Here is a 50984-nt window from a genome sequence, read left to right on the forward strand (position 1 = left end):
CCTCCCCATTGACAAATATGGGCACATTGTGACCGTGCTACATCAAGGTGATCTTTCCGCCGCTACATCGACACAAATCTTGGGAAAGATCAATGCTCATGAGATGTACATGCACATCACGCCACAAGATGGCTCATCCTCTACAAAGAAGAAAGAGAAGGACTTAGCATTCAAAGCTAGCCAAGATAAGGGCAAAGCAAGACTTGAGTATGAGAGCTCAAGTGATGAAGATGATGAAAAAGTCTTGCTCTCATGGTGAAGAAGACCGCCAAGATGCTAAAGAAGCTAAACAAGAGTGGCATCAAGTTTGACGGCAAGAAGAAGTTCTTCACTAGATCAAGAAGAAAGCCAATCTCTGAGATAGATTGCTACAATTGTGGCGAACTTGGCCATCTAGCTCATCAATGCACAAAGCCCAAGAAAGACAAATTCAAGAACAAGAACAAGGGCAAGAAAGATGACTCAAGTAATGAAGATGAAGATGAGAAGAAGAAGAACAAGCCATACAAGAAGAGGGATGGCAAAAAGAGAGACTTCTACAAGAAGAAGAAGAGTGGAAAGGCTTACATTGTCGATGATTGGCTCACGGACATTGATTCATCAAGTGGATCATCCGATGATGATAGTGACAATGAGAAGGTGGCCGCCATTGCTATTGATCTTGCATCTTTACCACCACCATCGCCATCATCCTCTACACACCTATGCCTTATGGCCAAGGGTGAACGCAAGGTAACTAAGAATGATGATAGTAGTGATGGTGAGCATGCTAGTGATGATGATAGCGATAGCGATGATGATGATTCACCTACATATGATGATCTTGTCAAAATACTAAGAAAATACACTAAGATCATTAGAAAGAGTAGAGCTACAAATGAAAAGCTTGATGCTAGAAATGATTCACTCTTAGCTAAGTGTGATACATTGGAAAAGGCCAATGATGAGCTTAGAGAAACTAATGATGCTATATCGTCCAAACTCAAGGAGCTCAAATCTTCTAAGAAAGAGCTTAAAGATAAACATGATAAACTTGAGTGGGTGCACAATGAGCTCATCACTAGTCACAACAAGCTAAAAGATGAATATACAACTCTAAAGATCAACTATGATACTCTTGTTATTGCTCAAGAATTCTTACCAAATGAGCCACATGATGCTACTAACCATGTTGTTAAGATTGATATAGCTACCTCATGTGATGATTTAATTGATGAGAGCATTGAGCATGGATCTAGTAGCAAAGGCAAGCAAGTGGTTGAGTGCAATGACTATGATGAGTATGTCAAGCTCAAGAGTGATAATGAGAAGCTCATGAAAGATCTTGAAGAGATGAAAAGCCACAACACCATTGTGCTAGAAACTCTTGATCATGACAAAGAGTTGATCCTTGAGAATGAGAAGCTCAAAGAAGAAAACAAGAAGCTCAAGGAAGAGAAGAACAATGATGTTCTCAAGGAAGAGAACAAGAAGCTCAAGATGGAGAAAGAGCATCTCAAGGTGGGATTGAGCAAGTTTGCTAGAGGCAAGCATCTCCAAAGTGAGCTACTCATAAACACCGTCATGAAGATGGATAGAAGTGGCATTGGATATGTGGCAAGTGTAACAACCCAAAAATCCATACACCCAAATAATACCAACTACAAAATTTTTCTCAAAAACTCCCATGTGATGATGAGTGACATGTATAGAAACCCAACCTAAGAGATGCATTAGGTCTAACCCCAACCTAAGTCAACACACCAGCATGGCATGCCACTGTTAACCATGTTTATTTAAATACTAACAAATGAAACATAGCATATATTGTTAACTCACATGGTGAGTTGGATTTTCATTTGCTTTATGTAATGCCTAAAACTCCTTTAAAGAAACACACTATAAAGTAATTAGTATTCAAAAACAAAGGATAATTGTGTAAAAAGAGAAAACTAATCTTATTTTTATATATATCAAACTACACCTATGATTGATATACAAACTAGCTAAATAAATTCCTAATATATAAAAATATATATAAAAGAATGTGGTGGGCCTCATATCTAAACTTCAATGAATAAGGTACATCAATTTTGAATTCAAATTCCAAATCAATTTGAATTTAAACAATAGAGAAGAAAGAAAAATAGAAAAGAAAAAGGAAATGAGGAGAAGGCCTTGCGGCCCAGGCCTGCTCAGCTTCACGGCCCAACCGGCCTAGGCCACCGACCAGCCAGCCCATCACCTCACTTCCCCCTGCTGGCCCACATGCGCGCAGTAGCAGGCCGGCCAACTCGCTCGGCCCGCCAGCGCGTAGCAGCCCAGCGCGTCGCCCACGCCCGCGCACCCGTCTACCTCGCTCGCAGCCACTGCCCGCTAGACCCTGCATGTCAGCCACCCCCACCTACAGTGTCGTCTTCCTCACCCACGCCTCAACCGCCTACGCGACCGGTGCCCGACAGCGGTGGCAGGGCAGGCCAGGGGTCACGCCCAGGGCATGGCCCTGTCTTTTCCTTGTGCCGCGCCCATGCAACCTCACGCGAGCCATTGGATGCCACTGAACACGCCTCCACCGCTCGATCGCCATCCACCATAGGAGCATGGAGCTCGGCTATAAAGCTTGGCCCTCGGTTGCCCTAGCGCCCCTCCATCGCCCCGCCGCCACTTGTGGCCATCCACCAGACCACCCAGCACGAGGGCCGAGGGGAGGAGAAGGACAAAGAGGGCGGAGCCACTGCCGGGAGAAAGACCAAGAGATCACCAGAGCTGGAGTGGGCGACACTGCACGGCACGGCTTCCGGAGCTACACGGCCTCGACTCTTCACTGCACCGCTATCCTCTCGCCCTCAACACCGACGGTGAGCCGTATGCCGCTGAGACCCCTCCTAAGTCCCATGGACACGAGCACGCACAGGCACACACCGTAGACACGCGCACGGCCATGGCGAAGCCACCGCGGCCGCATCACCATAGTAGAAGTGATGCCACCACCTTGGCTGGCTCCTTCTCACCGCGGAAGACGCCCCGCTCACGATCAGTGAAGACGTAGGTCACTGGAGGACCCCAGAGGCCACACCATGCCACGATCGGAGCACCGCCGCCACCGCATCGACTCCACCGTAGCCAAGCCCGCTGGGGGTGCCTAGTGTCTCGTTGACTCGCCCGTCCTGTCCGCTGAAGCCATGAGCAACTCACGCACACGCCGTGACCACCCCGTTGGAGCCCCGTAGTGACCCGTGCGCCTCGCCGTCGTCACCATGTTGCCGTGGCCGCCGGGAAGTCCCTACCGGCCACCTGGAAATCGGAAGTCCCGCCTTGAGCTTTGGACGCCCTCGCCGCATCCACACGGATCCGTAGGAGCCTACACACCCCACTGTGATGCCCCTCCGAGGCCATAGCCCCCACACCGACGCCGCTGACGTGATCGGAAGGCCGCCAACGTGGCCAAAGCCACCAGAGGCCCTGGAGGACCCCTCAACCTGCCCAACATGCCCGCTGGAGCATTGTGACGCCCACGCGCACCACAGAACTAGCCAATGCCGCTGCACCCGCGCCATTCCTGCATGCCGATTTTACTCGAGCCGCCGTTCGCTGTGACCAGTGACTTAGGAAGCACCATCCGTCGCCCTGACCCCACCATTGCAGCCGCCATGGCGCGTGGAGGCTTTTCCCCACCTCAATTGGATGCCTGAGCCATTGCGAGAGCTCACCGGTGAGCACATCGCCGGTGGGAGCGCGCCGTGGAAGAAACAGAGGAGAAGGGGCGAGTTGAGCAGCGCAGCCCTACACCCGGTGCACATGAGCTAAGCCGAGGGGAAATGATGATGGACTCGGTCCACCATGGACCCTGCCTTAGGTCCATGGACCATGAACTTGGGTCCACCGTGAGCCGTGCTCACGCCCACAGCTAGGAAACGAAGCCTAGTAAGAGCCCAATTGCGCCACGTGGCAGCGCCACAGCACGCCACATGTCTAGGTCAGCCCGGCCCAGACCGGCCCAAATCCAGCCCTGTCCAGGCCTAGTTTGAACCCAGCCTGTATTGACTGTTGATCGGTCACCGTTGACCGTTGACCTGGCCCCACATGTTAGTGGCACAGACACTCTGGACCCACACGTCAGATGCTGACGTCATGATGACGTCACGCGGGACCCACACGACAGAAGCCAACGCAGCCGGGGTGACGTCATGCTAACGTCAGCAGCCAGGCCCCACATGTCAGTGACCCTGACTGATGACCATTGACCATTGACCGTTGACCCGCCGTTGACTGATGTTGACTTTGACCGGACCCACCTGTCAGTGACCCAATAGCCTCTAGCCCCACCTGTTGGAACTAACGACGTTGATGACGTCATGCTGACGTCAGTTGGACCCCACCTGTCAGCTCAAAACCGAGATGATGATGTCATGCTGATGTCAGCATGCCACATGGACCAGCCACTACGTGACACATGTCAGCCCAAGATTAATTCAGCCTTTTTCCATTTTCAGAAATGATTTAAACTTTGGAAATTCATAACTAATTCACACGACCTCGGAAAAATACGAAACTAGGACCAAAATTCATCTAAAATCAAGCTCTATGCAATGAACCCATGTTTGAGTGCTTTTGGCTCTTTTAAATTTTCATTGCTTCTTTGTGCTATTCTATAGATGTCGCTAACGTGACTATAATGCGATCGTTTACAGACTCGGAGGAGAACCAGACAGATGAGGATCGTGAGTACCGTGAGGAGTATGGAGACGACTACAATGAAGGTGCCACATCCCACCCAATCTCGTAGCACCTATTATGCATGGCTAATATAGATCTGCTATTGCTTTACCCTATTTTTATGATCACACTATGATCGGACTTGCATAGTAGTATGCTTTCTTGGTGGCCTTTACCTTGATGCAACCTTGCCCCTGCTCACCCAGCTGTTAGGCTAGTCACACGCTTGCTACTATACTTCATTGTTTATTACTTCTACTACGCTTGCACTACATTGATGCGTGGTAGAAACTGGTGTTATCTGGACTATGGGGAGAGTGCTGCGTGTGTGACTTGGGTGCATGGAGGGTGAGGGTTGTGTCGACCAAGTTGGAGTATAAGACGAGCCTAGGGCAAGTCTTGCCGCGGGGTGCTACCTGGGCACCCCTGGAATAGATACCTGTGGTGGGTAAATGGTATATGAGGTGGCCCTAGGTGTGATCCTGTGAAGGGAGGAGCCTAGGGTGGAGGTGCTGTGGTGGCACGGTAAATGGAAACCCTGATGAAGACATTCTAGCTTGGTCATCCCTAAGGACTTACTAGTACTCAGATTCATCGGGAAGCCTTACGTACCACTCACCCTATATGGTGCGGGACGGCCGGACTACTGGGTAGGATATTGCCACTACTGCTAGGTTGATAGCGGACAGTGTAAGGAGGTACGGGGCATGGAGGATTCCCCCACACCCTTCCGAGACTTCATGGAGACCTTGTGGACCTGGCTCATGACTCACAGTTTCAGCCACCCCAGACTGGACTTGGGGTGTACCAGGGCTGAATGGTAGAGTGGCATTATCCTAGGCTAGCAAGCGGCCAAAATTAGCCCAGTTGATGATGGTCAGCGAGGAAGGCGGATCTTGTGGTTATGTAAAACCTCTATAGAGTGTATGGTTGATCGATCGATACATGTGCCGACTTGTCGGCTATGGACCTTTCCTGGGTTTCGCTTAAACTAGATAGGAGATGAGTCCTTCTTTTCTCCCCCTGTAAGAGAGTGTCAGTTGTAGCCAGGGGCTACGAGCCTTGAGACAGTGCTAAGAGGGAGTTGGCCTATCGACTGAGCGATGGTATGGTTATGGTATGGAGATGGTGGTATATCAATCCTAGGATCGAAACTTGGCTCTGGAATGGGAATGGGATGGGATGTGTGAGGGAATGGTGTTAAAACTTGACCAACTATTATTATATACCTGATATGTTACTGCATAGGAAACCCCAGCCTTATAGGTTCCTTGATTATATCCAACTTGCATCCAATTTCCACAAAGCAATGCTCATAGGGTTGGGAGTGGCCAGTACAAATTATACTGATAAATTTTGGCACATAGGTTCTGCTGAGGAGTATAGCTCTGAGGAGTTTGACGGTTGAGGGGTTTGTGCCTACGCTCGAGTTTAGCGATCTTATCTTCAAGTTGTTCTGAATGAATGCTACTTTTGATTTCGCCAATGCGGCGATGTAATAATTTATGTAATTCCACACTATTTGTACTCTGATATTATCATTGTATGGATGTGATATTCGACTAGAATTTGGGTAATATGATCTACAACGGTCTTATTACACTTCGACGCTGTGGATTTCCCTTCGCAGAAATCGGGGTCATTTCAGCAAGTGTAGAGAAGAAGAAGGCTCAAGCTCAACAACAACAATCAAAGCCAAAGCCAAAGCCAAAGAGATGTTTTGAGTGTGGACAAGAAGGCCATTTTGCTCATGAGTGTCAAACTCCACCGCCACAACCCTTGCCCAAGCATGCTAGACCCTTTCCTTTCAATGCTCACTACATGCTTAGAAAAGATTCTAGTGGAAAGATGAAAGTCATGTTCTTAGGACCCCCCAACAAGAGTAGGCCTAAGAAGATTTGGGTGGCTGAGTCACTTGTTGAGAAGGTGAAGGGCTCTCAACAAGTTTGGATTCCTAAAGCTTGAATCTCTTATGTGTAGGTGAACTACAAGATCGGTGGAAGTCATTGAGTTATTGATAGTGGTTGCACTCAACATATGACCGGTGATCCTCGTATGTTCACCTCACTAGACAAAGAGGTAGATGGACAAGAGAAAATAACTTTTGGAGATAATTCAAAGGGCAAGGTTAAAGGATTGGGCAAAGTGGCAATATCAAATGATCATTCCATCTCCAATGTGCTCTATGTTGCTTCATTGAGCTTCAACTTGCTATCCGTTGGACAATTGTGTGATCTTGGCTTTCAATGCTTGTTCACCGAGAAGGAGGTTGTTGTATCCAAAGTAGATGACAATCAAGTGATATTCAATGGATTTAGATACAACAACTTATATCTAGTGGACTTCACCTCCGAAGATGCAAATTTGAAGACTTGTCTATTCACCAAAACAACACTTGGGTGGCTATGGCATAGAAGACTTGCTCATGTTGGGATGAGCTCACTCAAGAAGCTTATGAAGAATGATTTGGTAAGAGGGTTAAAGGATGTGAAGTTTGAGAAGGACAAGCTTTGTAGTGCATGTCAAGCCGGCAAGCAAGTTGCAAATACTCATCCAACCAAAGCTTTCATGTCAACCACAAGAGTGCTAGAACTCCTATACATGGATTTATTTGGACCAACAACATACAAGAGTTTGGAAGGGAATCTCTATTGTCTTGTGATTGTGGATGACTATTCAAGGTATACATGGGTATTCTTCCTTCAAGACAAATCTAAAGTTGCATCTTGTTTTAAGAAGTTTGCCAAGAGAGCTCAAAATGAATTTGAAGTGGAGCTCAAAAAGATTAGAAGTGACAATGGGAAAGAATTTGACAACACAAACATTGAAGCCTATTGTGATGAAGTTGGGATCAAGCATGAAGTCTCCGCAACTTATACTCTTCAACAAAATGGTGTAGTTGAGAGGAAGAACCGGACTTTGATCACTCTTGCAAGGACAATGCTAGATGAGTACAACACCCCCGAAGCTCTATGGGCGGAAGCAATCAACACCGCATGCTATGCATCAAACCGCCTATTCCTTCAAAAGTTCCTTGGCAAGACACCTTATGAGTTGCTCAATGGGAAGAAGCCGGACGTCTCCTTCTTTAGGGTGTTTGGTTACAAATGCTACATCTACAAGAAGCGGCAACACCTAGGGAAGTTCCAAAGACGTTGTGATATTGGTTTTCTTGTTGGTTACTCATCGAAGTCCAAAGCATATAGAGTATTTAATCATGCCACCGGCTTGGTTGAAGAAACATATGATGTGGAATTTGATGAATCTAACGGCTATTGAGAAGGGCTTCACCATTGGGAAGGTCGACACCACACTATTCACCAAGAAGCTTGATGGGCATATCTTCATTTGTCAAGTATATGTTGATGATATCATCTTTGAATCATCAAATGAAGATTCATGCAAAGAATTTTGTGAATTGATGTCGAAGGAGTTCGAGATGTCAATGATTGGTGAGCTTACATTCTTTCTTGGTTTTCAAGTCAAGCAAATGAAAGAAGGCATCTTCATCTCTCAAGAGAAATATATAAAAGATCTTCACAAGAGATTCAAGATGGATGAATGTAAGCCAATCAAGACACCAATGCCCACCAATGGACATCTCGACCTAGATGAGGGAGGTAACCCGGTTGATCAAACTCTCTACCGTTCAATGATTGGTAGCTTGTTATATTTAACCGCATCTAGGCCCGACATCATGTTTAGTGTGTGTATGTGTGCTAGATTTCAAGCTAATCCTAAGGAAACACATTTAATTGCCGTAAAAAGAATCCTTAGGTATCTTAAGCACACACCAAGCATTGGTCTTTGGTATCCCAAAGGAGCTATATTTGAATTAGTTGGCTATTCCGATTTGGATTATGCCGGATGCAAAGTGGATAGAAAGAGCACATTCGGAGGGTGTCATTTGCTTGATAGATCACTTGTGTCTTGGTCCTCCAAGAAATAAAATAGTGTGGCTTTGTCCACCACCGAAGCGGAATACATTGCCGTGGGTGCTTGTTGTGCACAAATTTTATACATGAAGCAAACTTTGCTAGACTATGGTGTAGTTCTAGAAAAAGTACCTCTTTTGTGCGACAATAAAAGTGCGGTAAAACTTGCAAATAATCCGGTTCAACACTCTCGCACCAAGCACATAGATATCCGTCATCACTTTCTAAGAGATCATGTTGCTAAAAATGATATATCACTAGAAGGTGTAAGAACCGAAGATCAATTAGCGGATATCTTCACTAAACCGCTAGATGAGGCTACATTTCGTAGATTGCGGAATGAGCTCAATGTGCTTGATTTTAGTAACTTCACTAAAAATTGAGCTTGTGTTGTCCCTTGCATTCATTGTAATATACAACATGTTTAATTTTTGGCAATGCATATAGGGCTTGTCTAACATGGTTAAGATAACCGCCGAAAAGCATGTGAAGAAGCTTAACCTTGGATCAAACTTGACAAGCAACTAGATTTACTTACATAGTATTGCATATACATGGATGTTGTTTTGTCGTTTTGTTCCATTTGCCCTCTTATTGCCTATTTTCTTAAAAAGAATTATAGCCTAAGGCAAAATATTTTGAAAAATATGAGGGTTTGAGAGAGGTCACTCACATCAGTCCCAATTGGTGTTTATTTGTATCTTATTCAAGTTGGGACTTGATTGGGAATAGGCAGCGCGAAGGAACTCTGAAGATTTGCTGGAAAAGGTGCACCGGACACTGCACCAGACGCTGTTGTCCAGCGTCCGGTCAGTTCACGGGAGCTGAACTGCTGCAGAAGGAGTGATCGGATGCTGTGTTTGTGCATCCGATCAGGAAGGGTTCCAGCGTCCGGTCGTTTGAAGATGAAACAGGCTGTACTGACCGGACCCTACCTGTGTCCGGTCATGGACCACCGGACGCGTCCGGTCACGATTCCAGAGGAATTGGACCTCTCTGGAATTGACCGGACGCTGGGTGGTAGCGTCCGGTCGCTACCACCGGAGCATCCGGTCAATGGAGAACGTGCGGTTTCTGAACTCTTTCCCTGTTTCCTTCTCCGTTACGCGTGGGATCTCCTTTTAACCGTCCGTATCTTTGATCTCAGCCAGCAGCATCTAACCCTAATCGCCATAGTCACCTTGCCCTAGCCCGAGCCGCCGCTAGGTCGCCGCCGCAGCTCTCTCGCGCCAATGCCGCCGTCCTGCTCCACGCGCCACCAGTCCACCGTGGCCGTGAGCCTCCCGTCTCCCACGACCGTGCGCCCGGCTCCATCTGCCAGTGAGCCTCCTCGCGTGCTCAAGCCTGATCCGCACACCTCCCGTAGCTACAGCCAAGGCCGCCATCGAGCCTCTCCGCGCATCCAAGCCGTCGCGCACCCTCTGTGCCAGCGCCGCCGTCGGCTCCCCAGGCACCAAGCGCCATTCAAGGCTATTTCCAGTGCCCTAGCTATTGCCTCCTCAATTGCTTGGTAAGGCCTAACTCCTGTGTTGAATTTACCTTGCTTGTGACCTAGTTCCATGGCTATGCACTGATTTCAAATCATTCAGGGCTTTCGATCTACCCTAACCATAATCGGTTCCGAGGTTTCCCCCGCGTGACACGTCTCTCCTTTCTTGGATCGCCAGTTCATCAGGTAGCTTGCCTGTCGTCTCAATTTCGCACCTACATTGCTTTCTTCCTAGGTCTTTCGCATCTATTAGATATATTGTATTTATTCGTATATCCATCTATTCTATCATGCAGCGAGTCGGTGCCGTTGAGGTTCTTGTGGCAGTTGGTAGTCAACTCGGAGCCAAGCTCATGAGTAAGGATCGAGGCCAAGCCTCGGGAGTGTCAGTTTGACAGTTGATCTTCATCAGCGGTAGTTCATCCTCTTGTCAGATCGGATGGCTCGCACCAAGAACATTGGTGGTGGCCCAGGTGATAATGGTCGGAGGCCCCCGCCTCGTAAGCCTATAGGACCGAAAGGCAAAGCAACGAAGCAGGTGACATCCAAGAAGCGCAAGTACCCCAATGCAGAGACAGCAAGAGCAGCTACAGTCACTGAGGCCACAGAGCATGCCGAGAGAGGCGATGCCCATAGTGGTGTTGTCATAGCAGATCAGCTGGCACCAGACGCACAGGACAGACTGAGGGAGATTGAGCGACTTCATGGTAGTCCACCTAGGACTGTCATGATGCCAGGACGTCGTCTGGCTATTAAAGAGCCTCAGCGTCAGGGTGAGTCTCAGCAGGAGTCACAATAGTAGCCCCCACCAGCAGAGCCTCAGCCAGCTCAGGACACTCAGGAGGGCCAGCAGGCCGAGGAGACCGAGCCGGCACCCCAGCTATGCCGCTCTGGTCGTACCAGTGCTATAGTTCCATCGAGGCTAGCTACACAGCACAGGGATTCACGCCCACCGCCCAGACCATAGGGTCCGCCTCCAGTGGTACACCTTGACTTGAGGGCCGCCACAGCCAGACAGGTTCGCTAGCTGAGGTTTGTTGAGTTCGATGTGTGGTTTCCTCTGAGGAGGGATGAGAGAGCAGCTGAGGGTTTCTACACGCCACTGCAGGAGGATTTCTACAACGCTTATCTCAACAGTGGGGCAGTGTTCAGATCTCAGTGGGTATGTAGTTTAGAGTCTATTGTGGCAGCAGCCAGAGAGCATATCTGCCCCTACTTGTCATATTTGCCGGGGCTCGCAGATCTGATTGGCCGGATAGGAGTATATGTACCATCTTGGGTTCGGCAGTTTTATGCTTCACTCTACATTGATCCGCATCACAACTTCATTCACTTTGCATTCAATGGCAGAGATTATAGGGTGATGAGTTTCAGGGCCCGGGAGATACTGAGGCTATAGGATCAGCTTGTCAAATTGCATGAGGTATGTTATGGACAGCAGGAGCCTCCCAGGCATCCTCATGGAGGGTTAGTGCCCCCTACAGATCTGGTGCGACATTGCTTCAAGGAGCCCTTTGGTGAGGGGTCAAGCAGGAACCCCAGTGACCTGACTCCTATCGCTCGAGTACTAGAGGCTATTATTAGGAGGACACTACTTCCCAGGTTAGGTTACAGAGAGGGTCTGACTTGCCTATAGCTCTGGCTCCTTAATGCCCTGATGCAGCAGACCGTGTTTGACATTTGGGACCTCCTTCTATCAGAGATGGAGGATACTATTGCTGAGGGCTTCAAGGGTCATAGACAGCTTCCTTATGCACATTGGGTCACATTCTTGATGCTCAAGTGTGTGTAGGTCAGGACTCCTGAGATGGTTGCAGAGTACAAGGGTGCCACCACAAAGTTTCCCGCATATAACATGGCACAGAGGATCAGGCACAGCACTTCACAGGCACCCGCTTAGCCCAGTCATCGTCCAGATGTTCTAGAGTTAGCAGCTCAGTAGGATAAGATCATTAGAGGCATAGCTGCTATAGAGGAGGAGCAGCTTGAGGCATAGCAGGGGATGACCGAGTCTAGTGATAGTTCGGATGATGACTATCTGCTGATTCCTTAGATGCCTCCATACAGACATGATACAGAGGCCGGTAGTTCTAGCTTAGCTCCACCAGCACCATAGACGGACCCCGCATTGATTGCCATTCTTGAGCGGATGCAGCAGGATCAGGCACGACAGGCACAGGAGACTACTGCCAACTTCGCATAGTTCCAGGCTCGTCAGGATGAGTTCCAGAGGCAACAGCAGCTCCTCCAGCAGCAGCAGCAGCAGATGCATCACCAGCAGTTACTCATGCAGCAACAGCTTATGGGATTTATGCAGCATGTAGTGACAACACTTGGGGCCCCACTACCATAGCCTTCGCCCCAGCTTGCTCAGCCTGCCTCTACCACGACGACTCCAGCTGTACAGCCCAGTGGGCTTCAGAGTCGGGGACTGCCTCTAGCTCCATTTGCTTCACCTATAGTTCAGGTGTCCCAGTGGTTGTCCTCACCAGTGGTTGCCCCGCAGTTCACTCCATATCACACGGGTTTCTCACCGGAGCAGTCACCCTCGCTATTTGTGCCTGACACGTTAGTCTCTAGGAGTCTTGGAGCATCTTTCAGCGAGCTGACCGGCATGCCTACACTGCCTCATATGCATACCATCGGTCCCTCTACAGCAGCCCCAATCGCAGTGACTACTCAGAGGCTCCCCTCGTCTATCGCCTCTTTAGATCCTACGACAGACGTACTAGCAGCTTCACAGGCAGCACCTACCCCAGCTCAGACCCAGACTGCTTCAGCGACACTTCCTGCTACAGAGGGTTAGTTTGTTCAGAGTTTAGGGTCAGATGATGAGGGTGCCCAGTTCCAGCTTGATCCACGTACTTCAGCGCCTGACTCATCCGCTGCAGCCCCACCGACCGACCCTTAGGTTTTGGTGTTTGACGCCAAAGGGGGAGAGGGTTTGAGTATGTAGACTTAGGGGGAGCGACTTTCAGGGGGAGCTAGTTATCTAGTATTAGCTTATTATATACATTTGGAGTTTTATCTATGTGATACACTATTACTATTATGCATTCGTGTGTTACTTTCAAGCATACTATTATATCTATGTGATAGTGCTATCTATGTGATTGTGATATATGACATGTGTGCTCGCTACTTTACATTATTTATATGTCATATCACTTATGTTATGCTTATTTGCCTTTACTTCTGCGTTTATACTCCGATGCAAATGAGCTTTGTTACTCGTACTCATGCTTAATTCATATCCTTTGAGTACATTGTGTTGGCTTAGGTCATATAAGCTTGACTAACACTTTTGTTCTTATCGACAAAAGCTTATATGAACCAAGCCCGTCAAAAACCTCACTCTTTCACATACTCGAGGTGGTATTGTCATCAATCATCAAAAAGGGGGAGATTGAAAGCATCTAGGCCCCTAGTTGGGTTTCGGTGATTAATGACAATACAAGATTACTATGACTAACGTGTGTTTTGCAGATGCAATTAAGTTAGGTCATGGTAATGGAGATCGATTGGGCAATCAAAGTTGTCATGCCCCTATGATGGAAATCATTTTGGTTTTCAAAGGATGGACGACAAGGTTAAGGATGACTAGTTCTAAGTGTCGATTGGAGTTAGAGAGACACTTAGAGTAGTTTAGGACTTTGTTTTTCCTTTGGCCGTACTATTAAGGGGGGTATGGATGATATGTAACAACATGATGCATGCATGTTCCGTATGTTCTCACAAACTCAAGAAAAATAACAATTGCTAGCGGCATAGACGATGGCATACAACGGTCTCTCATAAACGTAGCTAATACGTACTACACGATAGCGTTGTTATGTACCTACAAAAGATACACTTCAGCCCAAACCCTGACAGTATGAAAAATATGCACGAAATTAGTAAAGTAATCTACTCGCTCTACACGCATCCCCAGATACGCGTACAACGGTAGCAACTACCCGAACCATGGACCTATCGACGGCATCGTCACCACAGGACGGAATTCCCCACACATTGGATACCTTCATATAAACACGCGTATGGCATGTAAATAATCCGGCATCATATAAGCACTTCCCTAGATCGGCAGTGTATCCGATCATGCTCTCACAACTCTCACTTACTGAGGCGTAGAGGCAATGGATCCATAAATTATCACTCAAGTGAATGGCACTCATACAATAGCACACCGTATGAGCAACGAAATAGAAATATGATGCAAAGACCCCCAAGTCAGTACTTAAATAAGCCACCTAGAGTCCTTAACTGGGCATACAGGATATGACCACTGGCACACTATTAAGTTTTAAAACTCAGTTTTAAACACAACTTTGGTTTTAAATACTCGTGGGAACAGTAACCTGCTAAACCTTGCTCTGATACCGGCTGTAACAGAACCGACCAATTATACGAGATTAAGTAAGGAAATCTTCCGCTGAAGCAGATAATTTAGCAAACTTAAGCCCATATAACCTGGTAGTCCGTGAAACCACGAAGGATTTCAAACCAATCGACATACAAACCAAGATCGTACAAGTTTAGCAATCACCGTCACATGTTACATAAAGTTCACAATGACAGTTGGATACATCAGAGTTTAGAACATAAAGTTATTACAACCCAAGTTCAAACTAAAATAGCGGAAGCAAATAGTTTTAAAGCCACACACACACTTTTGGTTCAGATACAGTGCCAGTAGGTAGTCATCTCCAACAAAAGCATCAGATGAGAGATACGGAGTGACCATTGCCCTTGGTCCTAGTTGTCGCCCATCGTCGGGTACAAGCAGTTAATGCAATAGTCGTAGTACATTTGACCATTTACAACAACAATGTGAACAACGCCCTGAGTACGAGAAGGTAATCAGCTAGACTTACCCATCTTAAACCAAAATAAAGCGACACCAAGAATTATGCAAGGCTTTCTTTAGTGGGCTAGCTAACTCTTTTGCGAAAAGCATAAGCTATCATGAAGAAACCATTTTAAGTACTTTGCATCATCTTTATTATGACCTATCCATCTAGGTAAGCACCTATACTATAGCAATCACTTGATTAACCAATAACATCCAGTTACCAACTTAGATTTAGCATATCCCATACCATCCAGATAACCATCAGTGTTCCATCATAATTACTACGATGCTGTAGCTCGAGTCAAGTGCTCACTATCTAGGAGCGATGGTGATTCGAATCGATTCCTAACCAGCTGGTGATTTATTCCTCATACAAACCACATTCACCGATCAAGTGAGCTATAGATCACTAATGACACTTTCCAAGTAACCGTGGGATAACAGTCATGGACCGCACTACCCAGGGACTGCCCGATAGCCAGGATGCACCTTGGGCCCACTCTTCGCATCCCCATCATACCCCCTCAGTACCAGTCTGCCAATCCGAGTTTATCCCAGCTCGAATAGTGTCACTAGCTTTGTGGTCGAAAGGTACTTTATTTGACCAGCTAAATGTGAGGCATACGTTCAATATGATAAGAGGGACGAGCAACGATCGGTCCTTAATCGACACAGACGGAAAACTAACAGCACCCCAGAACCTTGTCTGGTTGCCTCCAACTTTTCTGTTCGGTCTCCAATTATCCATCACACATGGTTAATTCTAGGATATCATTCTTTCCATAGCTAAATTCTTCTAGTAACCACCTATAAATGTAGGTGATCGAAAATCACCGATCGCTACCGGTCTAAGCAAGGCTAAGCAGTTATTCGATCCCGACCTAACAGGGTAAAAAGGTAATAAGATAGGCAAGGATAGTAATAAACGCATCAACGATTTCAATCAACTCCTACAACTTAATGCAACAATATATAAACTCATATATAGAAAGAATTTGTTTTTATAAAGTAGGAGACTTAGAATGCTCCGGGGCTTGTATCGTTCGAACGAACTAGGTTGATGATCTACATACTCGGGCAAGTCCTCTCCTTGCTCCTCTTCCTCTGGCACCTCCTGTGCCTGGATTTCTTGTGGATCTGTCCCAGTCTGCTCTTCCTGAACTGCTACTAGCAACTCCTCCTGTGATCCTGTATAATGCAGATGTATAAGTGCTCATGCATAGGTGCATCGGAGAGATGACATGTAATGATCATGATGCATGGAATGTAGATGAACATGTTTAACTTTATTGGACATAGTAGAAGTAAAGCTCTTCTACAAGGTAGGCAACATCATCCAAGAACATGTACTACTATACTACTACTACAACCACTGTACTAACATGCCAAGTCACCACAGCAAGCTAAGATGCTTCAAAGATACACCAAAACAAACATTATTAACTAAACATGCATTAAAAATGTTAATTAAACCCTAATTGAAACTAGGTTTGAACAGCAACACCTATTTTGGTAGCACAGAAAAATCTGAGAAAATTACAATAGCATAGTACTACTCTAAGTAGACTACCATAAAATTTTCGTGACATTTAGATAAGTAAAATAGCCTACACAAAAATGACAAGCTATGGCATAAATATGAGCATGAAAATACTTTGTATTATGAAAAGTATCCAACAACAGATTTAATATTTTTCCTATGTTCTACACAGTAAACAATCACTGCACAAAAATTATCATACACATGCTTTATACAATTTTTGCTCTCTATCAAAATAACAAAAATCATCAATTAAAGGCACTTGAACTACACATCAATATTTTTCTACAGAACATGCATGACATATATTTTTCCTACAAAGTACATCACTAAAGGAGATTAACAAAACTGGAACCATATTTTTCTGATAATTATTCTATTTACTAGATATTTTCTAAGATAACAGCAAATACAAGAATAAAATAAAACCCTATACAAAAGTATCACAAAAACCCTATTTTAGAAGATTATTTTTAAAAGCAAAATTTGAGAAAACTTTGAATATACTCCTTGCTCCAAATTGCATCCTAATTACTTCTAAGTGGTCTAAGTGATCAACCAAGATACACACATGGCAAAACAAACATAGCATCCGATCTATTAAAACAAAACTATGCAACATACATGTTTCATTAGTATGTTTCAATTCTATATTTCATATCATGCTTATGAATGCATAATAATGATTATGCTCATGATTTGCAAAAGGTTAATGTATGCTTAACACCGAGGTGTTACAGAGCCCTCCTTCAGAGCCCGGTGAGGCAGAGCGCAAGCGTCGGGCGAGGCGGAGTGTGCGGCCTTGGGGTCGGGCGAGGCGGAGCCCTCCCTCAGGGGTCGGGTGAGGCGGAGCCCTCACCTAGAGGTCGGACGAGGCGGAGCTTGCACGCTTGGGGTCGGTTGGAGCTGTAGTCGCGCTCTTGACAACTCGAATGAATCAATGTTGATGTTCATTAGCTCATCATCTTTGGGTTCCCTAATATTGGTCCCTGACAGTGAGCTTATACCGCTTTCAATCCAAATTATAGAATAATTTTGGCTTTACCTACATTTTTTTCTCTGTATTTAGACACAATGTAGATAAATGTATAGCAAAAGGTACATACTAAAAAAATCAAAATATTATAGTTTAGAATGAAAGGAGCAACTAATATTAGGCCTTATTTGGCACAATTCTATTTCACTGGTGAAGCCATTTTTAGTTTCAACTCCACCAACATATTTATTGGTGGAGCTAAAGTTATTTTGATGAACTGTTTGACAAAACAAAATAGATGTTACGCGATAGTCCAGGCACGTCAATGTTTGCCGGTATCAAAGCAGGCAGAGGTGCCACAGATGTACTCTCGTTGTCCAAGAAAGAGTATAATTCTAACACAATATCATATTTTATTATCTTAATTTGATTAATTATAGATAAAAATTATGAATATTTATGATGTCAATAAGTATCATTAAATTAATTATAAAATGTATTTTTATAATAAATTAATTTGGAATCATAAATGTGAATATCAGTTATTAGAAATTTGATGAAGCGAGAAACATTTTAACTGACATGCAAATTACAGTTGCGCTCTTTTTTCCGGATGGAGGAAGTAGTAATAAACAACGTGGGTCCATGTGTCTGTTACAACTAATATTTCTACCGGATAACCGTCATGTTCACCTGGTTTATAAGTCGTACTTTTTCAGCTAACGAATAGTATTTTTCTCTCACAATAAATCAGCCAACAATACTTTCAATCATGGCTTATCAGTCAAGCGAACGGGACAAACATTGGAGGTCCGCAACTTTGCATCATGTGATGTCTCTGCTTCTACTAGTAATACTTCCCCTGTCTAGAAATATCATTATGAGATTTGTATCGATCAAACTTTTCTAAATTTGACTAAGATTTACAATAACAACATTAGTATCTCAAATAATTTTATTATAAAAATATATTCAATGATTTATCTAATAATATTAATTATACATCATAAATATTAATATTTTCATTTTTGGTTAAAGTTGAAAATATTTATCTTCTTTTAGAAAGTGATGAAAATGACACTCTGTGAGGACGATAGATTTGTTGACATGATGAGAACTGCTCAAGCCAAGGAAATAGGGACTTTTTCTTTGTCCACGCAATAGTCCAAGAGAATTAATGCAGCACAGTGTGATGAACTAACCTCTTTTATTAAAAAAACGAAACAAGACGCAGTCCCCTGAAAGTCAAAAATCTTGAGAGGAGGAAAGGCAGAAGCCATGGTACAGTACTCGCGTGCGCGCCACCCGATAAAGCAGGCGATGTCGACTGGGCGACAGCGATGAGGACTTTTGGTACTTGCCATGCTCTGCTGTACTCCCGCTCTCTCCCGTATTATTTATCATTTCGTACCGTAAGTTTAACTTAATTAGAAGAAAATACATGTAATATTTATATCTTCAAATAAACTTATTAAAAAATAAGATTTAAAGATCTTTACAATAATATCAATTATATATCATAAATATTAATATTTTTAATATATATTTTGTCAAAATTTTGGAGAAGCGAAAACAATAAATATTTTAGGACCGAGTGAGTACATGTAAATACTTTAGCCATGTCAATCTTTGATATCAATTAAGAGTATTAAATATAGATTAATTATAAAACTAATTATACAGATATTGCTAATTTGCGAGACGAATCTATTAAGTCTAATTAGTTCATAGTTTGACAATATGGTGCTACAGCAAATATTTACTAACAATAGATTGATTAGACTTAATAGATTCGTATCGTAAATTAGTTCAGGGTTACTGTAATTAGTTTTATAATTAACTCATGTCTAGTCGTCTGATTAGCCACCGAACCTTCGAAGTGATTAGCCACCGAACACTGTAGCACAGAGTCGGAGAAGTTAGAAGTTTGAAATCGTGGCTTCTCCGGCTCCTTCTCTCCTTAGTTCATTTTTTTACTCGATTTCCGAAACAGCTTCGTGCTACAGTATCCTGCCGTGTATCTACAGTATGTGAGGAGCAGGAGCCCAAGGAGCTGCGCCAAACGAGCCCACTACGCTGGCACGAGTTCGCCCACACGGCTACAGGGGTTGTGTGTGCGTGGGCGTGTCTGACTCTACACACTTCATGAAATGTGTGAGGCCGTGGCCCATATTGACGCCCAGCTCGTGGGATAAATAGGCCCGTAAATGTAGGGCCCAGTTACAAGGGTAAGAGGCCCACTTGCACGGGTAAGAGCGAAATGGTGTCGCCCGTGTATCATAGACAGCACAAATACACACGTTGATCTGTTTCAGCATTTCAGGTGCGAAGTCGTCAACTGTCGGCTGTCACGAAATTTCTGTAACGGGCACTATATATATGCAGTTATACAAACAAAGAAAATCCAGAAATTTTCTCCAAGCAGCGCATAAAAAACTATCTTAACAATACATGCAGTATTGCAGAGTTACTGACGTTGATTCATGCTTTAAGACGCACTCATATAGTCCTATGTGCAAATGCCACCAATCATCGCCGATCCAACCATTCGGTGAACCCTACTGGTACTAGCTAATAATGATAAAGCAGATCATGTCGATGCGACAGTACATAAACGGAAAAGCTAAAACACACTCGGGTCTAAATAAATTTTCTTTAAAAATGCCAATGCGTCCTTAATCCATGCAGCGTACGTAGTTCGTTGTTCGTCTACGACTCTACGAGGAAGATGCCGCCGTGAAATCGACGTGGTACACCTCGGTCATGTCCGGCTGGAACAGGCCGAAGTGCTGCTCCACGCCCTCGGGCTTCTTGTTCTCGTTGAATATGGCGAAGACGAAGGCCTCCACGGCCTTCCCGGGCCGCCGCGGCGTGCCGCGCCCGCTCCCGACGTGGCGTACCACGTTATTGACGTACGCCGCCGCGTTCCCCACGCTGGCGCCCGCGCGCCCCCCGCCCGACGGCCACCCGGTCTCCGACACCACCACCTCCAGGCCCGCCGGCGCGCCGGCCCTCTCCAGCGCCGCGTACACGGCGTCCACGATGGCGTCGAACATGTTGCCGTACGACGCCCCGCCGTCCGTCACGGTCACGGCCCCGCCCGCGCCGCCCGAGGCGGACGCGGACTGCAGCAGCGCGTAGTCGAGCGGCACCGACGACGGGTCGGCCGAGTAGGCGAAGTACGGGTACACGTTGACGAGCAGCGGCGTGGACCTGGACGCCAGGAACGACGCGATGGGCGCCAACGACGGCAGCGCCGCCTCCGAGAAGGCGCCCTGCGACGGCGGGTACGAGGACCCCAGCACGGACGTCGACACGGCCGTGGTGACCGGCACGCCGCCGTCTCCGCCGAGCCCCGCGGCGCAGAGCGCGGACTCGAGGTTCTGCATGGCCGGGAGGACGTAGGAGGCGAGGTCCCCCGGAATGACCTCGTTGCCCGCGGCCACGTAGCGGAAGCGGACGGCGCCGGCGAAGGGCTGCACGTAGGCCTGCACCCACGACGCGGCGAACGAGGGGTCGGAGGCCAGGCGGGCGAGGTCCTCGTTCAGGGTGCCGAGGACGACGCCGAGGCCTGAGCCTTGGAGCGCCGCGAGGACGGTGGTGTCCGGGTGGAACAGCCGGACGTCGGTGATGCTCCTGGACTTGCACAGCGCGATCACCTTGTCGGGGGACGGCAGGTTGTTGGCGATCATGCCATAGTTCACGCCGATGCCTTCGACTCCTGAACGACACATAACTCTTGAACAGTAAGCAGAGAACGACTGATCAAAGCATGCATGAAACTTCGAGCTGTTAAAACTAACTTAACAAAAAGGCAATGCAATTCATGCTAATTTATCCTGTTGAATCTAACCTCCTAACATGGTAGGAGTACAATACAACTCGTATCAATTTGTTGGGAGATTTCTTGCAAATTGTGTACTAGGCTGGGGGGAAATGTTCATCACTATTATTAGTATGTATGGACATGGATCCTTTGAATTCCTTGATTTCCTCTAGGGAGGAGCAGTAACTTTGAAATGGAAAGTGCACAGGTTGAAATAGAAATTGTACTTTGGATCGCTCCTTTGTAGCTATCGCCAATTAAGGCGTGCATTGCAGTACTACTACTGCTCTTCATAAGGGGCTATGTATCTCTGTTGATGTTTCACTATCATAATTGAACACATAACTTCAGATTGACAGGCAAACCAACATGGCAACAAGAACCCGTACAGAAATTAAACCAACCATGGCTAGCTGATCCATGGAGGAAGGAGACCATCTGTCAAGAGGGTTAGACGAGAGAGCCCGGCCATGCATTAACGTGAAGTCGTTCAGAACAGAACAGTGAAAGCAACCCTCCAGCAGCAGCTTATAACAAACAAAATAAAGGATGCTGTTTACTGCGTAAATGATTTCTCGACTTGGGTACAAAACAGAGGTATACAGGTAAGAGCAACAGAGCCAGAACCAGAACAGGTTGTAGTGGCTAACAATCCACGCTAAAAGGTTATCCAAAGAATAAAAGCTCTCGTGAAACGGAAAGGTACAGGTGAAAGTAGACACTAATCTTTTAATGCCTCGGCAGAACTCCTGCCGCTTCTGTTGAGAAAGAAAAGATAATAACAGAAACCAAACAGCGACAATATCTGACATTTGCAAGAATCAATTACTCGTCGAAAGAAAAAAAAATCAGCCTATGTAACGTTGGGTCTGTTCTCATGTTCCTAACAAGAAGCAACTGCACGTTCTAACTACGGCACCGTATAGGCGTATACTCAAGACAGTCAATATCGCAACACCTTGGAACAGATGGACACATAGTAAGAAGGTAAACCAAATTCACCCGCTAGCAGCTGTGAAGCGATGCGCTCATCACCTGAGAAGGACAGCGAGAGCAGCAAGCTGCAGCTGCAGGCGGAGATCCACAGAGCGGCGGCGGCCATCCTCATCGCGGTTCCTCGTCAGGCTTGGAGGAGCATCAGGCAGTTTCTTTTTTTCTGCAAAAATTTCTCTGCTTCCTTGTGAGCCTTCCACCTCCGGCACGCACGGTTCGCTATATATATGGGCGGGCCCTGCAACCACCGATTGGCCACGACCCAATAGGCCCGCGCGTGCCCGTGTGTCAGGCGGGCACCGAAACGCACGGCCTGAACGTCGCAATGCGGTTGATGCCTGATGGAAACTGCACGTCCGCCGCCGGGACTTTCCGTGCTTGGTCTGCCTCCAGATTCAGCAGGTTCGGTGCTTCGACGGGAAACTCTACTTCTCCATTATGGTCAACAACAACAATCATTTGGGATGCAATCTGCTGAAAGGAAAATTTTCCCGCGTCTTTCGTGCGTATGCCTTATTTGGACCATATAAGGATTTATATTAAAGCGAAACTTGCGAACATCTGGAATTTTGGAGAAACTTTAAAAGGTGGTCTGCTATGGTTACAGCACTCGACACATTGACTAGAGCCACTTTGACACGCAGATCGCGGAATGGTCCGATTTTGCCAACTAAACTGTGAATATCAGTGCAAATTTTACACAAAAACTGTGTCTTCCACAAGAAAAATGAAAACAGGCGTTTTACCATTTTTCATAACACGTGTGATCAAGGAGAAAAAGCTCTTCTGTTGGCAAACAAACGACACAAATTTCAAAAAAAAAACGGCCCACAAAGATGGGCCGACGCTCTTTCATTTTGCCCCACGAAAACAGTTGCGAAAATCAAATTTACCTTCTTTAATTGAAAAACAGTTTTGATGTTGGCTGACGTAGAATCACGTCAACCTTCCTACACATGTCAGCCACCCTTGCAATAATTCAGGAGTCAATTATACTTTACCAAAAAAGTTGTAGAAATTTTTTTTCGAAAAAATATGCAAATATTTTTTTTTTCTGAAAATATGCATTTAAAAATACTAAAATATGATTTAATCTAAGAAAATTCATAGATTTTTTTTTTACTCAGAAAAAATATGAAATCATTTTTATTTTCTTCCTTGAAATCATGCCCTGCATCATACAAGGCTACTAATATTTACCAAGCTAAATAAATACCTTCTCAGATTTAACTAATGTTACAACAACAATTACACCGTGCATAAACATATAGCAACTCACAAGATCGTCTAAGTTCTAACCAATAAGGGAAAGGGAAAGAAAATAACTTCTAGGTTTTGACATCTTTTGGTTGACCAAGAAGAGATGGTCGGTAGAGTGAATGGCCTTGTGCCATCTCAATTCTTTCACGCGGATCATACGTTGTCTCATCTCTTATAGCCTGAAGAATCGAATCAGCAGGACGGTCCCTGTGCATTATATGTAAACAGACCAACTCAGTCAAATATCAGAAAACCTTAGTTCACTGAATTATTTCCAAACTATTGAAACATAAAGTAGAATAGCTCGCACAAAGGCAGGGGCAGAAGGAACCATGACAATCAAGTTATCAGTATGTATGGGTTAGTAATATAGGTTACTGACATAGGTAATCCAATAAAAATGTAACTGGTGTAGAGTATGTTGAGTTGGTCTTAGGTCCTAACCTCGTGATCAAAATCCTATGTAGTGCTTTTAGGATCGGGCACATCTCAACCGGGGCAACAGATCTGTTGGCTTCTGGATGCATGACACTTAAGCTATCCTGACTAAGAAGCTCATAAAACGCTTCAACTGCAGAGACACCCTGAAATCAAATGGCAATAGGATAATTCATTACATGAACCATTTAGGCATATTCATGCAGTTCTTCGAAGTTTAGATGTCAATCAAAATTAAAAGGGCATACCTGAATGGTCCCTTTTCCTTTAATGCTGTCACCCATTTCTAATGTCAATTCGCCTTTAGCTAACTTCTGCCCATACCATGCATTACGACCTTTCAACAATGTGACATAAGTGTCAGCTAATAAGGGTCCAGCAAGTTTTTCAGGTTCTTCTTCCAGAAGGTGTGTGATGTAGATCATCTCAGATGTGCAAAGTGCAAAGTAAACGGATTTGCTGGTTGCACTCTCGTTTGTTAGTGCAGCTACCATACCTGCAAGATATCAGAATGTTCAGCAAATTAATGAAACCATAGGCCTACTTGGGGTGTCACTGAGCGCCGTGCTATGTGCATAGAATAAAGTTCACTGCACCATGCATTTCTCATCACTTATTGTCTACTGAATCTTTCTTATAAGATGCTACGGCTAACATTTTTTTAGTTTCCTTTAAGACAACACATTCATATGAAGCAGGGCATCAGAAAATTCTATGAAGCAAGGCACTGATTCAAGAACATTAATTCAAGTTGGGAGGAAACAACGAAGAATGTGGTGGGGTGGCATGTGTGGTGTTGCAAGGGTTTCTAACCCCTCGTTTTCTTCTTAATATAATGATATACGCAGCTCTCCTCCGTGTTCGAGAAAAAAAGGAAACAGTGAAAAAGACAAATAGAAATTACCAGCACCAATAGCATAGACATTTTTTAAGCCACCCATGACTTCATGAGTGATGAGATCACTGTTATCCCACACAATAAAATGAGGCTGCCTCAAAAACTTTGCAAGAGGTTTTCTCCATTTGTCAGCTCCACAAATACGTGCATTTGCATATTCTTTGTTGTAAATTTCAGAAGCAATATTAGGTCCACCAAGATAAAGAATGTTCTCCAATGGAACTCCAGCTGCATTATACCAATAGTCCATAATAAATCATACAAAGTTAAAGAGGGGAAAACAAATACTTGGATATTAGAAGGAAGCATGAAACAAATATGTATCTGATTTGATATGGATAAATATGTATGAAAACACTACAATGTTTTGTATGCAAAAACAGGAAACTAGAATATGATTCAGGTAGCGTCTGGTGAAGCCCTATCAATTGGCTCACAGGATCGCTAACGCAATAGAAAACTTAATGGACCTCAATGCAGGATGATTGGATGAACAATTAGGTTAAATGGTTAATCAAGTGTCTTTGTCAAATTGTTGAAGAAACTTATCGAGAATATCATGTGAAGTCTAGCCATAAAATGAATATGTAGATGTCTAGATGATGATTCTACAGCACTCTGCAGAGGTTATCAGGAACCATTGTTGCAATTACAACTTTCTACTGGTAGACACCAAATGAAGACAATTCCATTCACATGTGAGTTGTCTTTGACAACATAACTGAAATACTAGTTCTAATGAAATTTGAAGCGAAGACCTATAATTGCAATTGAATATTGAGGTACCAGACTGAAGAAGCTAAGGGCAGAGATCCAAATTCGATATAACCGAGGAGAGCCACAAATAAAAACAGAGCCCGGTTTGAATTCAATAAAGAAATAGCACGATTTAATGGTTAGTTAGACGAAAGGTCGAGGAACCTCACTTGCATTGCTAATCATCTGCGTGGGAGTTATGATCCGTGGCAGTGGATCCAGCGACGCCTCTATTCCCTTGGCGAGGGAGATGATGACGGGGGCAGTGATCCTCTCCTTCCAGTACCTCCCAATCTCCCCGAACACCTCCCTGGTGTCGGTGGACGGCACGCCGTTGACGACAATGTCGGCGTCCCAGACGGCCTCCTGCAGGTTTGTGACGACCTTGAGCGGGCAGAGCGGCGTGTCGATCATGTTGAGGCAGAAGCCGTCCCTGAGTATCTCGTCGGCGTAGAGCGTGCGGTCGCCGAGGCGCGCCTCGACGTACTTGAGGTAGGCGCAGCGGCGGATCAGGCGGCGCAGGACGTCCTCGCGCGCGTTGATGACGTCGAAGAGGTGCTCGGCGGTGGCGCGGTCGACGGCGCGGCCCGGGCGGCGCCAGATGCGGACCTGCGCCTTGTCGCGGAGGTGGCCGTACGCGTCCTGCAGCAGCGCGCAGAAGACGCTGCCCCAGGCGCCCGCCCCGACGCCGACGATCCGGAGCGGGTCGCCGTCCGCCTTCCCCAGCTGCCGCCGCAGCGCGTCCAGCTTCTCCTCCACCACGGCCCCGTTCGCATGGCCGTCCGGCTGGCCCAGCGCCTCCGCCCCGCCCATTGCCTTGAGCCCTTGACCTCCTCCTCCGCCTCTTCCAGTCTCGCCTCTCGCCGCAAGCAAGGCAGGTTACATTAACCCGCCCGGTCTGACTCGTTCGGCAGAAGAGACGGGGAGGGCTGGATTACGCGACGAAAGCAGAGCTATAATAACAAATCCGGGGAGACGAAGGAGCGGACGGCTTTTCTTTTAGCAGAAACGAGCTCGGATCGACGCGAATTCGGGTGGGTTTGGCCGCCGAATCGCAGCGAGGTGGCAGAAACAAAGCGACGGCCGGAGAGCCCGAGGGAGGCGGGGCTTTGCTGCCGGCTCGGCCGCCTCTGTCGCGGTTGCCGGTTGGGTTCGTGCGCCGGTACACGTCGCCTTCGCCTCGGGCTCTCGGCTCGGCCAGATCGGCGCCTGCCCAGTGCCCACGAGGGACGAGGCAGAGAACAGTGAGGTACGGCTCGGCCGTGCGAAAGCGAGTTGGTTTTACGGCGAGGTGGCATTGTGGCAGGTCCAGAGGTATTGGTGAGCAGGGGGCGGGGGCACGCGTGGGGGTTGGTGGGGTAGACCGGTTCGAGGATTTTGAATTTTGATTGATTGATGATGATGATGGATCATCACCATGGTGGGTGACGGCGGCAGATTGGGAGCTTCTGCCAGGCCAAGGCACCGGCGCCAGCTGCCCAGCTCGGCGCGGGCACGTCGGGCGTGTGGCGTGTGGCCATCACGACACAGGAAATGATGCTTCTGCAACAGTTTTTTTTACGTCATTCTAGTCTGATTTTCTCTCTTGAAGAAATTGCATGTCAGCTAAACAGAAACCGATCCACTCGCCAAAAATAAAAAAAACCCACGAAATGCTGTGCGTAAACATCGATCCGACAAAGGCGAAACTTTTTCAAAAAAAAAAAAGACAAAGGCGGAACTTGCACGAAAACAGGCAGCGTTTGTTTCCACACTCAATCAACTGCACCCTGGAGAGGTACAAGTAGGAATTTGGAGGCAATATGGTCGGGGCCCATTAGCCGCATTAAAAATGCAGAACGAACTTGATCCAAACACTGATATATCGCGAAATGATTCGGCTGCACGAGCATTGCAGCTTATTTGCAGCACCAGCAACTGTAGCTTCTCTCTGCTGGCACTGTGCGACAGGCTGTTTTTTTTTCTGCAAATAAGTTACAGCGAACAAGCTGAATTTTTATACAAGGAGCGGCATACGCCTATTTAGAGCACGGGCAATGGAGGTTAACACTCCTAATAGTTTCAGTATAAATAAAGTAGTCCATATAGACTAAGAAATATTGAGATTATTATTTACACAATGCAAACTATCATTTCTTAGGGTCTCAAGAGTGCACTCTTCTTCCATCATGTGTCGTTTTTTATTTTCTCTCCTTCTTCTGCCTGCATGGACCATCTTCTCTCCTCCTAAGCATACCTTGAGTAACTATGATAACTCTAGATCACCTACTTTTTTTTTTGCAAAATGTCATCGGATACTACATGGATTTTGGGCTACTTTTGGAGCCACCGCCACCGCGTTGGGGAAGCCCTCGCCAACCTCGCTCGTCAAGACAATGTGAGTGAATCTACAGCCAAGAACCAAGTTCCAAGAGTGGTTGATACTGATTGTACTTACTCCATTGCAACTACTCACAAGAGACACTGGATGTCCCGTTTCAGAAAACCAGAGATTTTCCAATTTCCCAAGTCGGTTAAAGTTTCGTTCACTAAATCATGTTAGCAGTTTACTACAAAGAGCACCTGCCGCTTAATTGATTACTACAAAGAGCACCTGCCACTCTAAACAAACATGAAATTAATTTTATGTTTTAAAAAAAACATGAAATTAAATTTAAGCTGAGAGTATGCCCGTGAAGCTGAAACGACACAGAACAATATTTTACACCAAGCTATTCACTGAGCGCACAAGAAAATAAATCTCGAGTTTCAGCTTATCAGAAAATGTCTATATGCAAAGTGTTTTGCCTTGCAGCTCCGGCAACGAAGCACGTGGCTTGGAAATGTTGCTCGGCAAAGTATAGAGATGGGAGGAACACCAACAGTTCAAAAGATGATTATTCAGCTGCCTAAATATGGGAAAATCATCCATGTTACAAAATACAATACTCAGCAACATCAAACCATCTACTGTACTGCGAAAACACAGGACCAATTCTGGGGGTTCCAAACAACTTCACAGTTTCAGCTTCAGCCTCCCTGGAGAATGTCAAAAGACAGTTGAGAAAATTTGAATTTCGACAAACTGAGGTTGTCCACGTCACTTGTATGGTGCAATTATCCTCCTTCGCCGTTTTGGAGTCTCCCGCTTAACATACATCTTCTCCATATCATTTAGTGGCCGGCTTGATCCATCAGGCAAGCTGATGAACTTCCAGCCCCCTCCTGCACCACGCTTTCCCTGAGAACCAAGCTTTTCGACCATGTAGCTCCATCCATTGTCTGGCCGGCGCCGGCTGTACTTGTGGCACTTAACCTCCCCTGCCACCTGCAGTCCAACATATGATTTGTTTCATCTTACCATTCAAAATTTAATTATGAAGTCATATATGCAATCCACAACAGTGAGACAGTTTCAGCTACGGTTTTTTGTGGCCATGACATAGATAAATAATAAGATCCAGGAGTGTAACTTTAACGCACATTCGCACTGAACTATAACAGATCAGATTGCTCATCAGAAACGTAAAGCAGGTCCAATAGATGATGGAGATCAAAGAAAGTGCTTGCCTTCTTCTTGTTGAATTCCAAGCGCTGAACAAATTCCTCATACAACATTTGATCTTCCTTCACTGAAATTTCATATAGAACCTCATCAGGATCTCGTGTTGTGCCATCCCAGCCCTCAGGCATCACTTTGAAGTCAGGTTTATATGGAAGGGTTGCTACATGAAATTCCCTGTCATGAGAATTGAAGAACCTGCAAGAGAAAAGAAAAGAAGGTTCAGATATTGCATACTGTTGACATTCAGAAAAATTATTACTTCCTCAGGTCAAAAGACATGTTTAGAACAACCATAAAAACAACAAACATCAATAACTTCATTTTTTTTAGTTTGGAGACACGCATGATGTGCATATTTGTATGAAAAAACACTTGCAAACTCTCATAAATTTGGAGGATTTTAAGAACATGCTCTAGAAGATATTAGTGGCCAAAGATATGCATTGAAGATCGTGCAAGTCAAACATGTATTTGTAACAAGAGGTAGTATAGCAAACAATACTGTACACATTAAGGGCGCGTTTGGATAGACGCCCTCGCATGCCTGGCCATAAATTGGTCATTGACCGTAGGCAGGATAATAGTTTGGATCCCAGCCACGTTTCGGCTTGCTCAGCACCACATGGCCAATGTGCAGTTCACTTTGCAGCCAACGCGCAGCCCGATTCCTGGGCCGCTGATTCGGGCACCTAAATTTGGCTAGCCAACTAATAGTTAGGGCACAGAACAGCAGCAACCAAACGTGCCCTAATTGCATATGTTGATATCATTTAGAATAAAAAAGGGAAAACGGTGTTTTTGCCCCTGTCCGGAAGCTCAATTGTGATTTTACCCTTATTTTTTCAACTTTGTAATTTTACCCCTGTTATTTTGAAACGAAGGAGCCGTTTGCCCTTGGTTTGGATGTCCGTTATTTAGGGGCTGATTAAACGATTTAAAAAAAATAAAACACATAAAATCAAATGCGAAATGACTGAAATGCCCCTTCCTCTTCATTCTTATCCGCTTGTTCTCTTCGCTGCTATCTGCTCGCGACAGCGAGTCCGGGTGGCAACGGCGGCGTCCCTGGCTTCTCTTCCCCGACGCAGACAGGTGAGGCCTCCCCGGCGCGGGATCTGGCGAAGTCCCTCCCCGGCGTGGATCTAGCGAAGCCCCTCCCGACGCAGGCAGGCGAGCCCTTCCCGGCACGGATCCGGTGCAGGCAGGCGAGCCCTCTCGTGCGGCTTCTCTCCCCGGTCCGCCGCTCGGACGAGGCCCTTAACCGGCGTGGATCCGGCATCCCTCCCTGGCCCGCCGCTCGGACGAGTCTCCCACGCGCGACGCTGGTGCGGTGGCAGCAAACAGAGGGCGGGGCAGGGGCCGGTGGCGTGGCGTGGCGGGCGGTCGAGCGGCCGCGTGCAAGGAGGGCGCCGCGGTCTCGTGCGGTGCTGGATGCGGCTCCCGACGGCGCCTGGCCGCGGCTCCCGATGGCGCCTGGCAGCGGGTCTCTGCGCCGCCTCCTCCCCTCCTTCCTCCGCTCCTCCTCCCCACACAAGCTCCCATGCCCAGACCGCAGAAGCAGAGGAAAGTGGAGGCGTCGCGTTCGGACGGCGCCGCCGACTCGGCGATCGTGCTGGTGCTGCCTACGACCCGGAGCCGTCGCCCTCCCGCGCCCGCGCACGCGCCGATGGCGAGGAGCCACCACGGGGCCGACCTGCCGACTCGTGCACGCGGCTGCGAGCCTGCCCTTGCCTTCCCCACGGCTGTGCCAGTGCCCTGGACTGCCGCCGTTTTTCTTGATGCCGTGGACCGCCGCCGTTGCCAACTTCCCGCCGCCAAGAACCGGCCAACCGAGTTCACGGCGTCGCCTTGGTGCTGTAGAGCCGCCCTGCTCGCGCTTTCATGGACCGGAGCACGAGATCGAGAGCTGCCCGTGCGCTATCCACGCGCCTCCCCTGGCGGCGTTCGCGTCCTCGGCACAGCGCACAGGCGGTCCGGCCCCGCTCCCTGCGCGCCCCGTCCCCGTACCCCCAGCAGCCACAGCCTGACCCTGCGCCCCAGCGGCTAGGCCCCAGCACCGCATCTCCGGTGGCCACGCCATGGCCGGACGGTCGACCCCGCGCCGCGCGCAACCGAGCCTCGGCCAGACAGGGGCAAAATCACAATTAGGCATAAAAACAAGGGGCAAAATCGCATGGGCATTCATGTCTTTTGTACAAAGTTTAACACCGTTAGGGGTGGATGACGGAGCAGGGGCAAACTGGTGCTTCGTGAATGGCACAGTAGGGGTAAATTCACAAAGTAAAAAAAATAGGGGCAAAATCACAATTTCGATACAAAACAAGGGTACAAACGCAAGAGCCCCAATAAAAAATACAAGGAAAGATACTCGTGGCACATCAATCACATGCAATTACCTCTACACAATCTTAATATTTAAAATGGCTACGGTTAGAAAATGCAGATTTATCTTCCACAATGACATATTGACTATCACTTCTCATTTGAGAAATACAAAGAATAAATATACTGGAGCTGTTGATATGACGATATCTATCAAGCACTAATGACGAAACGCACATGTATATCACATGAGAAATGAAACGCTGCAGAAAACCAATACATCCATTAACAACTCCACAATATGATCAGATATGTACGGTTTGTACAGAGACATTTAAAAAAAATATTTTGACAAGATCAAACTCATCAAGTTTTTATATATGTCAAATATCTAACTGAGTGCACCTCATACCCTGAAAAGAATTTGTCAATCACTTCATTTCTTTGACTACACATCTAATCATATATTCAAGACAGACAGCATCCATTTCGAAACAGAGATACAGGTTTGTTTTCCTTCAATGGTTTAGTTCTAAGTTCTAACCTAAGCCTTGCAAGTGTGGTTACGGTTTGGAGCAGTTGATAATTCCATCGATGGAAATTTGCATGGTGCAACAATTCAGTGTCCTTACTCTCTTTGCATTTCTAACAAATTGATGTCTTCAACCGATACCCAAAAGAGTTTATGTATGTTTCTAGCTTATTTAACACTTTCAGTTTTTCCTGAACTTAAACAGGCCTAAACTATAAGAACCTGGACTATTTATATAAAAACAGAAAACCAAATCAAACGAACTATTTGACGTACTCTGGGCAGCTGTCGAGCAGGATTTCGATGGAGTCGTCGAGCGGCTGGTCCCTCTTCCTCTCCTCTTCCTCCTCCATCTCCTTGAGCCAGAGGATGGCGTGCACGCGCTGTCGCATGACGCGGAAGTCCTTGGCGAGCCGCTCCACGGTGTAAGTCGCCGGGTCCTCCTTGTGCAGCCGGTACATCTCCTGCTTCTCCGAGTCCTTGAGGTACGAGCCCCGAGCGCCCGGCTCCCGCACCTGCTTCAGCAGCGCACAAGTCTCCCGCATCCGGTCGTCCCATGAATCCACGAACGTCTTCGCCTCGACATTGCTACGCTCCAGGTCCCGGATCATCTCGTCCCACTCGTCCATGGAGCGAACGGCCGCCCGCACACGGGAGACGGGCGCGGACTGAGAAGGGACCGGGTGGCCGACGGAAGGCGAAGGGACCGGGCGGCCGACGGAGGGCGAGGATCCGTCGAAGTGGTCCTTGGTGAGGCCGGTGGACCAGGTGGAGCCCCATTCATCCCCACCCCCGCCCCCGCCCTCGCCGCTGCCTCCTCCGGGGAAGGAGGAGGCGCCCCATTCGTCCCCACCCCCGCTGCCCCCGGAAAAGGAGGCCGAAGAGAGGAGGCGGAGGAGGGAGGAGATCCGAGAGGACGCGGCCGCGGCGGCGGCCGGCGGCGCAGGGAGGTGGCCATGGAGGAGGGTTTTGCGGAGGACGAACATTTTGGGATTCCGCTGGCTCGAGTGGGCTGTTGCCCTTCCGCGGTTTCAATGGTAGGCGAGTTGCCTGGGCAGAGCGAATCATACAGAGGCCTGGCCTGGCCTGGGCGGCCCAGTTAATTTGGTCCACATCAAATTGCTTGGTGCTGTAGAACTTAAAAGTCAAGCTATGCTTTCTCCCACTATTTATGGAATAATTCATGTTAAAGTCCCTATCTCTGACTGTAGTAAACTTGTTTATCGAACGTTAGTTTCAGATTTTTTTTTTTACAAAGGATTTTACTACAGCCTGCGCGTGCAGTTTTGAACGATCCTGACTGCACATTACCTTTTTGGTAAGCTGCTTCCGCTCCTTTCTTTTTTTTAGCTAAGTTACTACCGTTACACCATAACTAGAAGCAGCTCAATTAACCTAACTGCTCATCCCCTAATTAACCTGTGGTCGTCCAAGTCGTAACGCAAGCATCCGCTCGTATCTGTACGCGCGCGCCGCACATGACGCCATCAGCGAGCAGCGATGATCCCTATGGCATCTGACGCCGCCGCACATGCGGCTGCCGGGTCCCACCGTGTGGACGGAGACTGTAACACCCCAGGTGTTTGTCATCAGTTAAGCAATGGGTTTGAGCTAAAACATGGTATATTAAGTAATGATGAAGATGTCAAGGTCAAACCTATAGAAACGAGCCCCAACCTAAACTTGGAGATTGCACCTTTGCTCGCCTATAGACCCCTTTTCAAGATATATGCTTGGGTGGTGTTATTGGAATATCTTCGTGTGTCTCACATCAATAACCACCTATATTGATCCGTGGAAAAGTTTCGTTAAGTTTGGAATCAAGAAGTCATATGAAATGGCGAGTTATGTCGTTGCTTGAATTATTTATAAAGTAAAGGGAATTCTCGATCATCAACCAAACCTTGCAACCTTGCCCAAATGACTCTAGATTAACTCTACAACAAAAGTCATGAAAGGTTCATGTTGAGCAAATGCCAAGAAAATGCCACAATGGGTCACAACGGATAATTTAAGCTTTATCGTGGTCCTTCTTTGATCAAAGTAGAACTATAGCTTCTGCACCTGTTATGAAGTTGGGCCTTTAATAAAAGTTGAAGTTTGAGTGGAGTAGAACAAACTTTGTTTTTGGACACAGAGCCAGATCAACTTGGAACTAAGTCAAATCGAGGCTCGAACTTTGAGTTGACAGCTGTTTTCAGTACTTAGAAAATTTTCTAAGTCTGGAATCCATTGTCATCGCTGTTGGCATTCCGCGTTCTCCGAAATTCATTAAGCAACTTGAGTTGGTCCAAAAAGAGAAGTTGAAGGTTATACTATGGAGAAGAGCATGCAAAAAGTTGCACTGAGTTTGACCGAGTTTTGACCTCCGAAAGTGAATTTCCGTGACCATTATCAAGGCGCTGACACTGACAGTTTGTGGCCTAATTACCCGCTGTTGAGGAGCTCTAATGACCTTGGTCTCTAAATGAAAAATGAAGAGCAGTTCATGGGCTACAAACTTCATTTTTGGCCCAAGGACTGGTTCGGCCTGGAAGTGGCCCAAATTGGCTCCCCACGTCGCCCTCACCGGTGCCCGCCACCTGTTCGACCGCTTGCCGACGTGGTCGCCGCGCATGGACACCACGCGCCCACCTCCTCGCCGCGTGTCCCGGCCGCCCTGCCGCGCCCCTGCTGCTCCATAATGGAGGCCGAGCTATCCCAGACGCTCTCCACTCCTCCCTGCTCTCCTCCTCCCTCGCCCTCTGCGCTGCACGCGCGCGCCAGAGCGCGCCCGCCATGGACGCCGCCGCCGAGCTCCGCGGTCACTGCGTTCCCGCTACTCCGCGCCTCTCCACTCCTCCTGAGGACTACCAGCAGCTTCGCCGCCATCTCCTTCACGTCGTGCTCGGGCTCGCCGTCGCAAACCGCCACCGTGGCCATGGAAGCTCCGGCCGCCGCCGCTGCAGCCGCCGCCCGCGCGTGGCCAAGCCGCCGTGGGCCACCTCGGGCCGAGCCGAGGCCTCCGGCGGGTGCGTAAGGGCCCCCTAGTGCTCCCCCGCCCCTCAGCCGCCGACGACGTGCCTTCTCCGGCCGAATTCCGCGAGCTCCGACGGCCTCCCCTGCTCAAATCTCGTCAGGGACCTCCTGCTAGAATTCGACGAAGTTCAGGGTCCTAACTGCGAAGTCAGTGACTCATGTGAATAGTACCATAAGGACTGGTTTGTAATTATTTTGCAAGAACTTTAGAAATTCATAGTAAATCGTAGAAAATTCGTAAAATAGTAAATGAGGACTTTTTGGAATCCTTGTAAAATTGTCTATGCAGTGGATCTATAATATGGCATGTTTTAGTTTAAATACTTTGCGGTAAAAATAGAATTGTGTAGTAAGGTTGTAATGCTAGTTGAATTTGTTATTTTTCATAACTGTAGATCTAGGGCTCCAAATGAAGTGAAATTTTTGTGGCATGCTACTCATATGATAGTTGATGTGTGGTAAAAATTTCATGAGTATTGGATGAAGTATGAGTGAGTTATTGGTTTATCTTGCTCTCACATGATTTCTTGCTTTAGCAACTTGTCTTTTTCATAGAGGTTGCTATACATATTCAAATGGAGTGAAATTTGTACAGTATACTATTGAGAGGATAGGTGAGCCACTGTAATTTTTATAGAATTTATTGTATACTTTTGGTATATGTTCATTAAGTCACCTTGTTATCTAAAATAAATTAAGAAATGCATTAAAAGAATTTATTTGGTCATGGACACTAGGTTTTCTGGTGTTCTTTAGTCATGTGTGACATGTTGGTAAAGTTGGTTTTGCCTAATTATGTGTTTGCAACATAAGTTAATATTTATTTTCTTGCAAATGTGGTTTCCGGACAGATCTGGGAACCTAGCAAAGTTCTTTATGATAATGTGCTTTGTTGTGAAACTTGTTTATACAAAAGTTGTAGATAATTCATGTATCTAGCTGCTGTTAACATTTGGTGGTATTTGGCTTTGTGGTTTAAGAGTTATAGCTGTTTAAAGTTGGGTTTCAGAAATGGCTGTTTTCTGTCAATTGTAGACCAGTTTCTGTAAATGGATATATTTGACTTAGTTAACTTGAGAATTATGCTAAGATGATTTAATATGAATTGTAGAAAATTTCATAAGCTTTCCATAATGTCTTCTTGCAAGTCATTTGGATTTGTATAACTCCAGTTATAGCTAAATCTTGTAGCTGCTGTTTGCATGTCCAGAAATTGACAGATTCCAATTATAGTTGTTTGCTTGTATATTGCTAAGTGTGGCTTTGTTGGTGATCAAGTTATGATACTGGTGACCTTGTTAAACTTGTGTCATGCTTGATGTGCTTGCTCTCTATAGTTAGTTGTGTGATGTTAGTTAAATAGCTATCGGTGTCTATGTCTTGCATAATCTTGTGTTTGTCTTAAATGCTTATGTGTGATGCATCTTGTGTTACCATTCATCACATTTATACACATGCATATTGCATCTCATCTAGGTACGCTAGATGAACCACGTGAAGGATGCGATGTTGGAGCCAAACCCGAAGACGGTGTTTGATGGATCTGTCCCGAAGATGGAAGGACTAAGCGAGTGCTAGGACCGGAGACGTCACCAGGACGGTGCAAGCTAACTGAACTGACTTGTGTCGGATCCCAGGCAAGCCCCGGAGCATTATAAGTCTCCTAATTTATAAAAGCAATTCTTTCTATATATGAGTTATATATTGTTGCATTAAGTTGTAGGAGTTGATTGAAACCGTTGATGCAGTTATTACTATCCTTGCCTACCTTATTACCTTTTTACCCTGTTAGGTCAGGATCGAATAACTGCTTAGCCTTGCTTAGACCGGTAGCGATCGGTGATATTCGGTCACCTACATTATAGGTGGTTACTGGAAGAATTTAGCTATGGAAAGAATGATATCCTGGAATTAACCATGTGTGATGGATAATTGGAGACCGGACGGAAAAAGTTGGAGGCAACCAGACAGGGTTCTGGGGTGCTGTTAGTTTCCGTCTGTGTCGATTAAGGACCGACCGTTGTTGGGCCTCGAGTCATGTTGAACGCATGCCTTACATTTAGCTGGCCGGATAAAGTACCTTCCGACCGCGAAGCTGGGAGATTTTTCGGGCCGGGTAGATTGCCCGCAACGCACTGTGCCGGAGCAGGTGTGGTAGGACACGGGGGCGGGATGATAAGGCCAAAGTGCAGTCGGTCGGCCCCCGGGTACATGTGGTTCCTGGCAAACTCGAGATTCCTGGAAAGTTGACTCGGTGATCAATATCTCACTTTAGCGGGTGAGTGAGGTTTGTGTAAGGAATAAATCACCAGCTGGTTAGGAATCGATTCGAATCGCCATCGCTCCTGGATAGTGAGCACTTGACTCGAGTTACTTCATCGTAGTAATCATTATGGAACAATGATGGTTATCTGGATGGTACGGGATATGCTAAATCTAAATTGGTAACTGGATGTTATTGGTTAACCAAGTGATTGCTATAGTACAGGTGCTTACCTAGATGGATAGGTTATAATAAAGATGATGCAAAGTATTTACAAATGGTTTATTCATGATAACATATGCTTTTCGCAAACGAGTCAGCTAACCCACTAAAGAAAGCCATGCATAATCCTTGGTGTCACTTTATTTCTGGTTTACGACGGGTAAGTCTAGCTGAGTACATTCGAGTACTCAGGGTTTATCCCACCTTGTTGCAGGTGGTGTTCTTGACCTGTTGATGATGGTGGCTAACCACCGGTGGGCTCGGTGATTCTATACTTACTTCTCATCTATATGCTTTTGTCGGATGATGTCACTTATGCTAGCACTATATTTGGAACTTATATTAATGTAATCATTTGAAAGCTATGTTGTTTTCACTAAGCAGTTTTGAAACCCAAACTTGTACTATTATTTGTTAACCCCTTTGTAATATTATTTCCGTTGCAACTCGATGTATGTGATGTGTATTTGCTTAATCACGCGATCTTGGTTGTGATGTTGATTTACCGAGGTCTTTCGGGACACTCGACGGACTACCGGGTTTATATGAGTGAAAGTATGGGTGTGTCAACGTGTTAGCGGGGACAACCGTACTTGATCTTGTATAAATTGGGCGGTTCTGTCATAGCTGGTATCAGAGCATGGTTAAGCATAATACTGTCATGTACGTCATTTTAAAAGCCAAGTTTTGGTTTTAAAAAGTCTATTTTAACTAAAACTTTAGCTACAGGCAAATTTGTCAAAACTTATTTGTAAAACTATGCTAGCGACATCTTCCTTTATGCCCAGTTAAGGACTATTAGGTGGCTATCTAAGTACTAACTTTGGGGGATGTACCTTATTGCAATTTTTACTTTCGTCGTCCATACGGCGTGCTATTGTATGGATGTCATTCACTTGAATGGTAATGTATGGATCAATTGCCTCTACGTCCAGGTAAGTGTGAGTTGTGAGAGCATGACCGTCCAACTATCGGTCTAGGGGAGAGTTAGCTGTGGTTACTGGAATATTTACATGTTACACACATGATATATGAAGGTACTTAATTGTGGGTATATCTATCGGGTAGCTATGGATACCGAAGTATATATATCTGGGGATGTATATATGGAAAGTATCTTAGTTTACTGCCTTCATTATGTGCTTATTTATCTCTTATGGGAATGGGCTGCAATGAATTTACCTGCAGGTACGCTAACCACGAATGCGTAGATTGAATGTAGCTGACGACTAGCTATATATCGAGAGAGTACGTATTATGCCACCGACATAGAACGTGATTGCCACCTTAGGCTGGCAATTTCGTGAGGACGAATAGGACGAGCATGCATCATGATTGTGCTTGTGCATAAATATGCTTCCCTTCCTTTGTTCTAAGTACTAAGTAACTTGTGATCGATGTATTGCACTATCTTCCTTGTGTGGAGTTAAACAAGAATGCCTTGTTCCATGTTGCTTGAATAGGATGTGCTTGAGAAAAGTGTGTGCTTAGCCTTGCTAGAAATAATTGTGGTTACATGCTTAACCTATAATGTCCTCTAGTTTAGCCAAGTGGTGGGTATGTATGCTTGTTATCTAATTAGTGCCATAGTTATCATCCTTTTGTCCTCGGTAAGCATACGAGTGTTGGAGAGCGCTATCTTAGAACCACATCCAAGTTTTGGTAATCACTTGGTGGACACAAGACGTATATGGAAATTTGGCAAGAAGTCCCCTGCTCAGTTGTCTTTGGCAATTAAGCTATGCTCTCTTGCGTTGTGTTTTGATTTTCGGATCCCCTGCTTGTTGACTCCTAACCTTGTGACTACCTTTGTTTGCTATCCCTCCTTCGCATAGTGCTTGCTCCTATGCAACCCAATTTGTGCCATATGAGATTTCTTGTAGGTTATATGTTCAGTAATGGTGCCACGATTAGCGATCTATGGTGCCGCGATGAAACCGAGAGCCTCCTGTGGGCGCGCACACAAGGTTGTGCTGCTCGGCACGCGCTGGTATCGAGGTTTCTAGTCATGATCCATTACAGAACTGCACCGATATGTTATTCTCACTTGAGCTCTTCCTTGGTTATCTCTCCTTATCATGTCAAGAGTTATATATGTCGAACTAGATGCAATAGGACTCCCTTGTGAAGTCGTCCAACGGTTAACCTTTGAAGAGCAGGTCACTAATAGGAACCTAAACAGATTGCAAGAGGGTAGACAAGTGACTCTACTCGACGTGACTGTCCCTGTAATGACGTCGATCATCTAGTGAGCAACTTATGTCATTTTCATTGGATCAGAAAGGTGCACCACACTTAAGGTTGAACAAGTTATCAGTCGGAAGGTAAATGGACTAGGATATTATGTGATGTAGTAGGTCACCTAGTGCTCATGAGCTTCCTGTCCAAGTCTTGAACTTTATGTGCAAGGTGATCAACCAACCTTCTTTGGTGTGACCCCTTTCTGCTGACTTTAATGGCGACCATCTGTAGGCTTCGACCACAATTTTTATTATCAAGAGTGAAGATTTGGAACATTTTTAGTGTTGAGGGACAACTGATTTGTTACCAGTAGGAAAGTTAGTCTTCAGTTAGGTAACAACTATTTGATAACTATGAAGGCCAAATCTCACAGGACAATGTTGATCAAGGAAATAGCAAACCTGGCCCCGCAATGCAAGTGCTACTTCTTCTCCAAATATGCTATCAAGTCAATTCCATCTTGGACAATCACGTATATAGTACAAGACGCTGTATCGGCTAGGTAGGAGCTAGCGAAAGCACGTCCCTAGTTTTAGTCAGCATCTTTGTGCCCCAAGGTGCCAATTACACATGTGTCCGGACTCTATTGGATGAAGTGCCGAAGAATATATAGGAATGGTTCCTTGTCAATGTAGAAATGCCCTACATGTGGAATAATGTTTTGTGCCATACGAAAACAGCCACAAGTCCAATGCTTGTGCATCGTCAAGTTGGTATCTAGATCAACGGCGAAAATTGTTACCAGAGAAGCATGTAAGAAAAACTCTAGCCTCCATCCTTAGCTAGGGAAAGGCTGCTGCTACTATGAGAAAAGTAGAGAGTGCAAAACACACACCTCAATGTGTGAAGCAAAGAAAAGGGAGAACACAAAATCTGTCCAGATTTTGTGGCACTAAACCGGTTATCTTCCAGCCGGCGATTAGCGACTCAAACGAAGTTGAATTGACCCCAAACTTGGTGATCTCATTCTTTGCTTAGGACCCTTCAATGTCCTAAGTTGGTTTGAGTATTAGTTGAGTAAAACATCGGATTTGAGAGATACCTTGTTGGCTCGGTTACTGCCATTTTAGAACACAACAGTTTTGGTAGAGGAATTGTTTGGATGGTCAAACGGTGTTTGGTTGAGTTGAATTTTGGTGAGTAGTTAGAAGACCCATGGATCTACATGGCCACCAAAATTTGTGTATATTGGAGTAGTAGTTTGTGAGATATGAATATAAAACAAAAGGGTACAGAATCTGCAATTTTGCTATGACTGCGTTCATCATTTGCATTAGACGGTTGTGTTTGTCATTCTGGCCAAGGAATTACAACTTGTAGGTGTATTGCTGATTAGACAACCCTCCATACCCTTAAGAAGACTAATTGCACCCCTATGTGCCTTGCCTTTGCCCTCTTAGATCAGCAATGCGTGAGCAGTCAAGGTGTTCTAGAAGTCAAAATTTTGCCCTTGCAATTCAAAAGCGATTGGAAAGGTGTCTAACCATATATTTTCTTGGATTATGGTTTTTGAGATATTGATTGGCCTTAGAATGGAAGCCTCGACGACAAATGTAGTAAGAAGCTGGTTTTGCTATGATGCAAGTCAACCCAACTTGCTGTGCAACTGCACCACGAATGCAATTTGTACTTAACCTGCTTGGTAGTGAACCAGTCCCTAGTTTTGTGATTACTTGCAATTTGTGTTGTCCTCCAAGCTTCGCTAACATCCTTCTGCGTCAATGGTTCTCTAATGCTGACATGCCTTTGGTGCCTTATATGTGTTTTTATCCAAGAGGTTGCATCAGATTCAACCCAGATCACTGTTGCAACTTGGATACGAAGGCTCCCTAAGGAATGATCATCGAGAACGTTGAGCCGACAGAGTCAGCTACTATGTTTACCACTCACTCAGCAGACTCAAACCATACAATATTGTTATCAAAGAAAGAGCACTGCGCACATGGAACATTATGTAGCTTTCCATCAGTTGACATCTAAGTGATTGCACCGCTACAACCAGTTTGGATATTGGTTAACTAGCTACTCATACCCTCAAAGGACGTTTACCCGTTTATGATCACATCCTTTATGAGAAGTTGTGCTCAAGCCACTTTAATAGAGAACTGCTTTTCAAACCTTGGGAGCAAATATAGCACCGTTGCAAGGAATATCCGTCAACCGACGGTGGTCTAGTGCAAAGTCCATATGGTCTATGCTATATCCACTTGGGAAGTAGATGCTGCAAGTATTTAGTCTACGTTTGTATCGCTCTTCGTACATCAAGGACGAAGTACGTAGGACATTGCTATCTTGGATTCCTCCCAAAGTAACAATACTTCATGAAGGCCGAAGAAGGAAATTCTTCAGACAACAGCTTACGACGAAGAGCAAGTATCAGAAAGTGTCATGACCAAATTAGCTTCTCTAATGCTCCGAAGTTAAGTAGCCTAATGCTATCACTAATGTTGGAAACTGGATGACATGTTTCTCTTCCCTTAAAAGTCTTTCGCATCGAATCTCGGGACGCGATTCCTTTAAGGGGGGAGGGCTGTAACACCCCAGGTGTTTGTCACTAGTTAAGCAATGGGTTTGAGCTAAAACATGGTATATTAAGTAATGATGAAGATGTCAAGGTCAAACCTATAGAAACGAGCCCCAACCTAAACTTGGAGATTGCACCTTTGCTCGCCTATAGACCCCTTTTCAAGATATATGCTTGGGTGGTGTTATTGGAATATCTTCGTGTGTCTCACATCAATAACCACCTATATTGATCCGTGGAAAAGTTTCGTGAAGTTTGGAATCAAGAAGTCACATGAAATGGCGAGTTATGTCGTTGCTTGAATTATTTATAAAGTAAAGGGAATTCTCGATCATCAACCAAACCTTGCAACCTTGCCCAAATGACTCTAGATTAACTCTACAACAAAAGTCATGAAAGGTTCATGTTGAGCAAATGCCAAGAAAATGCCACAATGGGTCACAACGGATAATTTAAGCTTTATCGTGGTCCTTCTTTGATCAAAGTAGAACTATAGCTTCTGCACCTGTTATGAAGTTGGGCCTTTAATAAAAGTTGAAGTTTGAGTGGAGTAGAACAAACTTTGTTTTTGGACACAGAGCCAGATCAACTTGGAACTAAGTCAAATCGAGGCTCGAACTTTGAGTTGACAGCTGTTTTCAGTACTTAGAAAATTTTCTAAGTCTGGAATCCATTGTCATCGCTGTTGGCATTCCGCGTTCTCCGAAATTCATTAAGCAACTTGAGTTGGTCCAAAAAGAGAAGTTGAAGGTTATACTATGGAGAAGAGCATGCAAAAAGTTGCACTGAGTTTGACCGAGTTTTGACCTCCGAAAGTGAATTTCCGTGACCATTATCAAGGCGCTGACACTGACAGTTTGTGGCCTAATTACCCGCTGTTGAGGAGCTCTAATGACCTTGGTCTCTAAATGAAAAATGAAGAGCAGTTCATGGGCTACAAACTTCATTTTTGGCCCAAGGACTGGTTCGGCCTGGAAGTGGCCCAAATTGGCTCCCCACGTCGCCCTCACCGGTGCCCGCCACCTGTTCGACCGCTTGCCGACGTGGTCGCCGCGCATGGACACCACGCGCCCACCTCCTCGCCGCGTGTCCCGGCCGCCCTGCCGCGCCCCTGCTGCTCCATAATGGAGGCCGAGCTATCCCAGACGCTCTCCACTCCTCCCTGCTCTCCTCCTCCCTCGCCCTCTGCGCTGCACGCGCGCGCCAGAGCGCGCCCGCCATGGACGCCGCCGCCGAGCTCCGCGGTCACTGCGTTCCCGCTACTCCGCGCCTCTCCACTCCTCCTGAGGACTACCAGCAGCTTCGCCGCCATCTCCTTCACGTCGTGCTCGGGCTCGCCGTCGCAAACCGCCACCGTGGCCATGGAAGCTCCGGCCGCCGCCGCTGCAGCCGCCGCCCGCGCATGGCCAAGCCGCCGTGGGCCACCTCGGGCCGAGCCGAGGCCTCCGGCGGGTGCGTAAGGGCCCCCTAGTGCTCCCCCGCCCCTCAGCCGCCGACGACGTGCCTTCTCCGGCCGGATTCCGCGAGCTCCGACGGCCTCCCCTGCTCAAATCCCGTCAGGGACCTCCTGCTAGAATTCGACGAAGTTCAGGGTCCTAACTGCGAAGTCAGTGACTCATGTGAATAGTACCGTAAGGACTGGTTTGTAATTATTTTGCAAGAACTTTAGAAATTCATAGTAAATCGTAGAAAATTCGTAAAATAGTAAATGAGGACTTTTTGGAATCCTTGTGAAATTGTCTATGCAGTGGATCTATAATATGGCATGTTTTAGTTTAAATACTTTGCGGTAAAAATAGAATTGTGTAGTAAGGTTGTAATGCTAGTTGAATTTGTTATTTTTCATAACTGTAGATCTAGGGCTCCAAATGAAGTGAAATTTTTGTGGCATGCTACTCATATGATAGTTGATGTGTGGTAAAAATTTCATGAGTATTGGATGAAGTATGAGTGAGTTATTGGTTTATCTTGCTCTCACATGATTTCTTGCTTTAGCAACTTGTCTTTTTCATAGAGGTTGCTATACATATTCAAATGGAGTGAAATTTGTACAGTATACTATTGAGAGGATAGGTGAGCCACTGTAATTTTTGTAGAATTTATTGTATACTTTTGGTATATGTTCATTAAGTCACCTTGTTATCTAAAATAAATTAAGAAATGCATTAAAAGAATTTATTTGGTCATGGACACTAGGTTTTCTGGTGTTCTTTAGTCATGTGTGACATGTTGGTAAAGTTGGTTTTGCCTAATTATGTGTTTGCAACATAAGTTAATATTTATTTTCTTGCAAATGTGGTTTCCGGACAGATCTGGGAACCTAGCAAAGTTCTTTATGATAATGTGCTTTGTTGTGAAACTTGTTTATACAAAAGTTGTAGATAATTCATGTATCTAGCTGCTGTTAAAATTTGGTGGTATTTGGCTTTGTGGTTTAAGAGTTATAGCTGTTTAAAGTTGGGTTTCAGAAATGGCTGTTTTCTGTCAATTGTAGACCAGTTTCTGTAAATGGATATATTTGACTTAGTTAACTTGAGAATTATGCTAAGATGATTTAATATGAATTGTAGAAAATTTCATAAGCTTTCCATAATGTCTTCTTGCAAGTCATTTGGATTTGTATAACTCCAGTTATAGCTAAATCTTGTAGCTGCTGTTTGCATGTCCAGAAATTGACAGATTCCAATTATAGTTGTTTGCTTGTATATTGCTAAGTGTGGCTTTGTTGGTGATCAAGTTATGATACTGGTGACCTTGTTAAACTTGTGTCATGCTTGATGTGCTTGCTCTCTATAGTTAGTTGTGTGATGTTAGTTAAATAGCTATCGGTGTCTATGTCTTGCATAATCTTGTGTTTGTCTTAAATGCTTATGTGTGATGCATCTTGTGTTACCATTCATCACATTCATACACATGCATATTGCATCTCATCTAGGTACGCTAGATGAACCACGTGAAGGATGCGATGTTGGAGCCAAACCCGAAGACGGTGTTTGATGGATCTGTCCCGAAGATGGAAGGACTAAGCGAGTGCTAGGACCGGAGACGTCACCAGGACGGTGCAAGCTAACTGAACTGACTTGTGTCGGATCCCAGGCAAGCCCCGGAGCATTATAAGTCTCCTAATTTATAAAAGCAATTCTTTCTATATATGAGTTATATATTGTTGCATTAAGTTGTAGGAGTTGATTGAAACCGTTGATGCAGTTATTACTATCCTTGCCTACCTTATTACCTTTTTACCCTGTTAGGTCAGGATCGAATAACTGCTTAGCCTTGCTTAGACCGGTAGCGATCGGTGATATTCGGTCACCTACATTATAGGTGGTTACTGGAAGAATTTAGCTATGGAAAGAATGATATCCTGGAATTAACCATGTGTGATGGATAATTGGAGACCGGACGGAAAAAGTTGGAGGCAACCAGACAGGGTTCTGGGGTGCTGTTAGTTTCCGTCTATGTCGATTAAGGACCGACCGTTGTTGGGCCTCGAGTCATGTTGAACGCATGCCTTACATTTAGCTGGCCGGATAAAGTACCTTCCGACCGTGAAGCTGGGAGATTTTTCGGGCCGAGTAGATTGCCCGCAACGCACTGTGCCGGAGCAGGTGTGGTAGGACACGGGGGCGGGATGATAAGGCCAAAGTGCAGTCGGTCGGCCCCCGGGTACATGTGGTTCCTGGCAAACTCGAGATTCCTGGAAAGTTGACTCGGTGATCAATATCTCACTTTAGCGGGTGAGTGAGGTTTGTGTAAGGAATAAATCACCAGCTGGTTAGGAATCGATTCGAATCGCCATCGCTCCTGGATAGTGAGCACTTGACTCGAGTTACTTCATCGTAGTAATCATTATGGAACAATGATGGTTATCTGGATGGTACGGGATATGCTAAATCTAAATTGGTAACTGGATGTTATTGGTTAACCAAGTGATTGCTATAGTACAGGTGCTTACCTAGATGGATAGGTTATAATAAAGATGATGCAAAGTATTTACAAATGGTTTATTCATGATAACATATGCTTTTCGCAAACGAGTCAGCTAACCCACTAAAGAAAGCCATGCATAATCCTTGGTGTCACTTTATTTCTGGTTTACGACGGGTAAGTCTGGCTGAGTACATTCGAGTACTCAGGGTTTATCCCACCTTGTTGTAGGTGGTGTTCTTGACCTGTTGATGATGGTGGCTAACCACCGGTGGGCTCGGTGATTCTATACTTACTTCTCATCTATATGCTTTTGTCGGATGATGTCACTTATGCTAGCACTATATTTGGAACTTATATTAATGTAATCATTTGAAAGCTATGTTGTTTTCACTAAGCGGTTTTGAAACCCAAACTTGTACTATTATTTGTTAACCCCTTTGTAATATTATTTCCGCTGCAACTCGATGTATGTGATGTGTATTTGCTTAATCACGCGATCTTGGTTGTGATGTTGATTTACCGAGGTCTTTCGGGACACTCGGCGGACTACCGGGTTTATATGAGTGAAAGTATGGGTGTGTCAACGTGTTAGCGGGGACAACCGTACTTGATCTTGTATAAATTGGACGGTTCTGTCACAGAGACCGAAGAGCTCATGGTAGATGGACGGTCGACGGAGGTTTCTGAAGAAATCAACCGTAGATTTAGTGTGCTTGAGCGTGCGCGGCCGGAAAGAAGTATTTGGGTTTTACAAAAGTAGCTACTGACCGAATTGTTAACAATTTCATGACGCATTGTTAAGCTGTCCCAAACAACATTTCTGCCAGGGAGAATTTTTATGGAGGGCGCTTGTCATTTTGCATGACACTTTACACAAACTACATATAGTAAAAATCAACATAGGATTATTTTTAAGAAAGCTTTTGACAAACCGTATGATAAGATAGACTGAGTTTTTACAGCAAGCTTTGCGAATGAAAGATTTTGTCCCAGTGCGGTGTGAGCGGAGGATTTTATTCTCCCCTAGAATACCCGTGGAATGGTAAGGTTTCCTCATGTTCTAATGAATGTAGTATTGCATATTTGCACCTGCTCTTAGCTTGGGCTGTTCTATTTACTAATCACGCTACAATGCTACGTAATGTTCATGCCTCCATTTTTGTCCGTACAATTTCAAGATAGAGGTTCTTAATTTTGCCTTCATTCGCTTAATAGATTTCATGTTAATGTTGACAAGGAAACTTTACTAAAAATTTCCCGCAGCAAAATTGTGCTGCTAATTTATTTAGCCCCTTGCAATATTAAATTACTTAGATCTAAATTGCTTTGTTGTTAATGATCCTTTTCCATTATAGAATGCTCCGAATCATCCACCTTTACAAGTCCAAATGCCAAAGCATATATGCCAAGACGTGCATACAATGTGTTAAAAAGTTATTTTTACTTTCCAAATATATAGTACTAAATATAAATGATAACCTGATCTGAATTTTTTTTTGCACTCAATACATCCCAAGTCTTTGAGAACTATATGTGCTCCGCCTTAAATATGAACACAGTGTCAGATTCCTCAATGTTGCCTCCAGTTCATAGTCAAGCAGCATGATCGGTTGGGGCTGGCCAGCCCCCTCACATGGACACTGTTCCAATGAATCAGCCAGCAGTACTTCTCTCTCACATAAACGAACCAGCAACGATACGAACCAGCCAACCGAACAGGCTGAAGATTTAGTTTCTTTTCAATACGGTGATCACCATCTCTAAGCTACCTAAGCCTCTGGTATGCCACTATCATTATCACCATCACTACAAATGAACTTGAAATTCCATTGCAATTCATTCAACCCATGCCCCCTGTTGGTACCGTGTTATTCCCAAATTTGTCATATGCAGAGCTAAAATAACATGCATACAATACTACGCTAGGCATATTGCACAATTAAGGTAGTGTTTAAATCCAGGGGCTAAAGTTTAGGGGTGTCACATCGGGGTGTCATATGGGAGTGTTCGGATAGTAATAATAAAACAAATTACAGAAGTCCTCAGTACTCCGCGAGACGAATTTATTAAGCATAATTAATCCGTCATTAACACATGTTTACTGTAGCTTTACTGTAACACCACATTGTCGAATCGTAGACTAATTAGGCTTAAAAATTTCGTCTCGTAAATTAGTCGTAATTTATGCAATTAGTTATTTTTTAGTCTATATTTAATACTCTATGCTTCTCTTATAATCCATACTTTTCAGCTTGTTTTTTCAGCCGGAACAGTGTTTTCTCTCTCACAACAAATCAGTCGGAATAGTGTTTCGGCTTATTTTTTCAGCGAAGTGAATGGGGCCTATACATGTATCCAAACATCCGATGGGATAAGGACTAAGCTTTAGGGGGAGGAATTAAACGAGGCCTAAGAAGATGAATATCCTTTACTATATCTGTCTCGTTCTTACATGAATGCTCACGTACCTCAGCCATAAACAGAATTGGCCTCCACTATCACCTTCTACTTTGCATGATGACTTTACGTTTCAAACTTAAAAAAGTTGTGCTATAATTGCCCACTTTGCTTATACTCAGACATTGTCATCTGATCTTTTTTTACTTTACGTACATGTTCCTCATGAAGCTTATCTCTAGAGAAACCAGACCATCCTACTTTCTAATATATTGATTCTCACTTTTCTTGCTATAATTGTTTCTTGGGGCTCCATACTGATCACTACTTCCTGCACTGTATGTGCTTTATTTTATAGCCTCTATCGTTTCTCATAGCCTCCTTCTATAGGCATTACATACTCTTGAATTAAACTGAGTGTGGCTATCTAATATTCTCATAGCCTCCTTCTATAGGCATTACATATTCTTGAATTAAACTCAGAGTGGTTACATCCAGAATGTCATCCTTTTTAATCACGGATTTACACTTGCATGCCAATCCTTGCACGGATTACATGGCCATGGTGAACCTCACACCTGCAAAAAGCCCATTTATACAATTTCTCCCAAACATAACTAGGCATAACAAAACCGTGGTTAATTTTTTCCGTGAATATTGCTACTCCTTACTCATACAGATATAACATGCAGATAGCGCCTAGCAAATCCTATGCCTATGTTGGCTTAACTTGCAGGAGTCCCATCAAGGCCAATAATGCTGAAAGGTCATACATTTCCATAGTAGTCATGTACTGCCAAATAATTAGCTCACAGTTTTGCTTCTGTTACCAAATACGGGTGTTTCTTTTTAGCTGGACATATTTAGTTCGACAGATTAATATAACACGCCATAAACCTGCTATTTATCATGCTTTCAATTTTATACTAAATCTTAGGTACTGACATGCTCCCTCATCCCATGGACGCAATCCGATAAGCATGGAACAACTCCTTTTATCTTCCTCTGTATTGTTTTGAAAGGATAAACATAATTGATTGAAATTCTTCAATTTTTAACTTTATTTAATATACCATATGTGCATGGTGAGGAATAGCTTTTACAACTCTTCCTTTTGTTCTACAGAGTCATTACTTTGTTGTTCCATTAGGTCACCAGCGATTCCCAAAAGGCGAAGGGCCTGATGCTGAGGTGTTGCCAGATCCGGCCGTCGAGCTGAGGCACCGCCGCCGACGGCGAGGAAGAACCGACAGGCAGCCGGCAGGGCCAACCCCACACAGCGCAGCGAGACAGGAGAGGTGACATGGTCTGGCTTGTTCACATTGCTTCAAAAAGTTTACTGCATTCTAATCTTTGATTGGACTCATGTTGGCTAATGACATTTTCCCTTGATCATGCTCTATACTCATCGTGCTGTATAAACCTAAGTAGGGCAACGTTTCCTGGGGTTGACTGGCGATCTTTTGTACATGTTCCGAAATTATATAGGTCGTGCTTACCAAGTATGTTGAAAAAAAGGTAAATTTACTTATGAGTTTTATTTGGTTGAAATATAGATCAATAAAAAATTTGACTCATAGTTTTCCGTATCCTAATAAAGATGTTGCTTTATGTTACATTGTTTCTTAATTTTAGCTTCACTAATTCAGTTCTATGTGAAAACAACACTTAGCAAATTCTCTGTTCCTTTCTAGGAACCAGCACATATCCAATCGAGGCCATGTTGTCTCTTGATCGACCGCGACAAACAACAAAGATCCACAATGCTAACGTCAAACTGCCTCAGTTCCTTTGCAGCCACGTGACATCCATATGTGAGGCCTTAGAGTGGTTTGCATACTCAAATTGAGTGTTTCTTTCTTTGGCGAGATTGTTTGTCGCTAATCAGATGCTGTCACAAAAGGGCAATGTATCAATAACAGAGCTTCAGACTATTACATCATCCACCGGTCGATGGTTGCTACACAAAGTAAATGTGTTACATGACAATGTATCAATAACAGAGCTTCAAACTATTATTACATCATCCACCATGTCGATGGTTGCTAGACAAATTAAATGTGTTAAATGACAGATTATGCACTACAATGTAAAATTTTTCCTCTGCCCATCGACGCGCGCGAGGGCGCGCGCCCTATACTAGTTTATTCAAAGTGATAATGTGAGCATTAAGTAAATGAACAATTAGGCCTATTCTTCCCGACTAAAAGGCCTTAGGGAAGGTGATATTTTTGTCACCAATCGTGTTCAACATTTTACGGTGGACATGTTAGCCATTATTGTCTAGAGCTAAAGGGAAGAATAGGTTAAAGGGGTTATTTTACACCTAGTAG

At 45.2% G+C, this 50984-nt stretch overlaps 3 protein-coding genes and 1 long non-coding RNA gene across 4 annotated transcripts; 1 reads left to right on the top strand and 3 right to left on the bottom strand.

Annotated features, from left to right (window-relative positions):
• Positions 1 to 19885: 19885 nt before the first annotated feature.
• LOC136459225 (putative glucan endo-1,3-beta-glucosidase GVI) lies at positions 19886 to 22486 on the bottom strand. The gene is made up of 2 exons (XM_066459105.1): positions 22349 to 22486; positions 19886 to 21208 (listed from the first exon to the last, which is right to left on the bottom strand). Exons 1-2 carry the CDS (start codon positions 22419 to 22421, stop codon positions 20205 to 20207), a joined length of 1077 nt encoding a protein of 358 aa, XP_066315202.1. The 5' UTR covers positions 22422 to 22486; the 3' UTR covers positions 19886 to 20204.
• Positions 22487 to 23409: 923 nt separating this feature from the next.
• On the bottom strand, positions 23410 to 26931 carry LOC136459226 (probable glycerol-3-phosphate dehydrogenase [NAD(+)] 2, cytosolic). Its single transcript, XM_066459106.1, has 5 exons — positions 25829 to 26931; positions 24909 to 25130; positions 24253 to 24500; positions 24011 to 24150; positions 23410 to 23773 (listed from the first exon to the last, which is right to left on the bottom strand). Exons 1-5 carry the CDS (start codon positions 26469 to 26471, stop codon positions 23635 to 23637), a joined length of 1392 nt encoding a protein of 463 aa, XP_066315203.1. The 5' UTR covers positions 26472 to 26931; the 3' UTR covers positions 23410 to 23634.
• Positions 26932 to 28522: 1591 nt separating this feature from the next.
• Positions 28523 to 33114, bottom strand: LOC136459227 (protein GAMETE CELL DEFECTIVE 1, mitochondrial-like). The gene is made up of 3 exons (XM_066459107.1): positions 32333 to 33114; positions 29208 to 29397; positions 28523 to 28965 (listed from the first exon to the last, which is right to left on the bottom strand). The coding sequence occupies exons 1-3, from the start codon at positions 33040 to 33042 to the stop codon at positions 28738 to 28740; spliced, it is 1128 nt and encodes a 375-aa protein (XP_066315204.1). The 5' UTR covers positions 33043 to 33114; the 3' UTR covers positions 28523 to 28737.
• Positions 33115 to 49882: 16768 nt separating this feature from the next.
• Positions 49883 to 50671, top strand: LOC136459228 (uncharacterized). Its single transcript, XR_010760159.1, has 3 exons — positions 49883 to 50169; positions 50346 to 50465; positions 50555 to 50671. It is a non-coding gene; the product is annotated as an uncharacterized lncRNA (long non-coding RNA).
• The last annotated feature ends 313 nt before the right edge of the window (positions 50672 to 50984 follow it).

The sequence above is a fragment of the Miscanthus floridulus genome, chromosome 6 (genome assembly GCF_019320115.1).
Source record: "Miscanthus floridulus cultivar M001 chromosome 6, ASM1932011v1, whole genome shotgun sequence".
NCBI classification, from domain to species: Eukaryota; Viridiplantae; Streptophyta; class Magnoliopsida; order Poales; family Poaceae; genus Miscanthus; species Miscanthus floridulus.

Excerpts from the sequence above, each read along its gene's own strand:
- LOC136459225 (XM_066459105.1), bottom strand. The coding sequence starts at position 22,421 with ATGAGGATGGCCGCCGCCGCTCTGTGGATCTCCGCCTGCAGCTGCAGC. Across the intron at positions 21,209-22,348 it reads GCTCTCGCTGTCCTTCTCAG|GAGTCGAAGGCATCGGCGTG; the intron begins GTGATGAGCGCA and ends TGTGTCGTTCAG.
- LOC136459226 (XM_066459106.1), bottom strand. The coding sequence starts at position 26,471 with ATGGGCGGGGCGGAGGCGCTGGGCCAGCCGGACGGCCATGCGAACGGG. Across the intron at positions 25,131-25,828 it reads GCAGATGATTAGCAATGCAA|CTGGAGTTCCATTGGAGAAC; the intron begins GTGAGGTTCCTC and ends GGTATAATGCAG. Across the intron at positions 24,151-24,252 it reads AAGGAAAAGGGACCATTCAG|GGTGTCTCTGCAGTTGAAGC; the intron begins GTATGCCCTTTT and ends ATTTGATTTCAG.
- LOC136459227 (XM_066459107.1), bottom strand. The coding sequence starts at position 33,042 with ATGTTCGTCCTCCGCAAAACCCTCCTCCATGGCCACCTCCCTGCGCCG. Across the intron at positions 29,398-32,332 it reads CTGCTCGACAGCTGCCCAGA|GTTCTTCAATTCTCATGACA; the intron begins GTACGTCAAATA and ends TTTCTCTTGCAG. Across the intron at positions 28,966-29,207 it reads TGGAATTCAACAAGAAGAAG|GTGGCAGGGGAGGTTAAGTG; the intron begins GCAAGCACTTTC and ends GTTGGACTGCAG.